Below are 72089 nucleotides of genomic sequence, written 5' to 3'. Positions count from 1 at the left end.
TTATTCTGATTCCAGACTTATTTAAAGTCATTAGTTACATCAAACCATAGGACTTATTATCGATGTTGAACACAATCTTAAATTAGTTTTCAATTATTCTTTACTTTTCAGTTTGTGTTGTTATAAAAGCATGTTCCTTCAGTACTTTGAGCTGTTATTTATTTCAACTTTTGTTTGACGATCATCATTTACATTTTCAACTGGCATCGTTTAGTAGAACTTACTCATTTTGAAATATGGCATGAGTTGAGATTTTCTCCATATTCAATTTATATATTTCTTCAAATGAAAACTGTTGAAACTTTATTGTGGAGGTGGCGATGAGTAGAAAAATGTCATGACTCTAGGGTCAAGCAACGTTGGGCACGGCCATTATTTGGATAGGTAACTAGTTCTTGATCTAACTTTTGATGCAACATTTTTGGCAATAGTAGGAATTGATGACTGGTCGATAGTTGATTGAGAAATTTGTTACTAGAATGTATTATTCTGATATATATATTTCTCTTATTCATTAATTTTTCATTCATTCATTCAAACAATAATAAATACAAACAGAATAAAAAGCTAAATGAAAACATTGATTCCGTCCAACCATTATAATACAAATATCACCCTTATTTCACCCGACTCCGTGAAAGCATTATCTCGTTGAGAGCAAAACTTGAAAACTTTCAGTGTTCCGATTTCATAGAAGCTGTCGTTCAGTGAGTCCAATAAGTTCGCTGACTCCAAACTCCGTCGGATCTGTGGCCTTTGTTTTTCTTTTTCAATTCTCACGTATTTTACTTTTTACCTTTTTATTGAAAAACTTTGAACGACACGATTCCATTTCAAATTAGCCGCGTGATTTTTTCGCCGTATCTTGAAACTTTTTCAGCTCTGTCGAAGATGTATTAGCTTTTCTGAATAGTACAGGTTGGCCTCGCAGATTTTTACGGAACAGATATGAGATTTGATGAGTAATTGAATTGAAAATCAAACCCGTTTTGAAAGAAGTGAAAATGATCAGTTATATATATACTACGGTCATATATTGTGGAAAACATCTATTTAGAAGCATTTCCTATTAGACAATGTAATTGTAAAAAAAGCAGACACTGTCGATTTAATTTCTTTCGTTTCTTCTGTTGTATTTAGGAATACTCAAAACTCCACTGAGTTTCCACTTCTGGGAACACACATATAATGCCTTATATCCTCTGAGCCACCCTCAGTAAAATATTTTCAAATATGGATCTGTACAGTTCATTACGTTTTTCGATAGTTTCTGGAACATGAATGATTTCCAGAATCTGAAGAAATAATTAATGAGAAAACAAAAATATTGTATTCGAATAATTCGGGAAAAAATTCATTGAGAACACTGAAAAATTTTTTCAATTTTCTCATCATGAGAAAAATTAAACTACTATTCGAACAAAACTACAAATCATTTAGACATCAATTTCATATTTCGTATAATATGAGAAATAAAATGAATCAAGATATACACATTTTTGTCCTGTATTTTGAGTATTCGATAGATTTTCTCATGTCTTCCTAATCAATGCTTTCTAAAGCATCTTCTCTTAGAGAATTCTCATTCTGAAAGTTGTGCGACATACATTTGATTTTTTGGGATATCTTCATGAATAAAAATTCGGTGGGTTTTAATCTGGAGATCTTGGAGGTCATTGAGCTGGACCTCTTGTTCCAATATACATTATTCGAATATTTCCTGACTATTCTGAAATCACACATCTATCTTGGAGGATACCGTATAGAAAATTCATCAAATATGTCTTGTATAACTGTCATGTAATTTTTGACTCAGATTTCTTTCAATGATATGAGGTCCAGATATTTTATTTTCTACCATATCGCATCATAGGTTGAAAAAAACGATGCGTTTGTATGATTTCGTGAGAAATAAGGTGAAAATATTCTTTAACATACAAATGCTTTCCTTTTTTTCGAGTGGAATAACCATACCTTGCGAATTTGATGCCACACTCCAAATAATATCATTGACTGATTTTCTGCAATCCCATATTTTATACAACCAGATACAAAATAATATTATTCATTCGGGATCATTACGATGAAGCATCTAGATGGTTTGCTATTTATAATTAGGATATTCCTATCTTTAGAATTTCATTACCAGCACTTTTAGATAGATCATTTACGACGAAACAATTTTTTGTGATATTCGTTTCTTTCAACATGAGCAACTTTAGGTTGATTGAATGAATAATTTCAAAACAATAAAAAAATTATGTTTTATTGTTTTCTTTTGGCCAAAAATACACTGCATACAGCTGTTGTATGTTTCACCATGCCGAGTAACTCAAATAACTTCAATACGAAGAAGAATGAAGTAAAACACTTTTTCTACAACTGTCATTGAAAGTGACATTTTAAATGGTTGTCAAGAGTATTGAAAGATGATGTTTAAAAAGTAGACTGTTGACAATATTTTTGAAACTAGTGATAAAAGTATTTTTAACACGATTTTTTTCGACCAGATAGCAATAAACAAAACATTATTCAATTTTCAAGGAAGTTTTATTATGAACAATATAGATATAGATACTGTTAGGTTGGTAAATGTCAGGTTGGCAACATCTTTGTTGAGGAAAGAATCCGTTTGGCTTTGGACTAATCTCATGATGAAAATTTTGATAAATTGAAATCTGTTATTTCAAATATAACATTGCTTGCTTCTTTTGACCCTGTTAAGAATATTGAGATACAAGCTGATTCTAGTAATTATGCTGTTGGTTACTCATTGATACAAGAAGGAAAACCTGTTTTGTATGCTAGCAGAACTCTAACTGCCTGTGAAAAAAATAAGCACAAATCGAAAAAGAACTCATTGCTATAACATTTGCGTTCACAAAACTCCACAACTTTGTTTATGGCCACCCAAATGTGATTGTTTACACAGATCATGCTCCTCTAACGTCTATAATACAAAAGGATATCAACAAAATAAAAAATAATCAACTCAGAAGGCTTAGATTAAAAATTTCACCATATAAATTTGAGCTTAAGTATCTCCCAGGGACATCCATGGTCATTGCTGACTTATTGTCAAAGAATATTACTGCGGAAAATACTGCAGATGATGTGTCAATGAAGGATGTTATACACATCGTAGGTGTTTTATTTGATTGCTGTGACCAGCAACTTATTCATTTAAAATTCGAAACAAATTTGGATGAAACTTCAAACCAAATTATTAGGTACTACAACAGCGGTTGGCCAAAACCTCTAGAATGTAGAGGAGATCTAGCTCATTATTTTAATATAAAAAATAGTCTCACAGTAGAAAATGGCTTATTATATTATGATGAAAGGTTAATTGTTTCCCCGTTGTTTTGAAAAAAAAAATTGAACTTACTGCATGAAACACATCTTAGACTTAACAAGATCAAGGAAAAGGTAAAACAATTCTTTTATTGGCCTGGCATTTTGTCTGATGTTACGAACCTTGTAAATTCTTGTACTGTTTGTCAAATATTCCGAAGGTCCAATATTAAAAAACCTCTGCTCCCTCATAAAATACCACTCATTCCATTCTATAAAATAGGTATGGATATTCTAGAATTTCGTAATATCCACTATTTAGTCATAGTGGACTACTATGATGGATTGAATTGGAGAAACTCAAAGACAAAACGCCATCGTCAATAATAGAGTGTCTGAAGCTAATTTTTGCCTCTTATGGAATCCCCAAAATCATAGTTGCTGACAATAATCCATTTAGCTCTTTTGAATTCAAAAAATTTTCAAACCAGTGGAACTTTGTCACAAACATATCGAGTCCCCATTATCCCAAAAGTAATGATCTTGCAGAAAAACAGTAGGGTTAATGAAATCCATGTTAAAAAAAATGTCACCATGAAAATAATGACTCAGATCTATATTAACTCAACTACAGAAATTCTCCTGTTGCAGGATGAAAATATTCACCTTCCCAATTTCTTCAAAGTAAATCTCTCGGATCAAAACTTTCTGTAAGAGATAGCTGTCTGACGCCTCATGTTATGGATGATCCACAAGTTTATGATAAAAATTATCAAAAGACTTATTATAATCAGCACTGCCGAAAATCAGTGGAATTTAAAGAGGGTGATACTAAGTTGTGGGAGAGAGCACTTATTATCAAAAAGTTTTATTTCAGATCATATTTAGTAAAAAATAATGGGAAAATGTATAGGCGCAATTCAGTGTTTGAATAAATATACAATGCTCCTCCATCAGAGCATGCTGAATAATCACATCATCACAAACATAACGATTTTGATTTTGATGAAACTGTTGATGCCCAAATAATGTAAACATAGATAGATATTTAAATAATTCTGGTTGTTTCTTGCCAGTGGATTTACCTGACTCTATTACAACTAGATCAGGTAGATTAATCGAAAAACCAGAAAGACTAGACTTCTAAAGTTTGTATTTGTAAGCTCTGTATTCTTGTAGTTAAACCGTTACTGTATTTTTTATTTTGTTGTAAGTATTATTTGTATTGCTACATATTTGTTACAGATTAGATCATAAGTTACATACTACCTATATGAACATGATTGTAATATATACTTTATTTTCATATTTTAATTTTGTATTTGAAACTTAAGGAGGGGGATGGTAGGCTGGTAAATGTTAGGTTGAAAACTGTTAGGTTGGTAACATTTTTGTACCTAATAACCTCAAACTGGTTGTTACTTCCTTTTCCTAAATATTTTTTTTATGTCAGAGTGACGAAAGGCGCGCGGAAGCCAGACTACCTGCTTTTGGCTCTATTTTCAGGGCTCTGTAAAAATTATAAATAATCGAGATATAGTTTCGGGAGTCGGAACTTTTTTTTCACGCAAATTCATTGATCTTTTCAAATCTTTTTTTAAATTTCCAAAATTTTGAAAATTTTCCGAGATATTAAGAAAAAACTAAAGCCCCATTTTTTTCACTTAATTGTTTATAACTTTTGTCATTTTTATCGGCGCGTTTTCGGACCTCTCCTCAAACTTTCTAGGCGAAAATACGAATCGAATGACACCTTGGTCGTAATTTTTGGACAGGGCTGAAGAATGTTACAAAAAAAGTGCATGTGAACTAGACTATTTCATAAGGAACAGATTGATAGATGTAACCCTCACCTACTGTTGTTGTCTTCCATCATCCGTGCTTTTCAATATCCGTTATATTTGCTCCTGATTCTGCTAGCAAAGAAGCATAAGACCTTCTGAAAGAGTGACCTGTATATTCCTTTGTTTCCGGGAGGTTCAGAAACTCATCAATGGTAGAGGGCATTTTCTCGAACGTATTTATACTAATTGGGTCATCACTGCATTTATAATTCGAGTAATTCAGAAAAAAAGTTGATGATTGATAACAGAAGGACGTAATGCAACGTATTTATTAAAATAGTCAATGTTTTTTCCAACAATGCAAGAAGAACGATCTGTTTTCGTTTTTGTATTTGAAATTTTAACAATCAATGATTTATTCATTGATTTAATGTCTTCTATTAATAAATTGCACAGCTATTCAGGCCGGCAGGCTCCATATATTCCAAAAATAGTAGCAAATTTTATCATCAACAAGTGTTGATAACGCGTTTGAGACTCGGACATACAAATTTAACACACGCCTACTTGATGAAAAAGGAACCTGAACCAATGTGTTATATATGTGACATGAAACAAACAATAGAACACATTTTGATAGATTGCCCGCAATTCGAACAAGAAAGAAAAAATTGTAATATCCCACCTACATTAGAAGAAGCACTCGGCAGCAATTGTTCTTATACAAATATTATAGAATACGTTAGATTAATCAATATCATAACAAAATTGTAATAGTAACCTTTTCGTTGTAATAGTAACCTTTTCGCTAATAACCCAAGAGGTTGAAGCGATTTAGTAAATAAAAAAAAAAAATAAAAAAAAAAAAAAAAAAAAAAAATAATTAATAGTAAAGTGCCATCCTACTTACACCAGAAAATCACTTTTAGAACTGATGTGCATAATATTAATGTAGGGTATAAAGGCCGACTAACTCCGCCATCCTTTCGCACAGAGTTCTTCAGAAGGAGTTTCAGCTACTAGATCTGTGCAATTTATAATAACATTCCCGAGCCCATGAAACGAGATGACTTCAATCATTTTGATATCAATTTCAAACGATTCTTATTATCTTCAAACTATTAATGACCCAATAGCTACCTACCTATTACAAATCTATAAATAGTCATAATATTTTAAGATATTTAAAAATATTTTTTGGTTATTCCTTTGCGTACTAGGCGACATTTTTGAGAGCAATTGAATGATGACTTGTCATCATGTAAATTGAACTTCGCCTTTTGTCTTCTTATATGAATGAACTGTACATGATTAATTTGATTTGAATGTATTAGAAGATAATAAAGACGGTATTGTATTATTATTATCAAATATTTTTCATCATTTATAAACCTCTGGACTTGTTCAAACGTGATAGTTTTTGATTTTTTTGGTATATAACTTCAATTTTTCTGCTTTGAGAATGCTATTACTTGTATTTGAACCATTTTTAACGAGCGCACTCGACTTTATCATTGAAAACTTGCCCCACAAAATTGATGAGTTCCATATTTTTGATTTCTCTTCTAGATAGGCTTAGAAGACGGTTAAGCTGAAATTGTCTTCGACGTTTTTAAGTCTACACCAGCTAAGAAAATTAAAATATGCGATGTCGTACTGCTAAGCCGATTTTTTTTGTAACAATTCAATTGAAGCTCTTTTTGCAGCCTCTTCAATATGGTCAGGAACACACAATTCCTCACTACTGTTCTTTATTATGCAAGACATCAAACACCAGCAAGAACTTAAAATCTGAATCTGTTTTTGAAATCTGTTTTCCGTTAATCAGCTGCCGCCCCCATACGAACGACAACTCTCAGAAGTTGAGAAACTTGTGCGAGCTAAGGACTAACAAGGTCTTACCTTTTAACGTGTGATTCCAAACTTCAAATGTGAATTTCAATAAAACGCGTGAGGTATAAACATTACTGTTTGTTGGTAACCAGGTTATTCAACATCACCTGACACGGCAACTTCAAAGCAAATGCGATAACATGAAAATATTTTATCGATAAGAGATGTCAAAATGTGTTTTTATAGAAATATTGAATTTGTCTATTATTTTATGAAAACATGACAGTTGTAAAAAAAATTTGTATGATATTTTTGTTAAAAGTAAGTTTTATTTTATTCGTGAAATTGGTCAACTCGCTACGCTCGTTTCGCAAACTTTTTCACTCACAAAATAAAATCTTACTTTTATCACTCATATCATAAATAGCTATTTCCTCCATCAATATTCATCAATTGAACAAAGAAGTCGCATTTCTGTTATTGAAAATAGGGAAGATAGCATCATGAAGCATTGAAATTGAACAAAAAAAACTATTATGAGTTTGAACTCTTGGATGAAAAAAAAAACACACTTGAAGTAGTGGAATATTTCAAACAGCTTAATGAAATAATTGATTTTTTCTCTCAAATTGAAGAAAACATTCATGTTACGAATGATTGGTTCTTCTATTTGCATGAGAACTTTACTTCCTTATGATTTTCCAAACATTCGTTTTCTTAATATTTTTTTTTTCATCAATTGACAATTCATCAATATAGCGTCGTAGCCTCAACAAGTGATTTGTGAAAATCATTCAACTATAACAAAAGTCGACACAATTTAATACTTATGATGATCAGATTAACCAAAATCGTTCATCGAGTGGCCTATCGAGAATTATCTATGTGATGGAATGGAAAATAGTCATGAAAAATGTAATAAAATTAACCCTTTCGTATTCAAAAAAGTATTATTGGAGTGGAACAGTGAAAATTAAATGTCTTATTTCAAATCTAACGATGCCAATCTTAAGAGAATGTGTAAGCAAAATCGAAAGCTCACTAATATAGTTTGTTATTTTTAAAAATATCAGAAACAAAAACAATGATTCAAACTTTAATTCCTAAATTTGTATCGATATGAAGGGTGTTTTCTAACTACGCTACTATACTTCAGAGGGTGATTTGTTCGTTTGAAGAAAAAAGATCCTAAGAGAATATGTTCGGAATTGCTTCCTTTCTGAGATACAAGGCGTTGAAGTTTAAAAAAATACGGTATTCATAAAAAATCCTAAATATTCTTACACTTATTTGGTTAAAACTTGCTACAGTTATTTAAAGTAATAAGGCACTCATTCAACTCTGACTAGATGGAAATTATTAGGTCCAGTGGCGTCTCAGTGGGCACCACAGGCAGTAATACTGTGATAAAAGTACGCCACTGACTTTTTCAATTATTCAACTGAAAATACAACTTTTTCGTCCCTTGTGTTGTCCAGACAATCACTTCTAAGTGATTGTCTGGACAACTGTCCATGGACAACATAAAATAAAAACCAAAAGTAAACAATGAATAATTTCGACCTTGAAGTAAATGAACAAACTGTCTACCTTCTGATAATATACATTACTGCAATGGATTTGTCATTAACTGTCGCTTCGCTTCCTCAAGTCACATCTAGTACAGAAGTTTTATAAAAAAGAGCATTCAGCAAGAACACTAAAATGAGTTGTAGCCCCGTCGTGCATAAACCACTTGTTGCCTCTCACAAGTACCGTCACTTCTTCTAACAAAATGGGTAAATGATTTCGCGAAGAGATCAATTTGGATTCACCTGTTAATCTTGCTGGTAGAAAAAATGGATCAATTAGGTAGTCACCAATGATTCCTACGTGAACGTTCAGCAAAAATTGTTGCTGGAAATGACTTTCTTTAAACGTGAGGATATTCGTCGGCCCAAAAAATAATCATTATGAGAGTTCATAATAGCATCTCGTGAAGAATTTGCTTCATCCGTAAATGAAAAATTCGGTGAAAAATTATTATTGGGTGCCATCGTATGAATCAACCACCTGCGAAACATTAATCTTCGGTTAAAATTCCGAGGCAGTAGAGCTTGGACCAGCTGTATGTGATATGGGTATAGAAAGTTTTTTTCAGAACTGTCCATACAGTTTTTGGGGTGACTTCTGGCTACAGTGCCATCGTTCTGGCACTATTTGAAGAATCTTCTTTTATCGCATCAAGTATAGCTTCTTCTAGTTCAAGCATTATTACAGTTTCTAGTCTTCCACCACCTGTATTCTAATCAAAACTCTCAATTTCACATACTTTTGCATGTAGCGTGCTAAATGTTTGAGAACATGGAATTAATCTGTTGAGATATGTGTCCTGGTGAATTATATGTGCTTCTTCTTCATTTCCATTTGCTAATCTATTAATGAAGTACACGTCAGCCATTTCAGCTTCAGTGGAATTATTCATGATGAAATTACTGCTAATTGACAGCTCTGACTTTCACTTATATGACAACAGTATCACTGTCAGCTGGTCTCCAAAGCAGTAGTTCAGGATATGCAAACTGGCTCCAATTTTTTTTCTCGAAAACGAAGCTAGATATGAAAGAAAAAGTTTTATTTTCTGTTGAATAATTAGAAAAATGAAAATCCACAACAAGTCAGTGTCGTACTTTTTTTGCCAATATTGTTGGCTGTGGTGTCTACTCAGACTTCATTAAACCTAATAATGTCAATCTATTTTGGGCAGAATTAGCTGCTCATTACATAACTGTAGGATATTCATGATATTCTATAAATCCTGTTTCATCCAAACTTCAACCCTCTGTATATCAGAAACGACGCAACTCCGATCATATGTTCTTGGAAACTTTTTTCTGAAAACAGCCTAACGAATCACCCTCCAAAGTTCACTACCGTAGTTAGAAAATACCCTGTGTATTTGTTTCTTTCTACGTAATGTGACAAAAACAACCACGTATTATTTCTTGAGAAAAACATTTATTCATATTTAATATCGAATTTTGAATATCCTGTTATCCTTTCATCAATCTTATCTGGTTTTTTATGTTTATACCTATTATAACTTATATTCTGATTTCAGATTCCATGAAAAAACTAAGGACTTATTTATTCCCTATCGAATGAATGAGTTCCTTTGTGAGAAATAATGACAAAAATTAAAATCAGTGATATTCTACTGAATTACTAACCTGGTTATATGGTTTGTGCATAAATACTTCATACATGTATTTTAGTCCGAAAAAATCGTGACTTATCAGTGAATCAAACTATATCACAATTTCAGAGATCAGAAAATAAAAGTCTGAAGGAAGTGTGAATATTATCAGACTGATATGGAATTGAGTATTCCATCAGCATCAATTTGAACGCAAAAATAACAAAAAAAGGTTTCTACGCCCATGTTAAGCATTCTGTTTTCAGACATTATCATTACTTCCGTTTCTACACAATTTGTGATTCCAAATTTCATTCTGTCATGTGGTTTGAAAATGAGAAAAAACTCCATTTTCCTTCTATTTCTCAATTTCAGCCGCAGCATTTTATGTATGTATGAGGATATCTTTCTGGGTATAAAACAAATTTGAGAAAACATTGTGGCGAATTGTTCCGCTGGGATATTTTTATAATTCACAATGTATTTTTTTTTGTCGTACCACGATCACAAATGTGATAGGATTCTTGAGTTGCTCGAATTGATTTATTGTCATACGGCAAGGAAAATAATAAACAGTTGTATTCGAAATTAGGTATAATACTTCAAAATTTTGAAATGTTCTATATTAGAAAAAAACTTGGTGTGAATTTTCGATCGAAAAAAACAGTTGGGATTGAAAAAAATCTTTCAAAGTATTAGGGATACCACCTCCGCTTTGTTTCGAAGCAGGCATGCTTTCCTTCACTATTTTATCATATATAATAATATATACCAGAATGTACTACGTTTCCTCATAAATCATTTATGACCACTTCCATTATGATCTGAGAAAAATGGTAACTCGTTCGTTACAAAGTTCCAGAACAGTGAAGGCATAACCCTCTGAAGGAAAAAAATTGATATTGACTTTAACTTACAGAAATAACTTTCAATTTCTATTTGTACCTCCGGAATTTTTGGGCAGAAAATACTATTGTTTAATTCATTCAAATCACACAATTAATTATGAGACATATCCAGTGAGAATATCACAACAAAATGTTACCTGCTATCGCATTTCTTCTCCAGGACTTCATCATTTGTGTTCACTTTTTCTGATAGGGGTACACTTATGTTTCGCTTGCGTTTACGCAGTACTTTCTTGGTTTTTCTCATTTTGTCTTCAATCGAGGACCGCCTGCCCGGTACTGACGATGTCCAATAGGCTGAAATAGCTGTCTACCGGTGGCTGTTAAATTGAAATCAATATGGGAGTGATCAAAAGTACTTATCTATTTATTTTTTGATTTTCATGGATTTATTGCAGCTTGCATGGAATTAATGCAGCTTGACTGCATTAACCTTTCTAGATTTTCCGGGTGTTCATCCGTTGTGTACTATTCGATAGTCGAAGTTTCGCCATGTAACTCTCGTTACACCTCTCGAAGCGAAGCAGTAACTCGTCTTGATAATGCCATCTGAGATGATGGCGAAACGTCGACTATCGAATAGTACACAACGGATGAACACCCGGAAAAACAACACATCATATTTTACCATCCGTGAAAACGGATATATATATATATATATATATATATATATATATATATATATATATATATATATATATATCGCCTCAAAAACACTTCACTAACTTTCTTCAAAAGCTTCTGATAATTCCTCTTCCATATTCTCTGTTTCACTATCACTGTCGTCATTTAAATCAATAATGAATTTATTTCCATCATTGATATGGAAGCGTCCAATGTCCATAAAGTCTTTTTCAAATGAATTTAGTATTTCAATCCTTTTTTGCCAGTGTTCTTCGGTAATATCAGATACTTCTTCTTTGATTAGCTTGTCCATACTTTTCAGCAATACTCTGTAGGGAATACACTTTTTCGAATGTTTTTGTGTGTAAAACTTCAAGTAGTGTTTTCCATTAAAAAACTTTGTATTTCATATTTCCTCGAATTTTTATTCGATACTTTGATGAGCTGTCGAGAATGATAGGAAGCGTTGTCAAAAACTATTACACTATTCGCATTCAAATTTGGGATTCATGTATTTTCAAACCATTTCTCGAAAATATAACCTTCTTAGTTCTTATGATAGTCAACACTGTAGTCCTCAAGTCTTTTCACATAATTTCAAAGAATTTGGAACCCATCCTTGACTTCCTTCGCAATGCAAATTGATTAGTCAATCCTTTGTTTGCAGGCACTCTAGGCGTACACATTCTCGAACCACCAGTCCACCCTTTTGTAACTGAGTCGTGAATGTCACACCAAGTTTCGTCCATATAGAAAATTTGTCGTTGTTCTTGTCTATATTTAGTTATTTGTTCTAAGTATTTGGTACGCAATTCCACTATTCTTTTGCTTTCCATAACTGCTTGACGTTTGTTCATTATTTCACAGCAGCTCAAGTTATGGCCGGGAATATTCAATTTCTTCCGTATGATTTCAGTTGTAGGAATCTCATTTCTTTTGTAACAGTTGTATATGGTTTTTCTCAATGATTTTATTAGATGAATATCTAAAAGTTTTGGTAATTCTGTATCATATCGCGTCTTGCGTTCATAAGGTTTGTTTTTGACTATTACACGTACAGTTGAAAAATTAATTAAGGTCAATACTGATGTTGTTTGTAATAGTTTGTTTCTCTCGAAACCAAACTTGAGATCCTTATATACATTGAATATTCAATATTCCAATATTCAAATGCATCTGAATCTTATTCACTGTTATCTCTTTTTCGCATTGTTCACCATCGCTATTGGAATCACTACACTGGAAAAGTCTGCGTTGTTATCACACTTGTTATTACTATTAGTACTTATAAGTAATTATAACTGCACCAATACCGAATTTCAACACTCAAATCTCGATCAGTTTCTGAACTGAACATTGATGAGACGACGGCGATAACCAAATCCGCGTTTTCCGATTTTTATTCGTATTCGTATTTCTACCGTAACATGACTTCAAATTTGATTTTAAAATTCTTTAGCCAATCATAAATCTCGGTTAGTAAAAATTATCCTATACGAACCGCTAATTTTACATTCCACGTGGACTAGTTCGCAGCTGGTTTATTTCCATGTATTTGTTTTTTGGCCTTTGAGAGTGCCGCCAACTTTAATTGTGCACAATATCGTTTACTTCGACTATACGTGACTGATTGAATAATAACTCCATGGTTTGAACACTAGTTGACTTTATTACAATTAATACTTGTAGAACAATCTGAAAATATGACTCAATCAAGAACATTCAGTACTAATTGGCTAGGAATATTCATTATTAGGTTTGCATCGACCAACGAAGGGTGACGATGTCAAAGCAGCTCAGTTGTAAGTAATTATGCCACAAAATGTAATCTAGAAATATACATCACAGTACATACAAAGGTAAATTGCATTAGAATAATATAGCGAGTCTATAGCGAGTAATGACATGATAGTCAAAATCATATCCCTATTTTATTATTAAGTCTCCCAATGGTCGAATGATGATGATCATCGTGAACCGGTTGAGAACAGGTTCATTTAAAAAAATGGTCATTATTGAAGTAAATGTAATTGCAAATATTTAATACCACCAAATGAAAATATAAAATATTTGAAAAATTCTTTTGCGTTATTTCCTATTTTGAAAAATAAGAACTATATGTATATCTTAGCCAAATAGCCCAAATAGCTATTTACGAATACGAAGAAGATGGTTTGGATATTTATGTTCATATGGTTCAGTTAAATCCCAGGCTGAACCTGATGAATGTAAACATTTCGAGAATGAATACGGAGATATTTCAAAATGATATAAATCGTCTTTCACCTTGTACACATTTAATGAAATATATTTTGAACGTCATTGAATATATCATTGGATATTTTCAAGTATAACTTCATGATATTTATTGATAAAACCTCATCTGATTGCCAAACTGAATAAATCGACATTGATCATTTGTAACAAAGGGTATGTTGAGATAAGGTTGTTTATGTAACACAAACAGTTAGGTTTATGTAATACTTGATGATAAAAAAGATATAATTTCGCTCCAAGTGCTTTGGCTATCCTTTCATTAGTATTGTGAGATGATGAGGAGTGAACAAAATATTTCATTCGTGATTTGTTTGAATTTAGTCTGCTTTTGGATTATATCCGAAGCAACTGTGATAAATGTTAAGCGTTTCAACAATGAGTCGACAGAGATGTTGACAACACGATTGGAAAGTATATCGGTGTTTGACATAGTAAGTGGTTTTAATACATGTTATCACCCTCGGAACAGGTATAGGGTGAAACTTTATCCTAATCGGAAATGAAAAAATAATCATCATGAACTTTCATATTGCAACGTAGGTATTTGTGTCGGTTCTTGATAATGAGTGATATGCTCAATCAAAACACAAAAACTTATATAATTATTTGAATATATATCTCAAATTTCCTATTCCAGTAACACTATGAAGTTATTTCACTGTTTTATTCATCGCTCGTCTTAAATATAATCATTGCATCTCGGTGGTATCTTATATGAAGTTAAAACAAATATGCAGGGTAGGGCGAGGAGAACCGTCTCAAATGGGAGAGAGCTTGAAAAAGTGTACAACTTTCAGCAGTCAATAACAGTTCAACATTCAAAAATTTTCCATCACGTGAAGATTTTTATTTATAGTTATTTTCATTTTATACAAAAATTTTCATATATTATAGGGAAATATAAGATCAAAACAAGAAAAAAACAATATATTTCGAGGATAACATACTTTATTTATAATTCACATGAAAAAACATTCAAATGAAGTCTTTTGGTGCATAACCTTTTTGCAAATGTTGACTTTCGTTTATATGTTTCATCGCGTTCCCTCATAAGGAACCAACAATAATCTCCCATAATTGCTGCATCCCATTTGCCTTACAAACGTTGCTCCATTGTCAGTATGTCTAGGTGGAACTTTTCTCCTTGTTCGTCACTGACAGCACCCAAATTTTCTTTGAAAAAATTCAAATGAGAGTGCAAGAAATAGATTTTGAGAGACATGCGATATCCTATTCCGCAGTAGTTTTCAAGTAGTTCTTCTACAAGTGTTTCGTAAGTTTCTACTTTCTTGTTCCTTAAAAACCCTGAAACGATTATTTTGAAAAAACTCTACGCAGCTAATTCAACATTACTTAATTTTCGATCAAACTGTTGATCACTTAGTAGTTTTCTAATTTGTGGTCCAACAAATATACCGTCCTTAAGCTTTGCATCACCTAATTTTGGAAAAACGTGTTTAAGATATTTGAACGCATCACCTTCTTTGTCTAAAGCTTTTACAAAATTTTTCATTCACCCCTGTTTAATGGGTAAAGGAGGTAACAAAACGTTTTTAGGATCAAGGAGTGGTATATTCTTCACGTTAGCTTAACCTGGAATATATTTATCTCTCGGAGGCCATTCTTCGTAAATCCGCCCCGAAGACCTAGTAATAGTCCTATTACTTTTAGGTCACCACATAACTGCCATTTATACGTATTTCAACTTATTGCATTTAGAATAAGTGACATACTTTCGAATGTTTCTTTCATGGCAATTGCTATGCAAGAAGAATAGAGGGTCTTTTGTTACCATTATGTACCAGAACTGCTTTTAAACTTGTTGAACACACATTTAATCCTACATAGTAAAACACGAGGATAGCTCGTGGTTACGGTTCCTAAATATTGTAACTTTTGTTTTAGGGGCTAGTAAATTCCATTGTTTTAATCTAGACCCTAATAGTTCAGCATTCTCTTTGGACAAGTGGAGGTTCCGAACTAGGTCATTTGATTCAGGTTGTTCAATCAAATGGGGGGTTCTTCTTTAACTGTCGGGAAAATAAGGACCGTCTTTTATAGCACATCATGGGAACCTACCTGGTGATTATACATTCCCAAATATGCTGGGGGTGTTGGAAATAGTGAACATTCTTCATGAAGAACCGGCCTTCTTGCAGAAGGAATATCCGGATACACAATTTTGTGTTTGCTCTTTCTTGAAAAACCAGACACGTTTTCATGCAAAAGTAACAGTAGTTGTAATGATTTATTGTTTCCCGCCAAATCATTGGAACTGTAGAAGGCATAGAAGAGCGTTTGCCATTTAACCAGTTACTTTGCTGCACACTTTTGGCAACATACGTGAGGAGCCCAATCCCGATATTGATCACCAACAGCACCTCCAAAATACTTATACTAAGCTACTTTGGTCATTTGACAATTGACCGTTTCTGCGATTTGGGACTGAACTGACCACATATATAGCAAAAACTATCTGCGGGATTAATGGAGCCACGTTTCTTTACTTTGCACATTTTTGTACATTTGCGTTCATTGAGTTCAAATATTTGATGCTACGTTTACAGGAGGCAACTTATTTTATTCACAAAGATAACACTAATATAATAAATTGATCGATGAAGCCATTACTACGTGGTAGGAAATCATAATGGAAAGAGAAATTAAAGTTTTTATGTTTTGTACCACTTTTATTTGTAAGTAACGTTACTGCAGTTTCATCCTGTACGGACATTTTCAAACTTATACAACAGCTTATACAACAGTTTATTGTCTAAGTTTGAAAATGTCCGTATAGGACGAAACTGCAGTAACGTTAGTTACAAATAAATGTGGTAAAAAACATAGAAATTTTCATTTCTCTTTTCACTAATATAATACTCTCAATACTCGCGTGTTTGCTCACCTCGCTTCTTTAATACAACTCACCACTACTCGCGTTGAACCAATATGGATGATCCGATTGTCAATCTGCTACTTTTATAGCGGCTCCGTATTTCTGGTATTTTCTGAAAACTTCTAGTATCGGAAGTTCGAGAAGCTGCGTTACAAGTCTCATATACAGCGGAAGCGGATTCGAATACTGGGCAGAGCCGCTGTGTTGCCAGATTTTAGGGAAAAAGCAAATTTGGAATGACGTGTTCATTAAATTTTTGTGTTAGGTAATTTTCACTATCATTTTCGCATTTAGGAACTAAAGAGTAACAAGAAACTGCCTTTGGCATTACAGTCGTAAATTGTCTGTAAACTAGTGATATTAATGTAGAAGTTAGTGACAATGTAATATACAAGACCTCACATGTTCACGTAGTCCAATCTAATTTCGTAATTATAACCTAGAATTATTGTTGTAACGTCTAGACATTGAATAAATTTTCTCATCAGCTTCAAAAAATACTTTCTGCGATTTTGTAGTGTTCACTGTTGTAATACAATTTGAGCAATATAATTTTCATTACCTGATAACATGAATTTCCACATCTATCCAAAAAAATGACATTTAGGTAATTAATTTTTTTTTATTTTGCTTTTCACAAACTTTTGTCCTCTACTTTTCCAACTGTAATTGGCGTATTCTATTTATGTATTACTTCCTAAATGTATTATTCATCAAACGTGCAGAAATGATAAGCAAAGAAATTATTATGAAACTTGATTTTCATTTTATTTTGAAGAGTGCGCCATAACAAGACGAAAGTTCTTTTGTCCTTTTTTATTTCGGCGCCTTTTTTGAAATTTACCATGTTGCTACTGTAGTTAATGTTGCTACCCTTATTTAGCACATTTTAACGAACACATTTTCGCACACAGATACGGATCTCCTCACCTTTACAACTATAAGAGCAGATAATTCTCTCTCTTCTCTCTTGTTTAACGACCGTTGTTTTACACTCGGCTGTATTTAGCTAGGTCCTCTTGTCAATAATTGACAAGAGCTTCGTCGGGGGCACACCAGTCTTCCTAAAAGCAATACTGCCACCCTGAGTTTTTGAAGTAAAACTTTTTTACGAGCGCTTGACTTGAGGAGTTAATGCGAGACGAGAACGTAGCAGGCGAGGCGAACGTTGAGAAGGACAGGGAGGTCAGTGATGATAGAAGGAGAGAGAGTTACGTTTCGTATATTACTGAAGGTACAAGAGAGAGAGAGAGAGAGAGAGAGAGAGAGAGAGGTGCGAGCACACATTTGCGGTCGAGTAGGCTTCGAAGAATTAGGAGAAAACTATCATATGTTGTTACTAATTTCAGCAGAATATTTCAATGTTGATTTCATGTTCAAAGATAAAAAACTCTTGATAAACTTTCTTCAAGGTAAAAAAGGACTACAAATGAATAATAACCGAAATGAACACACCTCAAGACATGAACAACATTCGAGAACATATTTATTTTATTTCAGATATTATAAGCTTATTCTTGGTCTTACAATCAACCATAGTAATTACTGATATCTCCGACAATCATAATAATGAAAATATAAATGAAAAAAAATGTATTCAAAAATGTTAATTTACTTATGAATTTATTGAAATACTTGTAGAAAATCAATATATTTATATGTATATACATCATATAACTGGAGTTTTTCCCAACACCAAAATGTTATTTCAACAATTCGACACGTGTTTCGATCACCAAGTGAATATCTTCAAGAGGAAGATCAAACTAATCATACTTACAAAGTTACTCTTATCTATAACAAAGATACCTCTTTTAGGTACCTGCGTCTCAAGTGTAGTGAGTTTTGATATGTATAATAGTTGCCTATCGTTTTGAGATGTTGAAACATTAAAAAAAATCAACAGTGCGCTGATCAATAACCCTCTTCATGATTTTCGATATTACTGATGGTGAAGCAACTGGTAAGACCTATGACAGACCCCCGAGTCTGATTTCATCTAGTTGCTGATTCGAAGTAAAAGCTACAAAGACAACAGAAAGCGAATGATCATTTCAAGTCGATGCCAAAGTTATTGGTTTTTGAAAAGATCTCCTTTGGGATCCCTGATCATCTTTGGTGTCGTGGCCGATGACGTTTTCTCAAAGAGCAGAAAGGATTTGTTACCGGTATCGTTAACGTTACTCGAAATAATTTGAATTTTCGAGAATATTAAGATACAAATGAATATTTTTTTTCAGGAAAAGTTGGTTAGGGGATATGGATACACCTTCGAAAAACACCCGGTCAGTACGGAAGATGGTTTCAACCTTGAATTGCATCGCATATCTAAACAGAATAAAGTGCAAAACGAAGCGGACGCGGAAGAAAGTAAACCTGTTGTTCTAATCATGCATGACATCTTAGGAACATCGGCGGACTTTCTTATATCTGGTCCTGCAAATTCTTTGGCTTTCCAACTTGCCAATCAAGGATATGACGTGTGGCTGGGTAATAACAGAGGAAACACTTGGTCCAGAAGTCACGACAACTTGAAAACTACTGACAAGAAATTCTGGGATTTCAGGTATATTCTTGATATACATTGTGAACGTTAATATATCTTCCACTCGATTAATAATGAAGGAATTAAGGTCATTCATTTCATGCAGTCTTTTCTCATATATAGACCGAGGAAAAATCTATACGGTGCATTCGCTTTCGAAAAACTATATTTCTATTATTTCCACCTTTCCTTGTGAGTTCTGTATTTGTATATGTAAATTAGGGAGGGCAAGTGTAGACCCACATCCTCCCAAGGAGTTGTCCTCCTAGGTCATCGTCCATTCTATGCTTTTCAGAAAGTTGGACAGGTCACTAGGAGACATCTCCTTTATATCGGCAGGTGAAGTCCGAGACTCGCTGAACACACACTCTCTTTGGCAACCTTGAGGTGTATCACAGCGGCCTTCGCGGATATTTTGAAAGGTGCAGCAACATTATTGTCATTGCGCGGCTTATTCTACCTTCTTGGAATTCCATCCGTGAAGGTGCTCAAGTAAAGGCGCTTTCTAGCAGAAGTAGTCGGTTCCTTGCCTTAATTCAAGGCGGAGCTCTTGGCGACCGCCGCAGGAAGGGCCCTTGCTGTTGGAGGTGAAGTGGAGGAGGAGAAGGGTGCACTTATAGTTGCTGCCGCTTCTGCCTCTATTGCTGTCTTTCTCCTTTTGGCCTCGGCGCCGCAAATGCGCTTACACTTTGGCCTTTGTATTATGTCACGAGGTGATCTGTCATGTCCAGCCTTATTCCAAGTGGTAAATTGGGGTGGACATTTCTGTTCATCCCCAGCCACCGCCATAGATTGAGGTGAGGATTTCTGTCCAGCCTCGGGAATTGTTTTTATTTTTCTGTATCTGTTTTTGTGTTTGTTTCATTCATGTGTGTTTACACGAGTAACAGGAAAAGAGTTGGCCACTCTCGCAGAGCCCCGCATTACCAGAGGAAGGATAATTACAATGAAGTTTCGTCCGGTTCCCCAAAGAAATCATCCGTATCCGCATATTACCCTGCGGCCATTCAGCTGTCGGCACGGTTCCTTACTCCTTGGTTCGGCTAGTCCACGGTGGCATGTTTCGCAAAGGCTTTTGGGGAGTTTTGGTTCCTCTCACCCCACTTATTTCTGCCACTAACCAGGAGTCCGGCGACGTCGTCCGTAAGGCCACATTGGCTACCCGGACAGGGCTCCCAGTCTCCTGGCCGTTCCTCTATCCGCCACCTGGGGACGCGCCCGATAGGTAGTTCAACCCACGGGTTCCTTGTGAGTTTACCAGTGATCTCTATGGATGAGAAGAGGGATAGAAATCCAAAAATACCACACCCATTCAATAATAATTCATTCAATGAACTACCTTTTTCAGTTACCACGAGCTTGGTGTTTATGATGCTCCGGCAATGATCGACTACATTCTTGAACAAACAAAACAGTCCGACCTATCCTATGTTGGATTTTCCCAAGGCGCTACTCAACTATTTGTAATGCTATCCGAGAAACCGGAATATAATGAGAAAATCAAGATTATGACAGCCTTGGCTCCGATGGTCTATATGAAGAATGTTAATCATATTGTTCTTAAACTAATTGCACACTTGGATGGTTTAGTGGAGGTGAGTGATGAAGTTTTGGTGTACTTCTAAAATCCGAATTATTGGATTTTATTTTATTCGGCCGAAAAAAGAATGCAAATTGTCCATTACTGGTTGAACACCAGTTCACTGAGTCTCAACGTTGATGGAATGATATTTATAGCTTCAACTTTCATTGGAAAAGATCAGCCAGGAAGAAACAAATTTTCATACACTACAATACTTTCACAGACCCAAACAATGGCTTATGCCCTCACATAAAGAAATATTATTCGCAATACTTAGGAAGAATGCTGGGCCAGTACCTACGCTGGGATTGGCACATCCATAGTAAATAGACTTCGCAAATTAATGAACAATTTTTTTCCACCCAGATGCATACTTATTGAAAATATGCTATCAAAGATTTGCATTAGTGGAATTAGTTATTCATAATTGCATAATTATATGGGGTGGTCTGAACAAAACGCCCTCCAGACATTTTTTGTGACTTTTGTGGAGGAAAATCAGTTTTTCGTTGACCTTTTTTTGGGTATTATCACCTTCTACAATCTGAAAAATATGAAAATCATCTGTTCAAAAAATCTGTTTAAAATCTGTTTTTCCGTCAATCAGCTGTCGCCCCCATACAAACGACAACTCTCAGAAGTTGACAAACTTGTGCGAGCTAAGGACTAACGAGGTCTTACCTTTGAACGTGTGATTCCTAATGGAGAACTTTATACAAGTGTAGAAAGCGCAAACATTTTAGTTTACCCCGAAAAATTACTGCCAAAAATCAAATTATTTTTCACAATGAAAACTGTTCTATTTATCAGTAACTTGTCGTAGTCAACAATTTTGCCTATCAAAAAAATTGCTAAGAAATAATACTTATCTTAACATTTCGGAGGGCAAAATCTGCCTTCGTCTTCATAAATGGACAAAAAATTCAAAGATATTTGCAGTTATCCCTTTCTTGATTATTCATTTCTCTCGAAGAAGTTGAGAAAAATACTTTGATTTTACGCAGTAACTTATCGGGTTAAACTAAAAAGTTTTACCTTTCTACACTTGTATAAAGTTTTCTATTATAATTATCATATTTCTCAGATTGTGTGAGGTGATATTACTCAAAAAAAGGTCGATGAAAAACAACAACGACAATTGCATAAATTTTCATGAGAATTTGACACATATTCTAAAATGCATTATAAAAGTATCCAGTGACTCAGTATTTTGCAAATAGTGGCACCACATAAGATGTAGATATTTGTCATCGGGGACTTCAATTTAGAACTATTTGAGATAAACAATCTTACGATGCATTATCTTCATGTAATTATAAATTGTAGACCATATTGTATTCTGATTTATAAGCAGTATTTATGTAAAGTTTCATTTAAATCGTTTAGCCGTTTAGGCGTGAAAGAGCCACAAACATACATACATACATACATCCATCCTCACAAACTTCACTTTTGTATTAGTATAGATGAGGGTTAAAATTGTGAATCATTTCAGTTTATTGTATTCGTTTGAGATTGTCCGTATACAACGTAACTGCAGTAACGTTAGTTACAAAAAATATAAGTGATATAAAACTTGTTTTATTTCTCATTTTTCATGATGATCTACTATCACCTAGTAATGGCTACATCCATCAATTTATCAAATGATATTGTTTTATTTTCAGTGGACTGAAAAAACTCTGAACATCCATGAGTTTCTTTCCCATGATTCAATAATTTCCACGGCCGGAAATATTTTATGCGGGAATCATTCAATAGTTCAAGGAATGTGTTCTTTTGTAATGTCTTTTTTTTTGGGATTTGATTCAGAAAGCACAAAGAAGGTGAGTACTGCATAATATCACTATTCAATGTGTCTAAGATTTAGGGCCAACATGGGAAAATCGACAACTGTGAGAGATACACATAGTTCATTCAATTGACTTTGTTGAATTCATAATTGAACGATTATGATGATACATCATTGAAGTTGTCATCGAAAAGGTTGAATAATACCAAGTAACGGTTGAATTAAGCGATACCTTCTTTGACACGGAACATTGGATTGAAAATCTGTTAACGTCATCTGGTAGTGCTTGAAAACTGGTAACAAGGTTGTTTTCTTTTCCAGCACCTCCTTGAAAAACCTCAAAAAAATCAACCGAAATTGCGAGTTTGTTTTTTTTTAAACTATCGAACTGAACATAATTTATGAAATTTTGAAACCGCATTTCAACAAGCCATAACAGGGGTCGGCAAGTAGTTTTAGGTGAGGTCCGGATACTGTGGGAAAATTTTAATGACGTCTAGAAAAAAATTAACTGATAACAATGAGGTGCTACCTAAGTATTATTTTGGTTTCAAATCAATTTCTGAATTATACAACATAAGATCTGAAATTATTGTGAGAAACTACACCGACGGTCTTGAGCCAGTTTGGTTCTCCAGAGGAACAGCAAATTCGAAGTGGGTCTTCTATTGGGCGTCCGTTTATCTCGAACGATATTTATTTTTCAAAAAATGTATCACATACGTATGTCGAACCAAACATAGTGTCCAAATTTATAGCTTGTTTCCTGTAATTTTCATATTTTTCCAACACATGTTTGCTCCAAAATTCTCATTAGGATACTGTTCCGTACATTTGCAAAGACACATCTTCTTGAAAATCGATTTTCTCTATTTGAAGTGATGGTTTTGACAGATTGAACAACTTGCCAGCCACATCTGTCCAGTGTGCCGCTACATCGTTACTAAGATCGGCCAGATTCTCAATAACTGAACAATGTTTTATTGAAGAGTTCTTTTTATATTCAAGAATTGTCGGAAAATGAATGAATTTTTGTTTTGCAATATCGTTTTCGAAAATATCCAGCTTTCGACGAAAAGCAGGCATTCTTTGTATCAGATCACATTTAATTTAGGAAAGCCACAACCAGAATATTGCGCTTGTTTATTATGAACTCAAAGTGCTTTCCGCGTATCTAAGTTTTGCAAGAAGGATGTTACTTGTTCTTTAATTAGCCAGGCTAGATGGGAAACTAATCAAACCATCAACCATCAGTTGTAGGTACTTGTAAAACTCAAAATAAAATAAGTACTAAGTTAAATTCTAAGTGGCTTAAAAATATTTCATTCATTTAATTAAGATATTGTATGCTTTATCTACGTAATAATTTATACTTGGTATACTTGGCGGTTCGAGGTTCGACCTTTCGCGTTCTGCAAACGGAGCACGGTCCGCGTGTTGCTGACCGTTGAGCTATAACATGGAGAAAAATCTGCTCCATTCAAACCGACTATGTGTCTCTTACCCATGCTGGCTCTTTTCATCTTGGACACAGAGTATTCGATCAATGGGTGTATTTTTTACGTTGCTAATGGATACATTTTTAACAATTCATATTATAGGAAATGTTATCACATTTGCTGGAGGTCTACCCAGGAGGTTCGTCTTTGAAAGAATTCAGGCATTATGCTCAAGGCATCTCAACAGGTAAAACTGATTTCCTCTCATATGCAGCTATCGGACTGAAGCATGGCCAGTGGGAGAAATCGTATCTGCGTAAAGTTTGGGTCGGCGAATGACAAAGAAAGTATTAAGATAAAAAAAACAGAACTTTTTGTTTACGGCTCGAATAATCTAACAGACTGATAACAGATTTCTGCACATCCACTGCACATCTTGAGGGAGGGGCTTCTCAGCGGCCGTGGCTCAGTCTGGCAGCTGTACATATTTCGAAATATATACTTTTCAGACAAGCATATTTGTTCAGATGAAATTCTTGTCACTGTAATATATCGACCATTAACAATGCTTCGCAATTCAATAAAAAAAGAACATATTCACCACTGAAGTGGAATCTTGGCATGTATAGTTTTGTTTCTACGCGTCTGAGAAAACGTTGGAATATAAAAAAAATATTCTATTCACTCCATAGGTAAATTCCGCCAATACAATTATGGAATTATGGCTAACTTTGAGAAATATAAAAATGGAACACCTCCAGAATATGACCTTAAGCGAATTAAAACTCCGGTTGCCCTTTTCTATGGTCAGAATGATTGGCTAGTGAATGTTAAAGTGAGTATATTTTCGTTTGTGTTAGTGAAAATCTATCACGTTATTATTAATAATATCAAAGGTAAAGTGGTAAGTTATGTGATTTTTCTCACGGTTGTTTTGCAGTTCAGTATCTGATAAGTACTTATGTCCCAATAATGCGATTTTTCAGATGTATTGATGATGCTGATAAATATTATAAACAACCAGAAAGACCACGTTTTGTAAGCAGAACCAAATTCACGAAAGTGATGCTTTTTTTGTTTTAGCAAACATTTTTTTCAATACCATGATCATTTCAGTTTCTTGTAATTGAAAATTTCTTTTCATTTCATAGTGAGCTCTTCATTTCCACCAAACCACAATGAGTCAATGCAAAGATATCATTTTTTCAAAAAACAGTTTTTATTTATTGAAGTAACGTTGATAACAAAGGTAACTCTCTCATCACCTCTTATTTTCATACAGGGTGCTTCTAATTATATTTTGATTTAGTTTTACAGTAACTGCCAGTAAAAAATTTTGACTTTTTCAGCGGCAGTTTCAGAGCTTCCATCACAACTGCAGGCTATAGATTTAGGTAGTGCATTTGACAATGCACTACCTAAATCTATAGGATTGTCTCTGGCTACAAAGGGTATAGAATCGACCATAACCGGCTGGATCTATGCCAGGCTAGTAAACAGAACTGCAACTACGTCTCTTTAAGGCGAGGCTATTAGGTTCTTGGTCACCAGGGGCTGCCTTCAAGATGGGGTACTATCTCCCCTTCTGTGGTCGCTCCTGGTGAATAGTCTGCTTGATGCCCTCGACAGAAAAAAAGTTGATCTGCAAGCTTATGCACATGACCTTGTCATCCTGGCGAGGTCCACGTCGGAAAGGGTAGCTTGTAATATCCTCCAAAGCGCGTTGGACGTGGTTCACAGTTTGTGCCTGACAGAGTAGATGTCTGTCAACCCCAGCAAAACTGTGATAATCCCCTTCTACAAGAGAAGGAAATTGGACGATCTAAGGCCACTTTCCCTCAATGGTGTGGTCATTCCATTTAGAACGGAGGTGAAATGTCTTGGCATTGTCCTTGATAAAAGACTCACCAGGAACGCTCACTTGGAAAAAGTTGTACACAAAGCCAGACTGTCTCTATGGACATGTCGAAGGATTTGTGGTAAAACTTGGGGTTCAGGTCCCAAACAAATCCATTGGATTCATGTGATGATTGTCAGACCAATGATCACGTATGGTGCAATTGCTTGGTGGCCGAAGGCTTTACAGAAAACGGCCCAAGCGAAGCTCTCTGGCTTACAGATACAGGCATGTCTGGCTATCAGTGGTGCCATCATTACCACACCGTCAGCGGCCATTGAGATATTTCTAGATCTACTTCCTCTCCACATTTTTCTGGAATAAGAGGCCAGATGGACTGTATACAGACTTTTGCACATTGCCAATTGCACAAATCAATTCAATGCAGAGTGCAACAGACTGTTGGTTGACAATGGAAGTCACAGCATTCTGAAAATTACCTCTGACTTCATGCCTTCAACTGTCAACTACGAACTGCCTTATAAAGTACTATTCCTGAGTGGAGAGGACTGGATCCTGCGGGAGAAGGAAATATTAAGAGCAGATAGTTGTTGGTTCACAGATGGATCAAAAACACCTTTCGGTTCTGGTGCAGGTGTTTTCAGTCGCAGATCCAAGTTCCTAGGCAGGAACTTATGCGACTGTATTTCAAGCGAAAATTTACGCTATTGAATTGTGTGCGGAGATATTGGATAAATCCAACCTCACTCACAAGTCAATAAAAATATTCTCGGACAGTCAAGCGGCGTTGGAAGCTCTTGACTCCCACCGAGCAACGTCTAAATTGGTAGCAAACTGTCAAAAAAGACTCTCCTCGATAGGAAGACTGAACAGATTGTCTCTGGTCTGGATTCCTGGCCATACTGGCCTGGAAGGCAATGGAGCTGCTGACTCTCTTGCAAAGGAGGGTGCTGCAAGCGGCTTCATTGGACCAGAACCTGTCACTGGCATCGCTTTGGGCTTTGTCAAACACTTTACACCTGGATGGCAAGAAGAGTTATGGACTTCTGGCAGAATCTTTCAGGATTGGCTCACTCCAAGGCGTTTATTTACCCTTCGAAGCTTGATTCCAAACAGTTGTTGGACTACAGTAGGGATGAACTACGATGTCTACCAGGCCTTCTTACAGGTCATTGTCATTTGAATCATCACATGCAGAGACTTGGACTGTCGGAAGACAGTGTGTGTCGCCTATGTCTGGAAAATGATGAAACTGCAGAGCATATACTTTGTGCCTGCCCCGCTGGGGACCAAATCAGGTTCCTTGAGTTCGGCAGATCCGTACTCTCACAATCTGACCTGAAAGACCTCTCACCATACAAACATAGGATGTCCATATGTCAAGAAGTTCAAGACAACCATTTCGAGCATCTTCTGAATTGACCTCAAGCTTATTACCTCATATTATGTGATTAAATGTCAATGTAATCAGGCAATTATTAAAAATTTCGCCATTTTGTAGTAGTTAAAGACACCCCATTCCATTTGATTTTTTTCCCAGGTGGCGCCCAGTCGCCATATTGAAAGTTTCATCTGTCAATTTCCATTGACACTTATGCAATTCAAATTGACTTGTGATGCACTGTTTGAAACCTTTGGTGTAGTAATGAATATTACTGAAGTTTTTTCCCGACACCAAACCGTTATTTTAACACCTTGACACGTGTTTCAAGAGGAAGATCAAACTGTTTGATCCTTCTCTTGAAGATGATCACTTGGTGATCAAAACACGTGATGAGTTGTTGAAATAACGGTTTGGCGTTAAAAAAACCTCCAGTAATATTAATTCAAATTGAATCAAAGTGCTGGCGAAACAGTCTGAAAAACCAATCACGCTAACAGCAAACATGGTGTTAATGAACGCACTGTTCGACGAGGTTTTGAAGACCCTGGTGGAGACTGACCCATCACAAAATGTGCGTGAGATGGCGGAAGAACTGGGCGCCAGCTTCCGTGCGGTTTTTGACAGTTTGGAACGTATTTGAAAAGTCAGGAAGCTCAAAAAGTGAATGTCGCACGATTTGAACGATCGGCAGAAATTGCCACTATTCGAGGTATGATCTTTTTTGCTTTTGCACAACCAAAACGATCCTTTTTTGGATCGAATCATCACGTGTGATGAAAAGTAAATCATCTAAGATAACAGAAGACACTTATGAAAGTGGTTGGACACCGATGAGTCAACCAGGTACTTTCCGAAGGTGAAAACCCACCAGAAAGATATCGTGATTACTGCATGGTGATCAGCGACTGCAACTGGGCCAAAACATTATTGGGGAGTCCTATTGTGTGGAAATTGGCAAAATTTACCTGAAATTGCAACAGCAGCAGTCAGCTCTGGTAAACAGAAGATGCTCGATCATGTTCCACGAAAACGACCGTCCTCCCGTTTGACAAGTCACCATCCAAAAATCGAACAAATTTAGCGTCGAAGTATTTTTTGCCTCTCACCATACTCTCCAGACCCCTAGTCAACCGACTTCCATCTTTTCAAACACTCCGATTACCTTCCCATACGTAAAAACAAATCAGAACAACGTGAAAACGGCCTTCGTCAACTTCATTGAATCCCGATCACCCCATTTTTGCTGATAGAATTATTGGACATATGTTACGTTGGCAAAAGTGCACTGACTCAAATGGCGTTTTATTGGATTAGGTTAGGTTAGGTTCATAGTGAGTGGGTCTATTCGACCCTCTACCGCAATTTGCAAGGGTCTATTGTGGCTGACACCTATTCATACTCGACCAGATAAACCCAGCTTCTCAATGAAGCTCATTAGTGTGTATGGTCTTTCAGGTCAGATGGTAAGAGTACGTCTCTACCGAACTCTAAAAACCTGATTCAGTTCCCAGCGGGGCAGGCACAAAATATATGCTCTGCTGTTTCATCGTTAATGAGGTAGTCGGATAGTCAAGGTGCAAGATTCCCACCTTGATACCCGCGAAAAACTTCCCATATGAGGGTTTCTGCACCTCAGCTACACCTGACGATGCCTTAGATTCAACCGTGCAGGGCTTTTCCGCCTCTGGTTTTGGTGAATCATTGCTTGAGCGCAAACGTTTGCTAACCTGCTCATGGGGGTTTTTTCCTCCACCTGAGACAGATTCTGCGTACGCTGCTCAAGAATTTGATGCAAGGCGGTTTCATAAGGTACCCCGCTCTTGAGGAGACGACTCAGTCGTTTCCTGGCTGCACCACCAAACCTTTCTTTTAGGTTCAGTTATTGGATCAGGAGTTGGAGAATTGGGAAGCTCTCGCTCCTGATCCAAATTTACAGGGAGGTCAGTTGAAGTCGTAAGCTCGACATCCATCTCCTCTGTAAGGGGTAATATAACCAGCAGGGTCCATCGCACAAAGACCTTTATTCGATTAGATTGAATCCGTATTCACTGAGATACCATAGTTCAAAGTGGAGTCATAAAAACAAAATAAACTTTGGGAAGGAAAGTTTTTGTCTTTCTACTACTCGATCTTGATACAGAAAAATGTGAGAATCTTTCAAAGAAATGAAGGAAGTAATAAATACGTGGATGTGTAGATCATGCAAAGAAGTAATTTTCAGGCACAAATCTGAAAGATTCCCACATTTTTCTGTATCAAGATGGAGTAGTAGAAAGTCAAAAACTTTCTTTCTCAAAAATTAGTCATTCCTGAAAATATAACACTTTCAAATTAAAAAATAAACTTGTAAAACGACCGAAACTTATTGAACAACCTAATACTAGTCGTCAGTATGAGTTGATTTCGAAAATGAATTGAAATATTCTGTATCGTTTCCTTGTATTTTGCAGCAACAAACAGTCGAAAATAAATGTTTCATTCTAACGGACGCACCCATATTATTTGGGTTATTTTTGCAATATTTTTTCGGCACCGGAACTGCTCATTCCAAACCCAAATCAAGAGTATGAATCGATACATCTTTTTAGTCAAGAAAAAAGTAGACTCTCAGCAGAGAGCAAAAAAAAATTGCTCTGTGACATGATAAGAGTAGGATACTCATTTCGCTTGGAGTTAAAGTATATTTTGCATAAAAACCTTGTCACCCCATGAGTGGAGGGTATAATAGTTAGATTACTGAAACGATAAAGCTCTGAAAAAGCAATAAATAAAATCTCGAAACATTGTCAATTCTACAATTTCCCAACAAAGTTATCTACTGGACGGAATTTTAATAAATAATATCCTGCATTACTTGATAAACTTGTGATGCACTGTTTTGAACCTTTTGTGGAGTTTTTTCCCAACACCAAATCGTTATCAGTGTCGTTGTTTTTCGAGTTTGAAAGGCGTGGATTTTTGGAATTTCTTCCTGACGTTTCGCTGGCGCGAGTGGCTAGCTCCTTCAGAGATTTAACCATCATGGCTTGCTGTCCGATGCTGTCATCGGACATCAAGCCACGGCTTTCAAACTCGGAAAACAAAGACACTGAAAACCTCAGCCGCGAAAGTCTAAATCATTTTACCAAATCGTTATTTCAAATTTAATTTAATTTATTTAAATTAAACAGTTTAATCTTTCTCTTGAAGATGATCACTTGATGTTCGAAAGACGTGTCAAGGTGTTAAAATAACGATTTGGTTTTGGAAAAAAACTTGATATATAAAGTAAATCAAATGCTCCTCAGAAAATTTCTCAACTAGAATATTTTTTACTCTTTCATTGTATGCTCTCAAAGTCAACGATTCACTTTTCAGATGCTTCGGAAGAGTATTAGAAAATGTATGAATATTCCCTCGATCGAGGATTCCCATGTTTCTAACGATATTTTTTCATTTTCTCTTTCTCCTCCAGAATTCTCCTATTCGAAACATATCAGTAGAGATGAATAAAGTAAGGGACGTTCTTTGAAAAAGATCATACAACTTAAATATGTTTTTACGTTTCCTGGATGAGACTGAGAACCACCAAAAATATTATAGCCAACATTGTTATCTCTCGTTTTTTCGAAATACTACTAATGAATTTTTCATTCATAGGATGAGGACAAACTCAAATCAGAACTAACGAATGTCGTGGACAATTACTTGATCAAGAATGAGCATTTCAACCATGGGGATTTCATTTTTTCTGGAGATGCCAATTCACTAGTGAACTTTTACGTCATCAATACTTTGAATAAATATAACAACAAAACAGAAATGACTTCAACAATATCAACAACGGTAGCAACAACATCAAAACCGTCATCTGCCTCAACTGACAAAAAACCTACAACGATTTCCAGCACCTCCAAACCAACAACAACTGATCAGCCTTCGTCGTCATGCACAACATATTCATCTTCTTTTCTAGTATTCATTCATATTTTCTCAACAGGTTTCGTTGGTGTCATAATGAAATATTGAAAAATAGTCTCATTTCTATACACCGAATTTCCTATTGTTTTCTATTCAATGAAAACGTTAATATAGAGTTGAATAAAAAAATATGAAAAAGTATGTGTAGAGATGAGTCGTATATAATATCTGAAAAAGAATTTATTTGTTATTATTTTTGATATTTATTTTGAAAATATTCGACAGTAATACAGGAATACTGATAGATGTAGACCAGTACGTATCTCAGCTGAGTTCATTGTCTAAATTTTTTGTTATTTATTGTCTGAATGTTATTATCCAGTCCAATTAGACCAAAAAAATAGGAGTGAAGGTACAAAAATTTGTACCCTGCTGAAAATTGCTGTGATTGTTCAAAACACTATCATGAATGTAATCTGAAAAATTCTCATTGATCCGATACCTGAAAAAAAATTTACTCGGAGTCAAAGGTCATAAAAACGGGTTCTTCGCGATTTTCAGCAAAACAGCTAGTTTCATCATGAAAGTGGTTCAGACAAAAATTGACACGAACCAAAATGATTTGTGATGCACTGTTTGGAATCTTTGGTGTAGTGATGAATATTATGGGAGTTTTTCCCAACGTTTGATGTTGGTGTCAACGTTATTTTAACACCTCGACAAGTGTCTCAATCACCAATTGATCATCTTCAAGAGGAAGATCAAACTGATTGTCTATGAAATTAGTCTGTGAAATCAGATTGTCTGAGAAGCTATCAAAATGATTGTCTATAAAAAATGTCTCGTTACCTTTTCCCCTGAGAGCCACCGTTACTGAGATATAACGATTCAGAAAGTAGGAAGAGTTGTTATCGTCATAATGTGGCGCATTTTTTACATATTATTCCGGTTGGCCTATTACATGGATCTGTTATGATTCTGTTCGACTTGAAACTGTTGAATAATGAAACATATTGGCAAGGGTAGAAAATGATAAAAGCGGTATTGCTTAAAAAATAAATTGGGAAATTTATTCCTCAGATTCATGATTTTCTGATACTTATGCTTGCTTCTACTTTATCCTGGGTGCAAATGAATTGTCTCAATATTGATACATCGCATATCTTTCCGTTTGTATTAAACGAATCCTCAACTGTTGGTTATTCAACATTAGAGCACGACCGGCCTGGACAATTTGTACATGCTAGAGAATAAAACACTCCAACTTGTTTGCAACCACATTTGGCACTACATCGTTTTTTATAGTTGCAAAACATTGTGTGTAGCAGTTTTTCCGGCGCAGGTGGGAGTAAAGTCTGGACTGGTTTGAATGTATTGTCAATCAACTTTCACCCCAGTCTTCTGGGTCTAGCAGACCCAATGTGAAAATATGTTTTATCAACTGAACAGGGATCATAATTACACTTCAAATGTGAAAACAATTCAAAAAGCAATGTCCAAACCCATCACTATCAACAGTTCGCAATTACTTTCAATATCTAACAGTGGTGTCGAGGCTAAAGATCAAGCCTATCACATCAACGACCTGCGTTCAATTCGCCAACAAAATCTTCTTTTATGACGACATGAAACAAAAGTTTGTTGAACAGAAAGATGGGCTGACGTAAGCGCGCCACGTGACTGGGTGGTCTGTCTCGTTGAGGGATACGCCTGATTCTGATTCTCTGTCTGCTTGAATTACTTATGTCCACAGAAAATTCAAATCTCCCGCCACGAGGTTCTAACATGCAGAAGCGTGCGGTCTGATTAGCTGTCGAGCTGGGTGACAGTTTGAGGACACTATGTGACAATTTGGTGCACTGTGGTTGTCTAGGTGGTCTATTTGTCCTGTCTTGCGGGGTGAGAAGCGACCTGACTTGTGTGATGACGTCACTGTCTGCCTGAACCGACGTAAAATGTTTTTTAAAAATTGTAGTTTCACTCCTTTTGAAAAATGCAGGTTACATATCACAGCCAGTTATTGCGTGTAAAAATAGTACATGGTTTTGACACTTTGCAAAAGTAGATAAATTGATAAATATATTTCCGATTGATGTTGAGGTTTTTCAAGCTTTGAAAAAAAAATATTTTTTTCATTTTGGAGTACGAGCAGTGAGTAATACTAGTAAGTTTACATCTTCACATCACACATGAATAATTGTAATTAATAATTGTTTTTGTCAAATTGAATTGCTTCATTGATGCTTCATCATCAGCATCATTGCAAGCCTGTTTTATCAATATTTTTTCAGCAGCAAAACTGTTCTTTCAACATTGAAATGCACCGAGATTTGTTGTGAGTATTTGTAGGAAATTTCTGTTGACTGGTATGAACTATCATTGATTGATCAAATAAAATACGTGGAAACGTGATATGTGGATACGTGAAAACAAGTGTTTGCTCACTTATCGATTAGGTATCATTTATGCAAAAAATTGTATTTGCTGTATACATTCTCTCTCTTTCATTGATAAAAATGATATCATTATACTCGTATTATGACGTATGTCTACTTTTTTTAATTCTTATATCTCAGAAACAGTGGCTCTTAGTTAAAAAGAAGTATCTTGACATTTTTCATAGATAATTTCCAGATCTACAATTTCTGTCTGAACTAATTTCATTATAAAACTCATAGTATAATCAAATAAATACAAACAATGAAAATAAAAACAACAATAAAAATTAATTGGCGCTCCAGGGCGACTCCATTGATTCCAGTTAGTAATGATGGAGCTATACAGGGCTTTTCATGTTTGTTTAAGTAGAGGTGTGTGTGTTACGTAGAGATGTGTTTGAACATATTCTGAAATACACTGACGATTAAATTGACTCATTAATTTATGGGTTAATAAACCCATAAACCCAGTTCGAGTTTCAGCGTTAATAAAACTATTGTTTGAAGAGAAGTTTCATTCGATGGTTGAGGAGTACCTATTTCAATAGTTATCTTTTCATTGTATTATCTGTGACTAATTGAGAAACATCAAACAAAATCTGTTTTACAAAAATGAGTGATGAACAAGGAAACCATGTCAGTTTCCGTTTGAAACAGTTTATCTCGAAAACGGTTCAAAATAGAAATAGTATTAATGAATCGAAGAGGTTTTGTATTGAAGTGTATAATATTTTAAAATTCTTGCAAAGCGCTTTCGACTTTCGCTTTGCAAGAATTTTAAAATATTATACACTTCAATACAAAACCTCTTCGATTCATTAATTCAAATAAGTGTATTCAGCTTTTCCAAATCCTTTTAGAAATAGTATTATCTGAACAAAGTTAATCTGAAATTGGATGTAGAGCTCAAAAATGTTGAAATATACAGGATGTTCCTTTTGAAAAAATTGAGTTCCACTCATTTTTTCATGAGATCAAAGTATCTGCATTTTTTGAAGACCCTGTATGAGGCAAATGAAAATATGACTCGGAGTGAAGATGCTCATAGTATCACTCCACTCCATATCAAATTTGATCGTTTTAGTGCAGGAGAGTTCAAGATTATCAGCATTTATAAGAGTTCATGTTTGGTAAAAAATATCGAAATTAATTTATATCTTCTAAACGGTAATAGATAGGTATAGGAAAATAGTATATGAATTTGCTGACAAAGTGATAATGAATCATAATATGATATTATAAACGGGGTGTTCCATTTGAAAGATCAAAGAAGCCGCTACTTTATAGTAGAAGCGACAACGCCGCTCCGTCTGAAATATTTTAGGCGTGTAAGTCATATTGATTCATGCATACTGTGAAATTTTCAGGTTGATCCGTTGAATAGTGTGTCAGAAACGGCTAATTAACGCTCATCATGAAAAGCCCTGTATAATATATTATTCACAGGGAGCTCTGCAAAATCAGTCAGTTGTGACGACGTTGAATTTGAATTGTTATAGGTTCTTACCGGTAACTTTCATTGCCATGATTATATAACGGTTTTTTAAATTTTGCTGTCCAGTTTTGCTAGTGTGACAAAAAATTTGATTCTATCCAAAACTGATCACACATCTTACCTTGACACAAAGTGACAACAAGTGAAAATTATTCACACATCTAAGTAACACTTCATTTCAGCATTTTCATTGAACAAAACCGCAACAGGTGAAAGTCTCATTTTAAAATGTTATTTGAATATACGTTGTGGATTTCCATCAAGTGTCTACCAAGATTGAAGGCGTGGACTCAACAAAGGCATATATCTTTCACCAAATACATACACACCAACCATATTGGTGCATATTTGTTAAACGTCTCAAATGAATTAGTATTTTCTCTAGAAGGTACTTCGGCTGACTTGTAATTCCGCCATTCGATTGGGATCACTCAACCGTTTGATCGAATACGGATAGTGACTTTGTCAATGTGAGGAGGAGAGACTGTGCCTACCAGTGGCGGTTGCGTCGTGGTCATAGTTGGAGTATTTCTCTTTCAGGGATGAAGATAACGTTTGATTTATTGCGCCGTGAACCATTGGCATGTAGTGCTTATTCCATATGACGAAGCTCTTCTTTAAGAAGATGTGGTTCACGAATCATGGTGGCACGATCAACAAGTAATTTTCATCATGATATGTATCATATCATGTTTCTACCCTAGAAGTTCTTGTGATACCGTTTCGCATGGATAGTTTTGCGATGAACGGTGTAACCTAGTTTTCCGTCTAAATTTTTGTAGGCCAGAACATACAAAAATGGTGTCTTTCCTACGTTTCATTTTTCCATGGTACTGAGTGCTTTCTTCTCGGATACTTCCATGTAGAAACTATAGGGCTGAGAAGACTTCCATAGCGACTTCATTTAGTTATTCCATTGAAAAAATATAATGGTGAGAATATGGTCAATGAAAATATTCAACTCATTCAAGGACCACTTCATTGTGAGATGTTCACTGGATAGTTTACAAAACGGTACCACGTGTTTCGCTGGACAGTGGTTTCATCAAGCATTTCCATATTCTATCATGGCGTTTGTATTGTGGTTTCGTGAACTATCCAGCTGTCATGTTCCTGAAAAAATATGCTCGCCTAGTCTCATCGACTTTCACCATGGTGAAGAGAGAAACAACATCAAAACTAACCAGAATATTATTTGGCTACAGGATCAAAGTACTTTTTTTATGAAGTGATATAAGCCTCGATTCTCCTTTTCCAACATATGGCTGCAGTGAGTTCGATAAGTATTTCGCAAGAGGATGAGTAGGTGAACCAATGGCGTTGAAAATGGGACGAAGTGGAAGGTTTGGCTTGTGAATCTCAGGAAGACCGTTGAGTCTAGGTGGTAAGGTTTTAGATATTCGATGAGTTGGTAAATTTTTAAGTTTGATCCCCTTCCTATTTACAGATCGATCTGATATTTGGTAAAAACCCAAAGTTTTGAGGATAATACAATTTAAATAATTCTGAATCATTGTTAATCCAAGATAACGGCAGCTAGAACATGGCGGATTACATATTTTTCACAACTACCTTAATATGGATATGAAATGACAGGACTTGACTAGTAGAATATTAGTACACTTCGAAAAAGATGCACATTCAACATGGTCGCAGCTACAAAATGGCGTATTACTTATTACTTTGTAATACTAAGACACTAAATCAACTATACAGAATGAAATACATTGAGTAACAAAATCAAACACTGAAAACTTAAAAATGAAATAAGTAAAAAAATGTTTATGTTAAACGATTTTATTGAAAAAAAATAATTATGTTGAAAATCAAACCGTTAAACATAAAGATATCACTTATTTTATTTTCAGTGTCTTGGATGTAGGGCCCCTTTAAGTATCTTGTAGGATACAGGATCGAGAAGATAAGGTTTTTTTCTATTGGTGATCCTTCATTCGCAGAGAATATAATAATATTCCTGTCAGCATTCAACTGTTTGGGAGCTGCACTCTCTTTGGCACTAATGTGCCAAATGTGGCGTGGCGTACTGGGGAAAACGCGCAGATTTTCTTCTTTCTTGGCTTCCTCTTGTGGCAATACTCTGATGAATGATTAGATATTGGCCACTATATCTTCGACTGGAAAATTGAAAGAAAGCACAGCGAAACTACCACCTTTAGCAAAAACGAAAAATTCATTTTGAGCCTATGTTAACATAAACTTTTGATATCTTAACACAAGAGAAGTAGATCTGCGAGTTCTCACAGATGACTTTGTCGTCCTGGTGAGGAACAAGTCAGTAAGTTAGCATTCCTCTTGAAAGCACTGGATTATGTTCGTAACTGGTGCCAAAGGAAGCAGATGTTAGTGAACCCCAGCAAAAATATGATACACCAGGAAAAGGAGTCTGGGTGTTCCACCAATAATAATGATGATGGTGATGATATTCTTAGGACTTTATTTCTGTTGAAGATAAACATATAATTAATTCAAAACGAATAACTGACATAATTCAGTCGATGCTGTTCTACCATGTGACCAACCACAGTCAAGTAAATTACAGAGAAATCAATACATAACGAAGTCATTAGACTTAGTTTCAAGAAAAATTGACATAAAAAAATTAATAACGAGTGAAAAGAATGAGCGGATATGAATTTGTATTGCTCAATTACCTACCATTTGCAAGTATCAGAGCTCCAATTTGTTCATGGAAAGCAATAATGCAAGCTTTTCCGAGACGAAACGAGATATTATCACACATTTCAATGGCATTGTTACTGGAAGTACGATGAGTAATGCTAGTTGACAAAAACTCATTGACAACGGGATCATATTGTCTTCGGCTATGAATACAATCCAATGAACTAGATGAGACAGAAGCAAAGTGTCACACAATAAAAAGTCATTTGTCAAGTGGGCCCTAATGCATGGATAGCAACTTCAGCTTTGGATTAGACTCTCTGATTCAGTTGCCTCCTCGAAAAAAGAATATCCTATGAATTTGCTGCGCTTCAATTTCATGAGCAGTGAAAGCAGACCCTGCGACAGAATAAAAAATAAACTACTCCTGCACAGGTTTGCAAACTATTTAAGTCAAACGATGATTTCCAAAAACCAGATGCGGAAAATCCCTGCATGACTGCATCCAATGTATCGTCAGTTATATTTAACTCGAAGACAACTTCTTTATCGGGCTGATGGCTGATGTCAAGAGACAGCATTTTTGTTCTGGTTAGGGAAAATATTTTTCATAGATTCATTTTACGGCTGAGGTTCCAAATTCTACTGATCAAACTTTAATGTCGAACAACTAGAATTCCATCAGTATACTGTTATAACTGCCAGAAGATTGTTCACAGGTTCACTTTCAGAACTGCACATCACGACCTAGATAAATGCACGTCATTCAAAAAGACCAGGAGAGCGAAGCCTGACAGTGTATGTAACTACCTGGGCTGACGAATCTGGGGCCTAACACATACATGGCGCTAATCTGATTGGAGAGCAACTGGTGAATCTTGTCCAAAGTGCCGAAAGCATAACTATCGGCCTTAAAGATTATGACCCTGGTGTTTTGCGATGTGTGTGGTGAGAATGGAAATACCATAAACAGCGAATATTTTATAACGTTACTGGAGCGGTTGAAGGCCGGAATTGTGAAGAAGCGACTGCATAAGGCAGAGAAAAAAATGTTCTTCAGTCGAGATAACGAATCGTGTCATAACTCAATCAAAACAAAGGTCACACTACATGAATCGAATTTTCAATTGCTTTCACATCCACCGTATCCACCAGATTTGGCTCCACGTAACTAATGACTGATCGCAGACTTAAAAAAAATGCCCACCAATGAAATATTTCGCTCGAATGAAGGGGTTATTGCTGAAACTGAGGCTTATTTTAAGGCAAAAGGTGAATCGTTTTACAAAAGTGGTATTGAAATGTTAGAGAGGTGCTGGAATGATTGTATGGCTCTTGATGGAGATCAAGATAAAGTCAGTTTTGAACAAAAAAATTAGTTTTTTAAGCACGGGACTTTTTACTTCATGGTGTTGTTCATATACAATTTAAAAATTGAAGAAAATACTGTTGTCGGCTATGAGTGGAAGCCCTGCTTCAATACTTCACAGAAAACGTACTTTGCTAGCCATACTTTTCACAAAATAATTTCAAGCTCTGGTAGGTTCGGTTATATTAGGTCCAAAGTGAGTTGGTCTATTCGATCCTTCACCGCAACCCGCAAGGGTTTATTGTGACTCAAATGTATTCACACTAGACCAAATAAACCCCTCTCCTCAACGAAGCAGATTAGTTTGTATGATGAGAGGTCTTTCAGGTCAGATTTTTAAGAGTACCGCTCTGCAGATCTCTAAAAACCTGATTCGGTCCCCAGCGGGAAAGGCACAGAATATGTGCTCTGCTGTTTCATCATTTTCCAAACAGAGGCGACACCCACTGTGTTCCGACAGTTCGAGTCTTTGCATATGATGATTCAAATGACAGTGACCTGTAAGAAGACCTGTTAGACATCGTAGTTCACCCCACTGTAGTCCAACAACTGTTTGATTTCAAGCTTAGAAGGGTGAATGAACGCCTTGGAGTGAGCCAATCCTAAAGGATTCTGACAGAAGTCCATAATCCTTCTTGCCATCCAGGTGTTCAATCTTTGTTTGGCAGAGCCTAAAGCGATGAAGCTGCTTGCTGCACCCTCCAGGAATCCAGATCAGAGACGATCTGTCTTTCTATCGAGAAGAGTCGCTTTTGGCAAATTGCTACCAATTTAGACGTTGCTCGGTAGGAACAAAGAGTTTCCAAAGCCGCTTGACTGTCAGAGAATATTTTCACTGGCCTCCGCACACAATTCAATAGCGTAAATTTTCGCTTGAAATACAGTGGCATAGGTTCGTAGGCAGGTTGATATATCTGTCCTGAGTCTGCGACTGAAAATACCTGCACCAGAACCGGAAGGTATTTTTGATCCATCTGTGAACCAACAATATCTGCTCTTGATATTTCTTTCTCCTGGAGGATCCAGTCCTCTCTACTCGGGAACAGTACTTTAAGGCAGATCGTAGTTGACAGTTGGATGCATAAAGTTAGAGGTCATTTCCAGAATACTATGACCTCCAGTGTCAACCAACAGTTTGTTGTACTATGAATTGATTTGACAGTATGCATAAGTCTATATGCATTCCATCATTTCTCTCCAGAAAAATGTGGAGAGGTGGTAGATCTAGAAGAATCTACATGGCCGCTGACGTTGTGGTACTGATGGCACCACTGATGGCCAGAATAGCCTATCTCTGTAAGCCAGAGAGCTTCGCCTAGGTCGTTTTCTGTGAAGCCTTCGGCCACCAGGCAATTAAACCATAGGGACAATCTGGCTTTTTGTGAAACTTCTTTCAAGTGGAATGACCTCACCATTGAGGGAAAATGACGTTAGATCGTCCAATTTTCTCCTCCTGGTAAAGGGGATTATTACAGTTTTGCTGGGGTTGAGAGACATATGATCCCTCAAGCAATAACTGTGAACAACGTCCATCGTGCTTCGAAGAATATCACAAGGTACCCTTTTCGACATGGACCTTGCCAAAATGACAAGGTCGTCTGCATAAGCTTGCAGATCTATTTTTTTCTGTCGAGGTTAGTAGGACACATACTCTGTGCCAGCTCCGCTGAAAACATGATCAATGTTTCAGGGAATCCAATTCTTGTCAGCAGACCAGAGAGATCACTGACCAAATAAGTACACGAATACGTGAAGATGGTTAAATAATTCATTATGGTTGAGAAGCCTCCATACGTGACCCTTGCGTAATCCACATTCAATACTGATCTCAATGGGGAATTATTATTTGAAATTTCAGGACGGTTATTCCATTGTCGATATGGAGATAATGTTATTTGCTTTATATATTATTGTTTCACAATAAATAATTTTTCTATATAACCCAATGTGATGCAGAATGTACACAGAGATGTACAATAATGAATTCAAACTGTCCCAATTCATGAAAAGTCTACGATGAGTATTCTTCAATAATATGCTATGGATAAAATTTCTTCAGGAACAGCAACGAACAAAATCAGATAAGGTTGAAAATTCATTTCAAACACCTACACAATAAAACTGATATAATCCGCACGCAAGTGATTTGAAATCAGTATCGCTATGACATTCAGAGCAATGAAGAGAAAAAATATTATTTGGTTTGTAATTTGTGTGGATATATTTTATTTCTGGAGTTCAACACAAGCAACGCTGATAAATCTAGAGGATTCTATGAATGAAGAAACAGAGTTGCCAGGATCAAGAGCAAACCTGATAGATGCGTCTAAGTTTGACATTGTGAGTTTTGTACTTGAATAGATCTGTATTCGAGTCCTAATGTTCATAATAGCTATAGTGAATTGTGAGAAAATTACGTAACATACCCGATAATTTATGAAGAGATGACTTATGGAGAATACAAAAATTTGACAATCAATGGGTGAGAAACACAACTCAGCAATACAGGTAGAATAACAGCGGCATCATGCATCATGCAAAAGAACCGCTGTTTCAGGAGGGCTCATTTTCCAGTTTGTGTCTGAAAGTTACTTTGCATGATCTACACATCTATGTATAGAGTTACTTCTTTTAAAATTTATTGCTCTCTTCCTTTCTTTGCAAGATCCCCTCATTTTTTTTCATCAAGATGTAGTAGTGGAAATCCAAAAACTATCTTTCGCAAAAATTTGTAATTCCTTAAAATATAACCATTTCAGTTTAAACGAGATCTCTTTTGGCTGGGAATGATACATGAATGAATGTCATTAAGATATCATCGATAACATAAGTAGATCGAACTTATTCCGTGACATAAAAATCGTAATTTATGAAAGTATTGTGTGTTTTTTTTATAATATTATCCAGATTGATACTGATGAGCCCTGAGACAAGTGTCTTACGGCGAAACATCGATGTCTACCAGAGAGGATGACAGTGTTCCATGTAAGTGAAATTTTTACCTTTCGAAAAAGGTTAATGCTGTCCAAGCTGCTGGAAAATAATTTCATGAAAATTACAAGATGAGTATTCCCATATTGATTTCAATTTGAGAGCCACCGGTAGACATCTGTTTCAGCCTATTGGGCATCGTCAGTACCGGGCCGCTTGACTACATTAACCTTTCTCGATTTTATTTCAGTTCTAGAAACATGTGGATTCGTTTTTCGAATGCATTCCAGGATAGCTCCACAAATTTCTACTACCGCAGTTGTCGATTGATTGGTCAAACTACCAACACTGGCATAAAAACTTGGCAAGTTTCTGATTATTTTGTCTTCAATCTAGGATCGCCTGCCCAGTACTGACGACACCCAACAGCTGTCTATTGGTGGCTCTTACAATGAAATCAGTGTCGAATTTGTGAAATGACACTTACAGCAAAACAGACCATACCAATGTTTCAAATAGAAGGAAACTACTACAATATACCTCAAAATTTGAAAGAAGCTCTGAGACGACATCAAGTGAAGAATATGAGTTGCTTTTTAACTGCTTTGCAAGACCATTTCTTGAGGGCAACACTTTGCAAACTGTGCCGGTTCCGTTCTTTCCATATTGGTTGTGTATATCAATTTTGTCTGAACTTGTGTGAAGTTCACACCTACAACTTATTTATCGTCACCGCAATCATCATTAATTCTGAGTTTCAGTGAAATTCATTCCATCTATTATAATCACCTGATTGTATATCAAAAATCACCTGATTGTATATCAAAAAAAAAACTCTTTCTCACTCGGATGAAAAAAAGGAATGAATACTTCTTCATCATCAATGGAAGTCTAATGGAAATTATTTTCATTCAAGTGATACCTTATTGTGGGGTTTTCATTGAACAGTTCACAAAACCGCAATACTTACCGCAATAATTGTTTCACTATACAACAGCTTCCTCAAGCCTATTTATACTGACTGAATTGAACATAATTAGTGCTCTACATAATAATTTGAATCATATGACCTTCTACCCAATAATAACTTCACGTGAGTTTGGTTATAAACTAATAAAAACATCATGAAAAGAAATTGTTTCAACTCATTAAATGGATGTGTAGTAAACCAATTACAAATTTTCATATTGGAATACAGATTCAACAGGGAGAAAGGGTTGAATCCTATTTTGTATTTCAGTGAATTTTGAGAATTCTGAAATCCTTTAAATTATTTTCCAAGCATTTCAAGAGATTGAGTCTCAAACCTTTCTCTCTCAACTGTAATATGTAATATGTCGTGCCAGAACTCATGCTCATCGGTCAAAAGATGGTTTACAAATGTGGAATTGGTTTTCATGTTGAAGAAAGTACTCCTATATTCTTTGACTGTTCTGGAGAAGGTTCTCTCCTTTGGCCAATATAAACTTTTGGACGAAAATCACAAGTCATCTTATGACCTAGCAGATATTAAAGTTTTCTCTTTCATAGGAAAAATTCGTGAATGGCCTTGGGTATCACTTCGAAAAACATACAATAACCACAGAGGATGGATACAACCTAGAAATGCATCGTATTCCTCGTGGAAAAAATGTTTCGAGTTCAGCACCAGCAAATTCACCCCCCGTTCTAATGATGCATGGCATTTTGGGTACTTCTGCGGACTTCTTGATATCTGGTCCTGAAAATTCCTTAGCTTTGCAACTGGCTGACCAGGGGTATGATGTATGGCTGGGCAATAACAGAGGAAATACCTATTCAAGAAGCCATTATACAATGAGTCCCTCCAACAAATCATTCTGGAATTTCAGGTGAGTGAACACTTGAAGTTTCGAATTCTCAATGATAACCATGAAGTATTTATTCTTGATAAAAATTGTTTTGATAAATCAATAATATCAGTTCGATTATTTTCTCAGGATAGTGTTTACTCTTAGTGCAGTAATGTAGGATAATAATGAAAATCCATTAATGCACTTGAAGTAATCAGTTTTAGATTGATAAATTTTCATCAGTTACAAGTTTCCAGAGAAAATCTATGACAAAATATTCAAAATTGAGATTATTTGTAGAATATATTTCTGTTCAAATAATTCACAATTTGAAATAACTACTTTCTTGATGAATTCAAGATTTTTGCAAGTATGAATGTTTGATACAGTGGCCTAAAATGATCATGATCAAAGATTAATACTAGTGTTGGATATTCCATCATATACAGTGTGTTTCACTTTCAACTTTCATTAGAGTTTGATGCGAAAAGTAGATTTCTGAGTATTTTTTCTACAAAAAAATGTCTGGCTTCTACTTCTTCATCATCACCAAAAAGTGTGGGCAAATTGAAGAAAAGATAAATTCAAATAACTTAATGAATACGTTCTTCAAATTTGTGTATATTTTGCACAGAAGTTTTTTTTTATTACAAAATTGAAAAAAGTCCTTTCGTCCTTATAAATTTAAACAAAAATTTGGAATGAAAACAGATATCATTCACAGAAACGCTGATATTTGATGAGCATTATGACGAAATTATACTGATATCGAACACTGTATTGTATCTAGATGTTAATGAAGGAAGCACATTTCCAATCATATATCATATACAGAAAAGATCTTTCCCAGACAAAAAAGTTCCTGGGACCCGATTAATTTCAACCCGACTCCGGTGCATATACGACTTCTTCTGGCAGAAAGATTGTTAAACAGTAACAACTCCATCTCGTGAACAAAGCTCCAAGCGAGAAAGAAACATCCCGTTTACCAAAACTCTGACAGAAATCGAAAATGAAAACTATCGGGGAGAGATACATAGTATAAGAAAATAATGAAAAGTGATTGATATTTAGAAACTCATTTCGAAATATTCATTTTCGAAAAGAGAATTATATTTTGAAATTAATTTCGTTAATTTCACTAGTTTACAGCCAATTCACGTATGTGAATTTCCGGAACTTCAACTAGCGTTTCCTAATGTGACTAAGCTTAGGTATTGTTGAATCATCTGAAAATGAAACTTTTAATGAGCGAAACTAACTGACTGTTATAAGAAAGCAAGTATAGCTGAGGCACCAGACAATCTAATGATAACACTGATGATCTTCAAAAATGACTCAACCTCGGTCGGAAGCACCAAAATGTTACGAAGGTTCGAAGTAGATGAACACTTCAATCTAGCAGACCACTATTATTCTTCATGCAGTCATTATTCACTGTGGTTCTGGTGTTGAAACTGGTCATTATTACGCCTTGGTCAAAGACAAAACGGGCTGGTTTAGGTTTGACAATAGTCGTGTCATTACGTGTTTTGGCCAAGTATTGAATTTATTGGAGCCTCTTCAGCACCCTTCATTTTGTTTTGAGAGAGGACATTGGCAGATTAATGTCTTCAGATGATGTGGTGCTGCAGGTTTTTCCGGAATTTACTGCAGCTGAAAAAGCAAATGCGCCACTGGAATCAATGAAGTCGCCTCGGAGCGCCATTAATTTTTGTAGTTGTTTTATGATTTTACGATTTGTATTTCGGAAGTATTCACAACTGTAATGCCAAAGGCAGTTCCTTGTTAATTTTCAGTTCCTAATTGTGAAAATGATAGTGAAAATTCCCTAACACGTTAGATTTTTTTACAAAAATTTATTGAACACGACATTCCAAATTTGCTTTTCTCCTAAATTGTGGAAATTGTTTAAAATCTGGCAACACTTGTAACGCCGCTTTTCGAACTTCCCATACTCGAAGTTTCCAGAAAATACCAGAAATACGGTACCGCTATTAAGTAGCAGGCTAACAATTGGATCATCAATATTGTTTTAACGCGAGTAGTGGTGGGTTAGTATAAGTGAAGGGAGGTGAGCAAACACGCGAATATTAAGAGTATTATATTAGTGTCATCTTTGTGAATGAAATGAGTTTACTCCTGTAAACGCAGTATGACATGTTTGAACTTGACGTACGCATTAGAATAAAAATGTCCAAAGTATAGAAACGTGGCTGCGTTAATCCCGCAGATAGTTTTTCCTATTAATGTGGTCAGCATAAACTGCTTGAGGAAGCTATTGTATAGCGAAACACGTGTCGCGGTTTTTGTAAAACCCTTTATAGTGAAAGTCATACAATAATCTGTAATAATTAGTTTTTTTATAAGTATTTTGGATGTGTTGTTGATGATCTAGATCGGGATTGGGCACCTCACGTATATTGCCAAACCTGTGCAGCAAATCTAAGTAACTGGTTGAATGGCAAACGCTCTTCTATGCATTTTGCAGTATGAATGATTTGGCGAGAAACAACGAATATTACAACGACTGTTAGGTTTGCATGACAAAAGTGTCTGGTTATTCAAGAAGAAGGTTTACCAGTTCCAACACTCCCGGCAAATTGGGAGGGAAAATTGGAAATGTATGATGACCAGGCAGGTTCCCATGATGTGCCAGTAAAAGACGGTCCTTATTTTTCCGAGAGTGAAGGAAGAACACCCCATTTAATCGAACAATCAGAATTAAATGACCTAGTACGGGACTTCCACTTTTCCAAAGAGAATGCTGAACTATCAGGGTCTAGATTACAACAATGGAATTTATTAGCCCCAAAAATCAAAGTTACAATATTTAGGAACCGTAACCATAAGCTATACTCGTTTTTTTTCTATGCAGGATCAAATGTGTGTTTTTCTAAATCCAAATAGCAATTGGTGTGATGGCTTTCATTTATAGATTCGTCTAAAACAAGTTCAAAAGCCGTTTTTCTCCATAATGGTAACAAAAGACCCTATATTTCTCTTGCAAATGCAGTTGCCATGAAACATACGAAAGTTAGTCACTTACTCGAAATGTAATAAGTTATTATACGTATAAGTGGCAAATATGTGAATGCCTAAAAGTCATAGGACTATTACTAGTTACTATTCAGGGCGGATATACGAAGTTTTGCTGTTTTCTTTGCCTTTGGAAACGTAGGGCCTTCATCAAGTAAAAGAATGGCCTCCGAGAGATAAAGATATTCCAGGTCAAGCTAACGTGAAGAATATACCTCTTGTTAATCCCAAAAATGTTTGTTACCTCCATTACACATTAAACTGGGGTTGATGATAAACTTTGTAAAAGCATTAGACAAAGAAGGTGATGCGTTTAAATATCTTGATCACGTTTTTCCAAAATTCAGTGATGCATAGCTCAAGAAAGGTATACTTATTGGACCACAAATCAGAAAACTACTAAGTGATCAACAGTTTGATCAAAAATTAAGTAATGTTGAATTAGCTGCGTGAAGTTCTTTCAAAAAAATTGTTTAAGTGTTTTTAGGGAACAAGAAAGTAGAAAATTACAAAACACTCGTGGAAGGCCTACTACTGCAGAATGGGATGTCGCATGTCTCTCAGAATCCATTTTTTGCACTCTCATTTGAATTTTTGTCCCAGAAAATTCGGTTGCTGTCAGTGATGAACAAGGGTGAAAGTTTCACCAAGACATATAGTGTTGTTGGCTAGTGTTTTACATGACGGAAATCAGGTGTAGTAATCATTCGACGTAATTAGTATCACTGTTAATGAAGAGGAAAACACCTTGAGAGCTCAAGCTTTATTAGGCATCGATAATAGCTAGTTTTCTATGAAATTCGAAACTTGTAAATTTCAAAATATCAAACACCTTTTTTGAGAAAATATACTGAATTAATTTTTCCAACATTTCAATTCCCCAGTATTTTTGTGGGATTACTACTTGACAATGCAAGAGTGAAAATATTCTTTCGGTAAGAAGAACTTTCTCAATAAAATTTATTTTTGTGTGTTACTTGTTTATATAACTAGGTAGGTGTTTTCTCGGATCTCTCCACATGAAAAGCATTTTATGGTTTCGATTCACACACCACTAAATATGTTTTTTTTTCAGTTTTCACGAACTTGGTGTTTATGACGACACCGCAATGATCGACTACATTTACAACATTTCACAGAAAACTAATATATCCTGCCTTGGATATTCTCAAGGAGCAACTCAATTTTTTGCTATGCTTTCTGAAAAACCGGAATATAATAAGAAATTAACTGTCTTATTCACAATGGCACCTTTGGTGTTCATGAAAAATTCGGATAATAACATTTTCAGATTGATGGCTGACCATTATGATACTGTTGAAGTGAGTAGAAATCTGTTTTTATTATTCCATTTTGGCTGAATTCTTTTCAATTCAATCAATACGAATGCTCGAGTCACGATATTGATGAAGTGGTAGAATCTAAAAGACCAAGAGTCATATGATTTGAAATGTTCGATAAACTCGTCGATTTCCATGAAGCAACATGAAACATTTTTCAGTGATAATAATTTGATGATAACAAGTTAATGCAAAATCAGGTTCTCAAGATGATCACAGATAATTGATTGGTTATTTCTAGAAAAACAATTCATTATTGGCTTAAAAATATCTGAAATATAAAATACTAAAAAATACTATGAATAGTACATTTTTCTTTGAATACGGCTGAGTATCGATCTCACTTCTCAAATATAATTTCCATATATTCCAAGTTAAGTAGTTTCCACAAAATTTCCCTTTTCTCAAATTGCGAGTGAACTATTGAATGCCCTTCTGTTTACATTTCATATAGAATAGCCGCACACTGATAACTTTATAGCATGATTAAAAAAATAATATAATCTAGTCGGTTGAGATTGGTCTGCTGTTATTCAGATGCCCACTTTCAACAGAAAAGTTGCTGATAGCTCATTCAAATTTATGAAAATAATGCAGCATAAATTTGTCTGAGTTGTCTTGTGCTCAAAAAGTCCAAAGAAATGTTTTTTTGGGACAGCCGACGTGACATACTGATGTACAATATCGTATTATCGAAAGTACATTTCTGATATTTGTGGTTTTTTTTTCAAGTTTTATGTTCGGTACATTACTTCATTGAATTTTTTTGTGGATAATTTGAAAGCACTAAATCAAACTTGTTATCATCGTCGACCAATTCGAAAAATAGGGTGTGAAACTACACAAATTCCAAATTCTTCTCATTTATTTTGTGAATCTAAAATCTGGTGATTTTTTGATCTCTTACCTTTTCTTTTTCTTCTACCATACTAATAATAATAATAATAATAATAATAATAATAATAATAATAATATGTTTATTTGTCAATTGTTCACATGCTAATTTACATCGATTATATTATATATAATATACAAATAAACACAAATAAACACCAACACCGAACATCGCGAAAGCAGAGCTTGTATGCGATGAAACTGCCAAAATTTTCGATCAAAAAATATACGTATTTTATGAAATAAACTATAGCAACAAACAAAAAAGAAATACAGAAGAAATAATCTGGACAATAAATAAAACTTTTGTATGTAGTATTTAATAAAAATAATAATAAACAAAAAGAACTACAAACCATTGCAAACAACAGGATTTGCCAATACAAAAAAAAAGAACAACATACCATGTTACTAGGACGTCAGGCTCTTAGTAACAAATTAATTTGATGTCGTTCGTCCAGAACGAATGTTTTAATTAATTTTTTGAATTTTTTAAAATGTTCTGCCTGTCGAATGGACTCCGAAAGTATATTATAGGCTCGACTAGCTGAGTGCAAATGACTTCGATGACCAATTGTTTTGAGTGTCAGTTCTGTTTTGATAAATTTTTTTACTTTATTTCTAGTGTTATGTACGTGGTCTATATAATCGTGACGTTTATGTTTATATTGAAAATACACTAACTGTATGTAGTACAACTGACTAATATCAAATATTTTAGCCTCTTGATAAAGAAGGTTTGTAGGATACAACATGTCTCTTTTAAATATTATTTTTAGGAATATTTTTTGTAGAGTCTCAAGTTTGGACAAATGGCAGTTTTCGTTCAGGTTCTCACATCTTTCACACACAGCTAGAAGAAGACTACGGTGTTTTACTCACTGACCGTAGGCTTCCTTCCCGTACTAACTGAACTGCAGCACAAAATTCCTTGAAATGAAATGCGGACGAAAAGTACCATTCCTACCGTACCATCCGTACCGTCCCTTGAGAAAGTGCGGAGCGAACGTAATGTCCGTACCATACCATCGCGACTCAATGAGCGCCAAGATTGATATCAGTTCCAAATTGCATCTCCTTGTGCTTTTTATTCAAAGCATTATTTCATGAACTCATATTTTATTATCATCATCAAAGTTTTTTGATTAATCAATTTCTCATGCAAGACATGATTTAAATACTTGTTGATACTGATGAGAATTTTGCCAATGAAATTTGTTTCGAAGAGTGTTCATTTTTTCATGAAGAATAAAATTACCCCAACGAAATAAGTACTGGAAATAATCTTGTAATGTGACAACATGAGCTGGAAAAAGTACTCCTTAAAAAAGATTTATGTTTTCAGAAAATTGAAAAAAAATTGGATATCAGTGAATTTCTCTCGCATGATCCAATATTTACGTCAGCCGGAGATTTATTCTGCAAAAAAAGTTCGGATTATCGAAGAGTTTGTGCAGCTATTACATCTAACCTTTTAGGATTCCAGAAGAAACACGTTAGCGGAGTAAGTACCATGTCAAAATCTTCAATCCATGATCCTGCAAGCAAATTATATTATATTTATGAACCGAGGCATCAACTTCATGAATGAATTTTTTTCTAGTCAATGTTGGAAAACTTATGGAAGGTTTTCCCAGGAGGATCGTCTTTCAAGGAATTCAAGCATTATGCTCAATTGATTTCATCAGGTAACTCAAAATAATTGTTCATTGACTTGTTCAACTATTCTGTTTACGAATTTTATAATCATATTCTACAAATGAAATGGCTATGACAGATTGGTAATAGATTTTTCGGTAGTCAAGAAATAAGCAACTTTTTCACACTTTCACCTACTCTCTATCCCTGTGCATAGACTTGAATTTGAATAGCCCTGAATATATGGACTTGTTTTTATCAAAAATTTATTTTTGATAAAAAATACCTCCGAGTTTTGGTTCATCGACTTTTCAGGTAAATTCAGAAAATACGATTATGGAAGTGATAACACTAATATATACCACAATGAAACGCCTCCAGAATATGATCTCCAACAAATAGAGACTCCGGTTGGTGTCTACTGGGCTGAGAATGATGGGATCTTGAATGTCATAGTAAGTACATCATAAATTTCAAATATTCTTCGAAAGACAATTTTTGGTATTCAACATTTCACAATCTGAAAAATAAACAAAGGTGCACGGATGGATAATCTGCTGAAGTATAATAATGAATGGCAAATTGAATAGTTTACCCCATAAAGTTACTGAGAGTAGACACCACTGAATAGGTCAATTGATCAATAACAGTAACAAGTTTGCTCATGAAATAAAATTAATGAAACTTGAATATCAGATTGTTTTAACAGTTCTGTCTTTTGCCTGGTCCTGATTGGCGACAGTAGAACCGATGAAAAAGTTAACGAAGTGTTTGAAAAGAGGGTAGTCGATTGGCGAGAGGTCTGGGTAGTATGGTGGGTGAGGCAGGATTTCGACGCTCAATTTTCGGTCCGGGATTTGTGAAACGTACGGACAGGCGTTGTCGTAGGGCAAGATAGGACCTCTTCTGTTGACAACTGCCGGCTGCTACTGATGAAATTTTCGATATATTTCATCGACTCCGTCACAATAGAACTCTGCTATGATGGTTTCACCTGGTTGCAGAAAGTTATACTGAATCATACCAGCCTCTGACCCCCATCAGTAACCATGATCCTCTTTTGGTGGGTTTTCGCTTTCTAGAAGTGCCTGGGTGGCTCATCGGTGTTCAACCACTGTCCTGAACGTATCTTCTGTCGTCGTAGAGGATCCACTTCTTATCACACGTGATGAACCGATCCAAAGACGGATCGTTTTGGATGCGCGAAAGCAAAGAGGTTCATCATGGTTTGCCAGGATGGTGTCTTCAACATCTTCGTCTATCGCAGTCGCGTGATGGGAAAAGAGGTTCCTGACCCAAGGTGCAGGGCCTGCCGCGACGCGCCAGAGACCCTAATGCACTTGCTATCAGCATGTCCAGCATATGCGGTTTCGGCCTATATCCATCGACATAACGCGGCCTAAGAGTGCTATACTACCATCTATGGCACTCTTACGGTATTGACGAGACACCGGTGCTGCCCTATGCTTCGGGGGATATTGAATTCGTTATGGGGAACGATAAGTGCTAAATTTATTGGAACTATTCGTTACTCACTCTCAGGCTCATACAAGCTGATAAGCCTGATGTAGTCCTTCTCGACCACCAGAGCAAAACGATATTTGTCGTGGAGTTTTCAGCTCCTGGCGAGACAAATATCGTCAGTGAAGAGAAGGAAAAACGGATAAAATATCGAGATTTTCTCTTCGAACTCCGCAGACTCTATTCAGAACACTCTGTCAAGATGGTTGTTCTGATTATTGAAGTCCTTGGTGGAATGATGCCCTCTCTACTCTCGAATCTTGAAATCGTAACGGCTTGCCGCACTAAGGCAGAAATCTTAGCCGCACAGATGCAGAAGGATGTCATTCTTGGCTCACTGCGCTTGCTCAGGACACATGATTCTCGGACCCAATGATCACTTACCCTACGGTGTGGGAAGTGGTCATGGGTTGATAATGCTGGCGCGCCCTCCCGATTGTATCGGGGCTTCGGGGGATAGGGCCTGACCAGCGCACACTACGGTAAAAAAAGATTTTCATTTACCAAAGTCAAAAAGAAAGTACACAAAGGAAAATACAATGGGTTTGGTGAAATCCCGAAGCGGAATTCAGGAGACAAGCGTGTGCAATACGCCGAATCCTGCTCTTCCATGCAACTCCTTCACAATATACAAAACTTAAAGTATTCATCGAACATATAATGTACAAAAAATTACAGTGCCTACGTAGTTAGAGAGAGAAAAATATAAAAGGAATAAAAGAGGGGTAATTTATAATGCTTACAGAATGACTTGAATTTTTGCATTTTTTGCGAGACTTTAGTTGCATGATAGCTTTTTTTCATATAGCAATTTACGAGCCTGTAGCTTGAAAAGTGGCAGCTTCAATTTTTTTAGATATGTGAGAAGACTATTGTGATGAGTGTAGATAGAAAAACTGAACGATCTCTCAAACAGTGCTGTGCTGTGGTGGAGGCAGTTATTGTATTTTTGTGTCGGATATTCACTTCATGTTTATTTTCACGAAATCAAACTTTATCATAAAGATACTGCAGTAATTTGTTGATGATTAAATTGTGAAATGAGGTTAGATATTGCAATAAGAAACGATCCTTCACTGACAACCATTGCGACTGAGAAAGCTTATGAGAAATACGCTGGAACTTACGGATGCCACAGATATAGCGTAAACAGGAATTTAGTACTTTTTGTATCCTAAACTATCCTAACAGGGAAGTATTTAGGTATGCTCGGTGAGGGTCTCCTGTCTCAAGTTCGCGTAAGCTCTCTGGATATATAGTGAAACTTGCTTTTTGAACCTGAAATTATTATCCAACATCAAGCCAAGATTTGTTGCCACCGGTCCTACATTTAAAGTTATACCATTCAGAGAAATATTAACTTGAGGTGAATACCTTTGGCAAAATAACTTGGGACCAAACATAAGGACCTGCATTTTATCAGGATTGAGTTGCAGTTCGTGTTTCACAGAAGAATCATAAATGTTTTGAAGTTCAGCAACAGCTTCATTCAACAATTCTGGTTTGAACGATACATACATTTGGGTATCATCAGCGTAAGCATGATACTCACGCAGAGATTGATATTAGTCAGTAGATATAGATCCTTGCGGAAAAACGCGCATTAATCTCACCGATTCAGATAGTTCGCCTCGAGTTTAGTTTGTGTAGACATCGAAATGTGACAATTTTTGTTGATTATTCAAATCATGAGGAACCCACTTTTCGAGCTCCATGACTTTTCCAATACGTTTTGAACCATAAAAAACCTCACGGGGGCTAAAGCCCAGTTCTTTCGCCATCCCACGCACCATTTTTGTTGGTCAATCTCCGGAACGAAATTTCGCAAACTAAAGTCGAACAGTGAATTCAATAACACTATCATTAACACTGTTTGACTGGTCGACATCACAAAAAATCAAAATTTGGAAAAAGGAACAGCAGGAGAAGTACTAAGTACAAGAAGTACTGAATTCTTCATCGTTCAGTTCATACCACGACACATTAGAATGAATATTTATCGAGATATGGAGCTACAAAAACACATAACATTAAAACACATAACTTTCGAAATAACCTGATACTCAGATTTTTGAAACGACTATGGATTAATATTCTGATCGGGTATTGTTTATTTTTTAGATTTTAGAAGGTTGTATGCCCAAAAAAATTAAAAATTATAAATTATAACTTCTGAGCTGTCATATATAGCGATCAAAGTGTTTTTTTTTGTATTGAAATCAAATAATCCATATATCCTTCGAAAGGCCTTTTTGTGGAGAAGTCGTACTCCTTGCTCACTTGCGGGTATTCATTCTCACACAGTCTGAAAAATGAACGTAGATAAATGAATAGAAAATCTGCTAGAGTTCAATTAATCAGTAATTTGAGAAGTGGAACTGTAATTTTTGGCGTAAAATGAAGTCCAAAACAATAACTGTTTCCAGAACTGCAATAGACAGACTATTAGATCAGGGTCGATAATTTTTTGAATAAAAAAATAACAGTAGGATGAAACCCACTAGGAAAAAGGAAAATATGATGAAAATGAAAGGAAAAATAAGTTACGGGCGATCCGAGTTCTGGAAGTGGAAGGGAGTTAGTTTTTAAGGGTAAAAAATGGTTTATTTCGATATACGTCAAAACTACAAGACCTATGGAAGAAAAGTTCGAAGAAAAAGTTGTAGGTAATAAAAATATGTACAACTTTCTTCCCCACATTTTTTCAAACAACCTCAAAATTTATGTAAAAATTCAAATAACCAAGTTTTTGTTATTTTATTTTTCTTGAAAAAAAAAATTGAATTTTAATCACTTATCCATTAGTTTTTGTCTCTTTGATATTCATCGTTAGATTCGACAAACCTTTCCAATTCTAGTTGATCTTCGAAATCTTCAAGACCATCACCTTCTTCGTTTTCAATATTATTTTCAGTCTGCATTGGTTTTTCATCCACAATTTCATCTGAATCATTCACTTCCTCATAGGTTTTTTCTTCTATATTGGAGCAATTTTCAGAACCAAGACAATTTGAGCATAAATTTGTTTTCGACAGCCACATTTTAAACTGTAACATCCAGTTTTACAGCTGCAGCAAATAGTTTTGAGCAATACTTCCGGAAATAATTCATTTTCTGTGAATTTGGGTATAACGCCTCATTGATGTTATTTCCAGCCTTAATCTGTTGCTGTCAGTTCATTACCTAACCAAGTTTGAAGCTGATAATATGCCCTGTTACAATGTTGTTCTGCTGCTCCTTTTGTGGGTGGGAGGTTTGCCAAAATAAAAGATGATTTAAATTTTTCCAATTGATATTCTTTCATTCTAAATTGATTCAGTGTTATTTTCCCATTTTTACATTTATAAATAGATTTTGTTCATTGTGATTTTTTTTATATTTCCTTTACTTGCATCTTTCTTATAAAAAACATTGGCCAAATTCGACAAGTTTTCAGCGTCTAATAATTGGTTCATGATGCTTTTCTTTTCTTTTTCGGCAAATCCAGATGTTGTATCGCAACCGGAAAAACAATGCAGGAATGCAACAATATTTTTGAAGGAAACAGCAATAAATAGGCATTCACAAATATTATTTAAAGAAGAATCTACTGACTTCCCAAAATATTGTAGATGTTCACTTTTTCAAATCTATCATTTGTGTTTTATAGTAGTTTATTTAGTGTTATATTTCAATTTGCAATTTTTTCGTTCATCGATGTAACATGGAATCTTACGTTTTTTGAGTGATTGAGGTGTAGATTTCAAGAAATACCTCAAAATTGTACATTTCATCAGCAATGAAAATATTCCTTTTTCTGAGCAGAGATACAAAATGGAAAAAAAACCATGTACAAAACCTAACAAGTAAATAACCATTAATCTTCTCATCAAGTTGAAATTTCCAAAATTTCAGTTATTTTCGATTTTTCTTCCGGAGTAACCTCATGCAATGAATGCATGAATAATTGTTATTTTTTGTAGGATAAGAAACGTTTCCTACTACATATCTACAAAGTGGTCGTTGATCGCGGTGTTCATTCAGAAATATTCAACCATGGAGACTTTGTCTTCAATGGACAGGCTGCCTCTCTTTTGAACTATTGGGTTATCAATGATTTGAATGAACATAACAACAAAATAGACATAACAACTACAAGAGAACCAACAAGTAGTAGTTCTAGTACTTCCAGTACTACACCCGAGTCAACCACCCACCATGGTTCCTCTTCACGTTCCTTGTCTCCATCATTATTTATTTTAGTGATTACTATACTTTTCACAAGTACACGTGTTCTCATGACAAGTTGATATTGAAACAAATCAATGTTATGACATTATAATGAATAAAATTATAAATTGTTTCTGTTTTATTTCATTTCTCTACTATGTCTTATCGATGTCTTATCGCAAACTGAAACATTTCGTCTCAGGCCGAAACTGCCTACTTTGTCGAAATACATATTCAGAACATGCCCTTCAACTTGTTGGAAAATTAATTTTCAAATCAGTATTTGAATAAATCTTGGTTTTTAAAACTTATATAACCTTTCAAATCTTTTGGAATAAAAGATTTTACATTTCAAGCTACATTTCAGCATTTCTGCTGTTCCCTCGTTCAAAATGGAAAAAAGCACAATGGTAGTAGAATATGAAAAAGAGTTATCGATATATTAGAATTGAAATTTATTCAGCATAATGAATTAGATTGAATAGATTGACTAGACATATATTATACAGGTAAAGAGACGGAGTATCAGTTTCAGGTTGTTTCTCGTTGAACACCAAGGAGTAGGTTCAGTTGAACTTCACGACAACCAGAAGTACGGGCTGTTCACTGTTTGATATAAAATCATAGGCTTTCAGCGCTGGAGTCACGATTGAAAAGAACAAAATCCGTGCAAGTAGTCCCTGGATGAATGAAACGTTTCGTCTGATAATGCGGCAGACATCATGAGTGGTATGTGCGTCCACTGCAAGGACGAAAGTTATTCTCAAATCTTTAGAGAAATTCTCATCTTCCACAATCTAAAGGAGTTACAAGTTTCTGCAGCCGAGTGATCTATATTTGAGCAACAAGGACTACCAAAGTTCTGATTGTAGAGTATCTCACAGTGGGCGAAAAAGTATCCTCAAATTCGACTCACAGCCTCATACAATCATTCATAGTATCATCCATAGCCTTATACCGTATGACAATATCCTGTTGTTCTCTTTTTTTAACCAATTTGCAAGAAATGACCTTTTGATCTTAAGCTCTGCTGACTATAGTTAACGTTTTGTTGGCTGATAGTATTGATCTCCTATTACGCTCTCATTCTCTGGTTTGTTTTCGAGCATTACCTCTTCCCTTCATCAGATTTCCAATGAACATTATCGAAGTTCGTATGTTTCATATCGCCTTCTAAACACTCTTTTCCCACTTCCACAAATTCAAGATCAGTAACCTTCTAATCAGTAAATGGACTTTTATTCGGCAAACAATCATTTTCAGGTGTTGAACTAAACTTGATTCTAGCTTGATTGTCATGTTTTCGAAAAATATCTTCTAGCAATATTTATTTTGGGATTTTAAACCTGTCATGCGCAATATGCTTCTGAATTTTCACTACAGCCTAGGAAAGTATTCATTTAAAATTGAGAATTCCACTTATCCATTTCATATTTGATGTACATGAGCTTCACATTCAAAGATGTATTAGTAACTGAGATTTCATTCATTACCTGACCATTCTTCTTCTGAGGTCAGGTCACATAAACTATAGACCCAGTAGCATAATACAACAAGTAGGCTCTCTTACCACGCGATCCGCCCGAGTTGCCGGGGACTTTCAACCGCCTTAAGCCGGCTTTCAACGGCGCGGGACTTGGCAAGTCTGGCTCGCGAATTGGAGAGTCACGCGCCGTGGAAATGCGAAGTCAAAGGATGAACGAGCATCGCAGGCTCGGCTTGTCCGAGCTTGTGAATCCGTTCCCACACAGAATGCTTGCATTAGCAGTTTTCCCTCAGTGGCGTTGTGTTGTCAAAAGGTGGCTAGTGCATCCATTGTTTTTAAATTTTCCTATTTTCACTTTAATTTTACTTTCAGAATGGAGTGGTCTAACGATTTAATTCTAGAATTTTTGGAACTTTATGAAGGGGAACCAGCTATAGGGAACCCAAAGGATCCGAAGCATAAAAACAGAAATTTGGTGCACGATAGCTGGAAACAGATTGAAAGCAATTTGAGTATGAAATGTTTCATTACAGATCTCAAAAAGAAGAAAGAAACGCTGATGGCAACTTATCGAAAACTGTTGCAAAAAGTTAAAAGAAGCAGTGGAACTGCCTCCGGAACTGACGACGTTCATAAGCCAGATTTACTTACCTACTTCGACTTTTATACAAAGACGTCATCCACCATCGTCTTTTTCTTTTTTCTTTATTTTTGTTTGCTTTTAAATATTCACTGCTCATTACTATTAAAGCTGCAGCACAAGCTGCAATACGCTGATTTTGTTCTTGTTGGCGTCTCATCATTTTCCTTGATGCAAACTACTCCATTGTTTTCACCAGAATAACAATCCAGTGGGTGCGTCGAGCGCAATTTAGAACTTGGCGAGTGACGTTGCAAGCTGTTCAACGCGCCGTGGGAATAGTCACGGCTCGTCGACTTGCCACTTGGCAAACTGTTTGCCAAACCGATGAACTCGGCAAGTCACTTGCCAAGTCCCGCGCCGTTGGAAGCCGGCTTTAGGATGAGATTCTCATCCAACGCGTTCAGTACTGTAGTATCGAAGGATTTGACGGTACCACGAACATCAGATTAATTATAATAAATGGTCATAAATGGATATTGTGTTTAGTTTACTTGCTGTTATTATTGTTTTCAGTTCTATATTTGGTTATAAGTAATTTACCACAAAATATTCTATAATGATCTTAAATTTCATTTTTATATGAGCGCACGCCTATGGTAAAAGAATGAAATTTGCTCCACACTTCGTCTCGAGGTCACCGAGAACTTTATGAATTAAAGAATAAAAGTAGTGGGAGTGGACTTACTGGTTGATTTTAACTATGCTATGGATCTGTGTGATGACAAATTTTTTGATATAGAGCTGTTTAGATAGCATCTTCCCAATATCCTTCTGTTAAACCTGCATTCAGCAACATCTGGCTTTTTCTACCATTAAAGAATCTGTACGTTTTGTAATAGAATTTTGTTGTGGAATATGACACCGATATCTCATGTTCAGTTTCTTTCGTTTTTCAATAACCTCTGGATTCAATGCCATTTTATGTTTCTCAAGTTATAATATTGTTTCCAGTTTCATTTTATGCTAGAGCCCGAAACTTCATAAACTCACTTTTCACTTTATATTTGAAATGAATCCAATAAGCAAATATGTTTCTTGTGTAATCATCAACAAATATCAGCATGTACTTATCACCATTTGAATATCCAGTAAAAAAGAACCGAAAACATCAGAATGAATTCAATCAAGGATTTTCTCGTCTCTTCTGAATGTGATCTTCTTAAAGGGTTCCCGGTGTTACTGTCAGCCGACGCGTATTTCAAGAATTACATGAAATGTCTTTGGAAAATTCATACCAGATGTCATTTTCATTTCAAGCAGATTCATTCTTGCTCGATCAATAATTCCAAAAATTATTTGGCACCAATCATAGATAAATCACGGACAGAGAAAAAAATTTCCGCCACAGTAAACTGAATATTTGCAGGAATACAAACTGTAGAAAAATCAATATATGTATCTGCTGAACTCTCACATATATCTGGGTCTACAAGACAGGTTATTGAAGCTGAAAATGCATCATCCTAGAGATGAATTTTGATTTAATGAACGATTTGAAAATGAAAATGAAAACATGAAATGTTTTCATTTTCTGTTCTAACCTCTAGTATTTGTATGAATCCTGAACTAATGAAATCAGGATAAATTTCTGAGTTGAGAAGGGCTTTACAATCATGACGTCTATAAAAATCAGCCAATATTATAGATAACAATACATTTTTTGATCCACCGTAAGTACTGGACATTGAATTTTGCATAACTGGGTTCTCATGACTTGAAATCTTTTGTAAAATTAGCAGAAGTTTCAGTTTGAATTGAAACAGACTATCAAGTCTCTCTCTCTGGACATTAGTTTTTCTGTTCTCAATTCATATATCAATTGAAAGCATCTACTTGATGTCTGGGATTACAGTTGATATATAACTTCAACTTTTTGACTCTTTAGCAAAGGCAGAGGGTAGGCTCAATAAAAAATAAAAAAGACTTGCTAATTCAAATTTAAATAATTACCATTACATTGGCCCGAGAAGAAAATTCCGTAGGTAGGTTTTTAGGTGCCTAGGTGTAGAAAATGACTTTTCCGGGGTTGACGTAGTTACTGGTAGAGTCGAAAATATGTTCACCAATATATAAATGTTGAGGTATAATTTCCTGTTGCACTCTCCGATAGCCTCAATGGCGCAAGAAGGCCGGTCCGAAGGGCTTTTGCCCTGTCACAACAATTTCCATAGTTGAAATCCGCCTTGTGCCTCGTCTAGTTCCACCAGGTCCTCGTACATCACTAGGTCCTCTCTTGTGAATGACGTTTCCTTCTCCGAACAGACCATTGGTATAAGAGTTTACATATCACCAATCACTTCCTTGTGGTCAGTAAATTTATTTTGAGCTGAGAAGTTAAATCTTCTAATAGGGGGTTTTCTACAGTTATGTGGTAATACTGTTTGGGGTTATTGGCATTTGGATCAGCGCGATGCTTCTGAACTGATGTCAACCTCTTCATTGTCTTCGGCCAATAAATCCTTCGCTTCTGTGAATGAATTTGAAAATTCTTATTCACTATTGAATTGAATATCTTGAAAGTGTGATATTACGTTCTCAATATGGTCGACAGCTGTTATTAAGTCACAAAGAGGTGACTGCGGGACTTTGCATAGTGTTAATGTTGCTGCAAATACCTTCGCCACAAAATAGAGTGCCACCACGAATTCTCTGTCAAGAGCCAACCCAAGGGGGGTCCGGACCATTCCTTGGTCACGGCCTTGATTTCAGCCCGTTGGGATTGTTCAGGTAGATTTTCACCTTTAGAATAATTTTGAGATAATAAATTTGGGACTATTTCTGGATATTTCTTTTTAACTTTCTTTAACATTTTTTATTCATCCGAAGAAACACGTGTTGAACCTCTACCGAAAATGATCACGACTCTCGCTCTTTCAAAGTACTAACTGAGTCCAACTCAGTTGTAATGATTAACAACATTCATTTTCTTCATAAAATAACTGAAAAATAATTTATTCAGTCTGAACAAATACGTATCTGGGAAAAGTCTCTAAATTACATGTACAGAGTGAAGTTCTAGATATCTTGCTCCACCCAATTTATGCATATTTGAGATGAGATGAAAGTGGACTGCTTTATAGAATGATTATTATGTTCAAATTTGGAAATAGTCGTTTTTATTTTGTATTCATCTTATGAGCAACGCAGATTTTTTCTAGATGGATTGTATAACCACAGTAGGGGGTATTACGAATCGATATTTTTCTATATTTGTATCATAGGAACTGCCTAGCAAATAAAATATTTTACTGAAGTTTATTGTTGGCATACTATGGTACAGTATGGTATGGTACAGAATGGTACAGTATCATCGATAGAACTCATGAGTTTTTTTACTGATTTTGAATAACAAAAAAAATCAGTAGCAGAGTGAACAAAATTGACCCCAATATAGTTCTCTCAGTTGAACAACATTTTATTAACTTCTCATTATTTTGATGTTCTGTAATCCAACCGAACTGTTTTTACTTGACAGATAATGTTGCCCTTATTTCTATATCAATAAGAACATTGACTAGTACGAAATGATAAATGGTGTCGGCGATTTTTGTTCATTTCAGTTCATCTAACCATTTATGAACCAAATTGTTCATCTGTTTTTTTGGGTCTTGGGTTGATATTTGTTATCAAAAAATTATACACTGAGATTCAGTCATCACTGATGGTAATTTTTTTTAATCGGAATATTCAGTATACCATTTAACTTACAATGTAATGCGAGACTATTTTTTCACAAAAATGACAATTGCAGATTTTTTAAGAATCATATACATTTATATGGCGTGTAAGAAATATGTCCTTCACTTTTCCTGACATATTTGTTCATGATAATGTAACTTCTTCTTTGATGATAAAAGACGACTGCTGATTTTGTGTATTATTGTCTCGATGGGGCATATTTTTGGTTCAAAATCAAAAACAATTTTTTTAAATTTATGAATCAGAAGAAAAATTTTTGGTCTACAGACATAGTATATCCACAAAGTTTCGTGAGGAATGAAAGATTTATTCTCGTGCCCTGAAGTTAGAATGAAAAATTATTTTATGTGAAAATAAGCTTTCAATGAAGTTGTTGATCTTTCACTAAAAGTTTTGTTTTGCTGAAAATTGTGATACTCTATTTATATTCCTGTTTACCTCATTCCATTTTTCATAAATTTTTACTGATTATTTTTTTTCACAATCACAATTCATATCATTTCCAATAGATATGAATATCATTTCTGAATGTTCATCATTCAAGAAATATCATTACTTTCTAGGATTTTTTCAACAGGTTTATACAGCAAGCGCTAAATGTGAGGGCGAGCCCGTTCCCAAGCGTACAAAATCATTTTCAATGTATCCCCTCACTACAGCTCTTGTAAGGCATACAAATACTCTGTACAAAGGCGTATCGTTACTTGCCCTCCAATACTGTTGGCTTTTGGCATTGTCTGAATAATTTGTGTTGTTTCTGAAAAAATGTGATCGCCTTACAAAAAACCAGTCATTGAGAGTCAGGCAGGTGGAAAAATATTTGAAATGTTCAATTATTTTATCAAAGTATCAAATGTGAGTCGGATACGTTATCAAATGTAAAAAATTAAATATCTCTCGCTACAGGTTACATTATATAAATTTAAAAAATAACTATTTCAATACAAATCTTAATTTTGTATCAGGTATCTGAATTGAACCTTTGGATGGGTGGTTACAGAAGGAGGCAAATAATTCCTGAAATTTTCCACCTTTAAAAAGAAGCGGCCTAGAAGAGCACCAGACACTGATATTCCAGAATATTGGTATTACAAAATTTGACGGATTGATTACGACTTTCATCAAACGGAAGGGTGTCGTATTACGGTAAAAAAGTTCCAACACAAAATGAATGACGTTTTGAGAATTTCGGCTTCCGAAACAGGGTTTCAAGAATTTAAAGAAGAATTGAAAATAATGGTCCATTTTCAATAGAGAAGATGGACATTAGAGATTTGAGGATCAAATATTTACAAAAAATCAATTATTTTCGTAGCCAGCACCGACCAATTGTGTTTCTTGATGAAACATACCTTCATAGTGGACATACATCCTCCAAGAACTGAACGGATAAATCCACCGAACGGTTATTTAAAAATATTGCGAACGGACCAAGACTCATTATTGTTCATGCAGGAGGTGACATCGGCTTTATACCTAATTGCCGGCTTATATTCAAATAAGACACATCAGGGGATTATCATTCAGAGATGGATTCTGAAAATTATTATGAATGGTTACAAGAAAACGTAATCCCAAATTCACCTGTGATTTCAGTAGTCGTGATCAATAAAGCTTCATACCATAATATTAACCCTGCGTCACATACGTGGATATTTTTTTCATCAGTACATACGTGGGGTGTGACAAACCCCAATTTTTTTATAAAAATTGTAAATTTTTTGTGATACAATTTTTCAATATAGTGATTATTTAGGGACTATATAAACACAAAATCAATAATTAAAATATCTTTATTGAAGAGAAACTGAGAATAAATTGAAAGTAGGTATTTCTCCACGAACAAAAAAACATATTTCCCCTGAAAAATCCTTTCAAAAAAATTGAAGATATTATAAATCTGAAATACAGTCATAAACGAAAGTTTAATAATTAGTTTCTGGGAAAGTTTTTGGCTTTCTACTACTCAATCTTGATACAGAAAAAAGGATAGTCTTCCAAAGGAAGGAAGTAAGTAACTCTATACATGGATGTGTAGATCATGCAAAGAAGTAACTTTCAGACACAAACTGAAAGAAAGTCCTCCTGAAACAGCTACTTTCATATAAACATTGAATTATACGAAAGAAAAAATTATTTCGAAACAAATACTTCTATATGAACACTGAATTATACAGAAGATACTTTTCTCAGTTTGTATTTCAAATATTCGTTGTGGAATAAAAATCAGATATCATTCACATGAGTTCTACTTTGAATGAATGGTAACAAATTGCACTTACATAGAACACTGCCATCCTCACTGGTATACACCGATGTTTCGCCTCAAGACACTTGTCCCAAGGCTGCTCAGTACCAAATTGGATAACATTATAGATAACAAAAAGAAAAAAATCACAGGTTGTACACTGAAGGCAAACAAAATTGGTCGCTATCTGAATTCAAGCAATTTTGACAACTTATAACTGCATGTTCCAGGAATACTAATGATTTACAATTTACACAAGAATATTTAGTCTTTCGATCTCGACTCCTTGGACAAACCAAACACCTTCCAAGAAGTTTTGAAACCTTGGCAGGTGGCACTGCAGTATTTGGCCGAAGATGTTCAAGATTTTGGCTAAAAACTTCTTGGTATTCTTGGATTGTTCTTTCTTTCAGAAATATGGTCCTGGATAAGTTCCATGCCTAGCATTTTGACAAACAATCTTCCGGCAAGTTTGAAAACTTGATTGTTTTCTCTGAATATCACCAAGGCATTTATGGCTGCAGTATTCGCGAGGGAAAAGAAGATCACAATAGGCCATCTTCGTGAATTTCTCCACACGTTATATGTTGCAGATAGTTCGTCCACCACATCTACACCGCTTTTAGTATAGATGTAGAAGCTTATTATTTCGGGTGAATTCTTCTCTCCAGTTGCTTCATCGATAGATCCATCATGGTGCATAATGGACATCAGCAGGAAGTTTTTATTTTTTTGGGAAATACGATAAAAGAGTGATCTTTTTGAAAGCCAAACAGAGATGTTTTGGTTCCCTGTTCTGAACTGTCAAGAATTCTGCTGGAATGCATCGTTTGTTCTTTCTCAGCGTGCCTACTGAGGTAAGGTTATGCCGAGTCAGTAGCTTCATCATTAATTCAAAACTAGTGTACCAATTGTCAAAACTCACAATTCGGTTCGAACCAGGAATAGGTTGTACAAGCCTCTCTACAATATCTATTGGGGAGTTGCTGAGATTGTAGGGCCCTTCTGGTTGTTTTCCTGGATATACCTCCAAATTTGAAACATAGTAGCTCCGGGCGTCAACTAGGGCTTGCATTTTGATCCCGTACTTGGCGGGCTTATTGGGAATGTACTGTTTGAAAGCACATCTTCCACGAAAGGATTCCAGCTTTTCATCGATCGTTAGATATTGTGAAGGAGTGTAGGCTTGCTTACAATTTTCAACAAATTTGTCTACAATTCCACGAACAGCAGCTAATTTGTCAATCGCCACTCTTTCCTTGCGAATCTCAATAATATCGAATCGAAGACAGACCATCAAGAATTGGAAACGATTTATAGACATCGTGTTGTGGAATATATCAACACCAGTCTCATCTGTTTGCCATAAGTCTTTCAAGTTCTGAAGATTGAAACGGAACATACCTGCTAGTTAAAGAAGTCCAATGAATGCTTTGATTTCACATTAATTGCTTTCACCATGCATTCATTTTTGTATGCAACTGATTTTCGTTGAATCTTGACATTGGTCCAATGCACTATGTCTTCGATCATTTGTCGATCAGAGAACAACTGCCAACAATCTAAAGCACTTCTACAGTTTTTTGCATACTGCTTGACACCTGGCAAATGAGTGATGATATCGTCTGCTCTTGTTCGAACGCGTTGATTTGATGAAAGTTTGTTCCGTGATATAGTTCCTTGTTTTGTGGAGGTCCGTCGATATTTTCATTTTCTGTCTCATTTTGGAATATCGTTTCTAAGATCTCATTGTCTGTGTTTCCGGCAAAAACTTTATCTTCTATTGTTATGTCCTCCTCTAAGTCGGTATTGTGGTCGCTTTCAGAGATATGATCAATATCTTCTTCGCTTTACGATTCGATGGTGGCTTCTTAACTTTCAGCCCATAAAGCTTCAAGCTTTTTTCGTTCGTCTTCGTACGACATGATATTTTAGCTGAAAAAATAGGTGATTGATTCTCCCAATTCAAATAAGTCAAAAATAATCACTTACATAAAATAATAAAAACACAAACGTGAGTACATAGATTGGGTTTGACACACCCCAGAGCGTTTTAGTTGCGTATAGTCTCACTCACTGCCTACGGAATACTGCAATAACATTTGAAATCCATGGTGGGGATATAGATCAGAAGCTACTGGGATGGGCGTGCGCATAAATCTGACATTTAGTTCATTTTGAAAGTTATATTTCCCAGCTGGGGTTTATGAAACCCCACATATGTACTACCTGGTTAAAATAAATCCAGCCTGCAACACAAATTGTAGGAAGGCTGATATGGTGAAGTTGCTGCACGAAAAATGTATTATGTTCACCTCTAACATGCTCAAACCCGAATTATATGAGTTGGTCACAGTAAATAAAAAGCATCATATAAATACAAATTTGATGAGGTTCTGCTTGAACACGAACATAACGTTTTGCGACTTCCACCCTACCATCCGGATTTGAATCCCATTGAACTCAATCGGGCTACTGTCAAGAACAACGTGTCCCAAGTAATGGAACTTTCAAGTTGGAAGGTGTGAGGAAACTGGCGAAGCACGAGTTTGATCGTGGTCCGCCAGATTGATTGTCATTTATAGTAGTCGATTATGTTTCTTTCCCATTTAGGTGAGTTTCTTGACGACAGAAAACCGTATTTAAACGGGTGGCGCCTCTTCATTTACTATATCATTTCTTTTTTTGAATGTTCCCACCCCCACACCACTGAGTAAGAAGGCTGGTTTTGGTCAAGAAACAATAATTCAGCATAATGACATATTTTTATATCATCTCATTGTAGAGGAAAGTTCATAATGAAATTATAGAAAGCTAGTATTGGAATTGCCCCCGTAATGTGCTTCATGATTTGAATCCCAATCTTACTACTGGCAATTTGACTACGTCAAAAAATTCTCTTTGAGTTCGAGAGATACAACACAACAGTTAACAACAAACCTGAACTATTGCCCACACTTTCCAGCAACCCGTTCGAATCAATTCTACTTTTAATGAGCAAATCTCACAATTTACGAAGAGAATGAGACAACTTCGAAATTGGTTTTCGGTTTTGGGCAATGTAGCGGTTCGATCAAGGCGGAAATGACCAGTGGCCGAAATCAATCGAACTTTGACGTCACTTCCGAATATGCATGGGATACATAATAGGATCACAAAACAGGAAATTAAAATATAGGTAGAAACATGAGAGCGTAGACCGAAACAATATCAGTGATTTATTTCGGTGAGCATTGTTTAGTAATATTCCTGTGTGAATTATTGGATGAAAGTTTGTCGAATTGAATTATTCGATATTTGAGACCTGCAATATTCGAGAAGTTTATTAATAACACCAATCAAAAAAATCTACCAGATGAATTGTTGACTCGAAAATTAATATTTAAGAGGGGAGGTGAAATAACTGAAATGGTACTGTGTTTTTTATATTTATATATTTACTTCGTTTTGACCAGATGTCAGTGGTAAAATATTGCTATAACATGTCAAAGTGTGAAAATCGGAGTGGAAAGTAATTTTACCACAAGGCCAAAATGTGTATGAATGAATTGATACTTGATCACGACACAATAAAATATTTACCTTTCTCTTCATACACTACACTTCATACACTTAGGTTAAGTATTGCAACTCCGAGTCTACATAGTTCGACGTATGAGATGAGACATGAATAGTATACAAATTACCGAAACTGAAACATGATGCTCATGAGAAATATAGTGGTGGAGCATGGTGATCACGTATATCTGTATGAAACCCCTGGAGTATTTTCTCACTCCTTTGAATATTCAAAAGTTCGATAGAATAATAAATTGAAAGAACTCAAATGAAATCAATAGAAACACTTTTATCTAAATACCACTTGAAAATTTTATTCATACGACCGGTTTCGGGTTTAAAACCATTACCAAGTATAAAACTGAAATCTGAATTTTCAAATATTGATTTTATTAGAATTTTCAGATATGCTGCAAAAACAGGTACTTAAGAGACAGGATGCCAACTTGAAATACCACCATGAAAATTCTAGGGGTTGTTAAACTCATAAATTCAGGAGAGGAGACTTACATAAGTTGCTCGTATAGGGGTATATGTTTCTGGTTTTTAATTGATTTGTTAATTTCCATGGCCTCCAACAAATTCATCTTTCTTCCTTTATTACATATATTTAGGATTTTGAGGTTATCTTCATGTATCTTGTGGTTTGATTCTTGAAGATGTTCGTACATTGCAGATTTGTTCTTCTACCTAAATTATTATTACTTGTGAAAGCTGTTGAAATTTTTTATTTAGGAGAAATAATTTTGAATATTTTCTGAAAGTTTACCTGAGTAAGTGATGCTACTGTATTTGATATTGTGTTCTCGACAGTTTGGGTATAATTCACTCAAAAGTGTTTTGTGAATTTTATCTGATATTATCTCAGTTAGGGAAACTGGTACCTGATTGTTCACTGCAATTTGCTTAATTGGTTTTATTTCATATTGGAAATTATTTTACGGTAAAGGGATTGCGAAAGCTCTGTCTCATTGACCTTAACGCGGATAACTTATATGAGAGCGGACTGAAAGAGTCAAAGGAAATTGTACAGTCTGTGAACGTGTTTTTTCGGTAGATATTGAATTGAAAACCATTAATAACTATTGAAATATTCAAATCTAAGAAGCTGAACTCCTTGTTTCGTTCGATTCTACTATGAACTTAATTTTGTTATGCAGACTATTGAGAAAGTTTAAAAATTGATTAATTTGTCTGTTTGAACCATCAAAACAAACCAGTACGTCATCAATATATCTGAACCAAAACACAATGTGTTTCTTTGCAAGGGGGGTATTAAGGATGCGGGTGTTTTCTAGAGTGTACATGAAAATGTCTGCTAGAATGAGACTTGATGGTGAGCCCTTAGGGAGACCTGAGTTTTGCAAGTGAAAATTATTATTATATTTGAAGAAATTTTGTTTCAGACATGTACCAAGGAGATTGCAAAATTTGGTAGTTATATATGGATTTGTATGACTCTTATCTAATATGTATTTCACGAACGGAAGAGATTAATCACACAGTCAATCACACAGAATTGAAAAAAAATGTGTTGGTGGAAATAAAATTCCATTATCAATCATATAATTCAGTATTCTAGTTTGTATCGATAGACTATATTGATTAGACTTCAAGTTCTTGAATTCCTCATGGGCGTAGTGATTTGTTGACTTGTGAAGGTACTTAAAGAAAAATGTGTGAAACCAGCAGTACTGATAGAACCGATATTGGATTTTGACAGGTAATTTGACAAGTATACAGAAGTTGAGAATTATGGCAACGTCTTAGCCTTCGTCCATATCAACACTGACTCAAAAAGCAAAACTGCTATATACCAATTTGCAAAAATTACAAGAAAAACATAATACGGAATCAGTGAAGTATTTTCAATTCCAAATTTGTTCGAGGAATTGGTTTACAAATATATGCATTTTTTCTTGGAATATATCATCATTTGAGAACAGCATGGTTTCTTTGCACGGCGATCATTGGAATCGAATTCAAGAGACGAAAGTGAATATCTATACAGTAGCATGGACCACAGACTACAAGTCGATGCTAGGCGTTCGATAAGGTTAGCCACAATCCTCTTCTCGAGCGGCTTGCTGAGGTTGGGATACATGGCTCACTTCTGAGATGGGTGGAGTCTTATATAAAATATAGTTCCCCATCTGTAACAGTTCAAGGATCTCGTTCGTAAGAGTACATCACCTCATCAGGTGTTTCACACGGATCACACTTACGACCTTCATTTTTCATCGCATATGTAAATAATATGAAGTCGTGTTTTAAGCATGCCAACTCTCTGTTATATGCAGATGATAGGGAAATTTACCTCACCGTACAAAATTTAATTGATTGTTACAAGATCCAAGACGGCCCTAATAGACATACTGAATATTGTAACTCATCTTACTTATACTTGAATTTGAAAAAATGCAATTGCATTACATTGACAACAAACATCAACGTGGTACAATTTGATTACTCTATCGAAAATGATCAAATGACTAGAGTGAGTAAGATGAGGGGGACCTAGGCATTATATTCGATTCCAAAATGATTTTAGATCTACATGCTGAATCAATAGCAAACCCTGCCTCACGAATGTCATGCTATGTGATGAGAACATATAAACATTTCGAAAATATCAAATCTCCAATTTGTGTTTATGATGCATTTGTGTTATGTAAGCTGAATTTTGCTTCTATCATATGGTGTCTCCAATACAAAACTTATATAAACCACCTGGAAATCCAGAACAAGTATTTTGCCAAATAAATTTGTTTCAAACAAAATTTCAATCACAATGGCGACATTGAAAATGCAAGAAAATATTTCAATATTATATCCCTATCAAGTAGAAGATTGATCTCTGATATCTTATTTTCACACAAAAATATTTCAAATTCTGTAGACAATGATAATATTTTTAACCAAATTGAAATCAACGTCCATACCCGGGCACTAAGAAGAAACTACCTATTCCACATACCTTTTCGGAGAACTAATTCGTCCCAAAATTCTCCTTAATGTGTGATTTTTCACAATATGGTACGCGAAGCGATAATAATAATAATAATAATATCGTCTTTATTATCTTCTAATACATTTGAAGCAAATCAATCAGGTACAGTTCATTTATTATATGAAGATAAATGGCAAAGTTTAAATTACATGATGACAAGTCATCATTCAATTGCTCTTCTACTTAACCTCAAAAATGTCGCCTAGTATGAAAAGGAATAAACAAAAAGGATTTTATTTATCTCAAAATATTAATAGGTAGGTAATAGTTTGAAGATAATAAGAATCGTTTGAAATTGGTAATAAAATGATTAGAGTCATCTTGTTTCATGGGCTCGGGAATATCATTATAAATTGCACAGATCTGGTAGCTGAAACTCCTTCTAAAGAAAGGATGGCGGAGTTAGACAGCCTTCATACCTCACAGCGCTTTACTATTATTTTTTGAAACCAAGATGCAGCATCGTTCATATTTAACCAGCAGGCATCCTTCAGTTTATGTGATATTCTTTCTCTTCTTCTGAAACAAAAAATTAATCATAAGCAGGAATTCTGAACTTTTTGTATATTTTTCTTGAATTGGTTGGTTGAACATGGACCATACAAAACATCAGCATAATTGAATATAGATAAAACTAACGATTCACACAAATTCACCTTCAACTTCATGGATCTAGTAAGGCAATAGACATTCGAATAAAAGATTAAGTGTTTGTTGTTTTTGAAGTGAAAAAAGTTAAGTTTGATTATTGTTCAGCACAGTCGAATATTGGTCAAGCCACGGGGAAAACAATACTTTCTCTTCATCCCATCAAAAATTAAAGACCATT

General features: G+C 35.3%; 2 protein-coding genes across 3 annotated transcripts; both read left to right on the top strand.

The window, feature by feature from the left end:
* Window positions 1–14116: 14116 nt before the first annotated feature.
* LOC111502368 (lipase 3) lies at window positions 14117–31492 on the top strand. Its single transcript, XM_023156439.2, has 7 exons — window positions 14117–14326; window positions 19032–19357; window positions 20685–20931; window positions 22586–22744; window positions 24312–24396; window positions 24842–24984; window positions 31031–31492. The coding sequence occupies exons 1-7, from the start codon at window positions 14168–14170 to the stop codon at window positions 31397–31399; spliced, it is 1488 nt and encodes a 495-aa protein (XP_023012207.2). The 5' UTR covers window positions 14117–14167; the 3' UTR covers window positions 31400–31492.
* A 9879-nt stretch (window positions 31493–41371) lies between these two features.
* LOC111502367 (lipase 3) lies at window positions 41372–56749 on the top strand. Of its 2 annotated transcripts, none has more exons than XM_023156438.2 (7): window positions 41372–41573; window positions 43695–44014; window positions 48090–48336; window positions 50594–50752; window positions 50852–50936; window positions 51202–51341; window positions 56370–56749. In XM_023156438.2, exons 1-7 carry the CDS (start codon window positions 41397–41399, stop codon window positions 56694–56696), a joined length of 1455 nt encoding a protein of 484 aa, XP_023012206.2. In that variant the 5' UTR covers window positions 41372–41396; the 3' UTR covers window positions 56697–56749. The 2 variants fall into 2 exon arrangements, with proteins under 2 accessions (XP_023012206.2, XP_074037745.1); XM_074181644.1 differs by lacking the exon at window positions 41372–41573 and adding an exon at window positions 42189–42218.
* The last annotated feature ends 15340 nt before the right edge of the window (window positions 56750–72089 follow it).

The sequence above is a fragment of the Leptinotarsa decemlineata genome, unplaced genomic scaffold (genome assembly GCF_025532065.1).
Source record: "Leptinotarsa decemlineata unplaced genomic scaffold, Ldec_3_MD MMD2_tig00026314_RagTag_RagTag, whole genome shotgun sequence".
Classification (NCBI taxonomy): domain Eukaryota; kingdom Metazoa; phylum Arthropoda; class Insecta; order Coleoptera; family Chrysomelidae; genus Leptinotarsa; species Leptinotarsa decemlineata.
The sequence above is the reverse complement of the archived record's forward strand: the minus strand, read 5'-3'. Positions and strand labels throughout refer to the sequence as shown.

Coding starts and splice junctions, on each gene's coding strand:
- LOC111502368 (XM_023156439.2), top strand. CDS start 14,168: ATGATGAGGAGTGAACAAAATATTTCATTCGTGATTTGTTTGAATTTA. Junction 20,932..22,585: donor ACTTGGATGGTTTAGTGGAG/GTGAGTGATGAA, acceptor TTTTATTTTCAG/TGGACTGAAAAAACTCTGAA. Junction 24,397..24,841: donor TGCTCAAGGCATCTCAACAG/GTAAAACTGATT, acceptor TTCACTCCATAG/GTAAATTCCGCCAATACAAT.
- LOC111502367 (XM_023156438.2), top strand. CDS start 41,397: ATGACATTCAGAGCAATGAAGAGAAAAAATATTATTTGGTTTGTAATT. Junction 48,337..50,593: donor ACCATTATGATACTGTTGAA/GTGAGTAGAAAT, acceptor TTATGTTTTCAG/AAAATTGAAAAAAAATTGGA. Junction 50,753..50,851: donor AGAAGAAACACGTTAGCGGA/GTAAGTACCATG, acceptor ATTTTTTTCTAG/TCAATGTTGGAAAACTTATG.